General features: G+C 53.1%; 4 protein-coding genes across 14 annotated transcripts; 2 read left to right on the top strand and 2 right to left on the bottom strand.

The window, feature by feature from the left end:
* Window positions 1-11,402: 11,402 nt before the first annotated feature.
* On the top strand, window positions 11,403-20,786 carry CPSF4L (cleavage and polyadenylation specific factor 4 like). Its single transcript, XM_029928807.1, has 8 exons — window positions 11,403-11,505; window positions 12,069-12,119; window positions 13,061-13,213; window positions 16,338-16,433; window positions 17,354-17,447; window positions 17,911-17,950; window positions 19,009-19,172; window positions 20,411-20,786. Exons 1-8 carry the CDS (start codon window positions 11,403-11,405, stop codon window positions 20,520-20,522), a joined length of 813 nt encoding a protein of 270 aa, XP_029784667.1. The 3' UTR covers window positions 20,523-20,786.
* Window positions 20,787-24,639: 3,853 nt separating this feature from the next.
* Window positions 24,640-35,315, bottom strand: C17H17orf80 (chromosome 17 C17orf80 homolog). 4 transcript variants are annotated; one of them, XM_029928629.1, is made up of 7 exons: window positions 35,221-35,308; window positions 34,990-35,132; window positions 34,361-34,495; window positions 31,589-33,073; window positions 27,003-27,110; window positions 26,337-26,441; window positions 24,640-25,296 (listed from the first exon to the last, which is right to left on the bottom strand). In XM_029928629.1, the coding sequence occupies exons 4-7, from the start codon at window positions 33,051-33,053 to the stop codon at window positions 25,274-25,276; spliced, it is 1,701 nt and encodes a 566-aa protein (XP_029784489.1). In that variant the 5' UTR covers window positions 33,054-33,073; window positions 34,361-34,495; window positions 34,990-35,132; window positions 35,221-35,308; the 3' UTR covers window positions 24,640-25,273. The 4 variants fall into 4 exon arrangements, with proteins under 4 accessions (XP_029784489.1, XP_029784491.1, XP_029784492.1 ...); XM_029928631.1 differs by having other exon boundaries at window positions 34,361-34,463; XM_029928632.1 differs by lacking the exon at window positions 27,003-27,110 and having other exon boundaries at window positions 35,221-35,315.
* Window positions 35,316-35,325: 10 nt separating this feature from the next.
* Window positions 35,326-51,640, top strand: FAM104A (family with sequence similarity 104 member A). 3 transcript variants are annotated; one of them, XM_029928633.1, is made up of 4 exons: window positions 35,326-35,644; window positions 40,498-40,597; window positions 47,536-47,598; window positions 49,229-51,640. In XM_029928633.1, the coding sequence occupies exons 1-4, from the start codon at window positions 35,385-35,387 to the stop codon at window positions 49,460-49,462; spliced, it is 657 nt and encodes a 218-aa protein (XP_029784493.1). In that variant the 5' UTR covers window positions 35,326-35,384; the 3' UTR covers window positions 49,463-51,640. The 3 variants fall into 3 exon arrangements, with proteins under 3 accessions (XP_029784493.1, XP_029784494.1, XP_029784495.1); XM_029928635.1 differs by lacking the exon at window positions 35,326-35,644 and adding an exon at window positions 36,572-36,600; XM_029928634.1 differs by lacking the exon at window positions 47,536-47,598 and having other exon boundaries at window positions 35,328-35,644.
* COG1 (component of oligomeric golgi complex 1) lies at window positions 41,737-63,708 on the bottom strand. 6 transcript variants are annotated; one of them, XM_029928626.1, is made up of 15 exons: window positions 62,879-63,708; window positions 59,827-60,071; window positions 59,509-59,690; window positions 59,194-59,364; window positions 57,177-57,333; window positions 56,386-56,596; window positions 55,264-56,055; window positions 54,349-54,495; window positions 53,802-53,963; window positions 52,888-53,015; window positions 52,435-52,543; window positions 51,902-52,011; window positions 51,744-51,822; window positions 45,513-45,636; window positions 41,737-42,224 (listed from the first exon to the last, which is right to left on the bottom strand). In XM_029928626.1, exons 1-14 carry the CDS (start codon window positions 63,191-63,193, stop codon window positions 45,544-45,546), a joined length of 2,901 nt encoding a protein of 966 aa, XP_029784486.1. In that variant the 5' UTR covers window positions 63,194-63,708; the 3' UTR covers window positions 41,737-42,224; window positions 45,513-45,543. The 6 variants fall into 6 exon arrangements, with proteins under 6 accessions (XP_029784486.1, XP_029784487.1, XP_029784485.1 ...); XM_029928627.1 differs by having other exon boundaries at window positions 41,737-42,200; XM_029928628.1 differs by lacking the exon at window positions 41,737-42,224 and adding an exon at window positions 47,501-47,542 and having other exon boundaries at window positions 45,559-45,636; window positions 62,879-63,707.
* Between the last annotated feature and the right edge of the window lie 3,249 nt (window positions 63,709-66,957).

Raw genomic sequence — 66,957 nt, 5'->3', positions numbered from 1 at the left:
CACTCTTCCTATTGCCCCCATTCTACAGACGAGAATGCCAAGGCAACCGAAGGCTAAGGACCCAGCCCAGCCTGGCAAACGGAGGAGCTGGGGCATGGACCCGGGCACAGTCTCCAAAGCCCTTCCTCTCCACCACTGTCCCAACCGGATGATTTACACTTTGGGAGTGGCAGTGACCAGCAAGGCCAGGGACCTGGCTGACAGGGCAGTGCAGAGAGAGGTCACATTGGATGGGGTGTTCCCGGCTCACCTGGGCTGTGCACCCAAGGGAAGCGGGGTACTGCTCGCTGCCGCATGGGGGGCTGGCAGTTGCTGATTCACGCCATCCAAAGGGCCCACCCAGTGCAAAGGCCCTTCCCGGGGTCACGCAGGGCTGGCCTCTGTCTCTGCTGGGCAGGCCCCTTGCCTCACAAGCCCGCAGCCTTGGGTCTGTATTCCTGCCGGGGTCCCAGCTGGTCCCCCAAAGCACTCACTTTCGACTCCATTCTCCCACCCCCACTTCATGTTCCCAGAACAAAGTGGACAAAAGGAATAGAGGGGGTCAGGACACACGAAGGAGGGGTTCTTAGGATCTCCCAAGTTTTAGGATATGGTTCACCTCTCCTGGTACTCCATTTTACAGATGGGCAGACGGAGGCTGGGGGGAAGAAAGCAGTGGCTGGGTCCCATGAGCAGAGCACAGCAGAGACGGAGACGGGCTGGACTGGCTCCGGCACAGTGGACAAGGGGAAGCCCTGCTTGTGGACCGTCGTGGGGTGGAAGGGCACAGGTGCTTCCTGAGCTGGAAGTGTTAGTTGTCGGGCTGATTGGTCGGGGGACGGGGGGGGGTTGACCTTTCCAGGTGTATGTAGCAGCCCCTACCCACCCCTGGCTCACCCCGGCCCTCCCACGACAGCCTTCCAGAGGGCCCCGCCTCTGCATACAGCGCCCCCACCCCCGACACCGCCCCTGGGTGCAGTGACAGTCTACACAGCAGAATATCCCTGGGCCCTGTGGGAAAGGCAATTTAGGAATAGCAAAGGGAGAGCTTGCTAGCCCCTTGGCAGCAGCCAGATGGGAGACTGGAAAGAATGTTCGGGGGAGGGAGCGTTATCTGCGGGCAGATGGAGTCGCTGGCTGTGCCTCTAAAGCCTGTTGCTCTAACCCACCGAACTGCTGTTCCCCAAGCAGGGAGGCTCCCAGGAGGGGACAGGGGGAGCCAAGGTCAGCTGCCTTCCGCCAGCCAGGACTCTAGCCTTGAAATGACACTTGGCATGTAAAAAAAAAAAAAAAATACCCACCGAGGCCACAGGGCTCTGCTGAATTTTGTTTTGTTTCTATGCCCTAGTTTGTTGGCAAAGGATTGAAGGTGGCTTACCGAGAAAAAAAAATGTAAAATACAATAGGTTAAAAATAGATCAAAGCAAAAACAGGGCTGGAACACACCGTACAATGAACCAAGAGGGTGGTCCGGCAGAAATGCTCTCCGAGCGGGACCTCCATGGTTCTCAAAGGTGGGCTGCAACTTGGACTCTGAGCTTCCCGTGAGTCAAAGAAAAAAGGGAAACCCACCTGTTAGGAAACTCAGGAAGTCCACGAGGTTACAACCATCCCAGAAGCAACTCTGAGTTTGCTGAGGCCTGACGGGGGTTCTTGTGAGACCTTTGAAGGAGCCAGGGTGGGGTCTCAGGCAATGTCCTCAACCACAGTCTCCTAGACGCAGCCACACAGACCCCATCAGGCTGCCTTTGCGTAATGCAAATCAAGGGTTTGATGCCAAAGTGCAGATCAATAAAATCAGGTCTCTGGACAGGGCCAGACCTAAGTGACCCAAGTCATTCATACGAGACATATAGTATAGATTCTTCCAAAGCAGGGGCCTCAACCTCAGCACTACTGACGCTTGGGGCCCCATTAGTCTTTGTTTTGGGGAACTGTTCCGAAGGATAATACCCAACATCCTTGGTCTTTACACACTAGATGCTGGTAGCATCTCTTCCCCCCGCCCCCCCCCACTGGCGATGTCAATCCAAAATGTCCCCAGACATTGCCAGATGTCCTGTCTGGGGCTGAAAACCACTGTTCCTGCTTCAGGAACATCTTTTTCCTCCCCACCCCCGCCCCAGAAGGGCCAATTTAAGACAAAACTGTTTTCAGGTCACATGGTTTTTATTTAAAGCCAAAAAAAAGAAAAGAAAAGAAAAGAAAAGAAAAGAAAAAGAAAAAGCTTATGGAGTCCCGTGGGGTGCGGGGGGGGGGATGTATCCACTTGCATCTTCAATTTTACCTACTTTGCGGAGAAAGCAAGCACCCCGCTTTAGCCAGCAGCGTGTTTCCGGAAGGGATCATTCGAGAAGAACCACAGAGACGCAGATTTCTCGTCTCTGCCCCCGGAGCCAGACTGAGGGATGTATGGAGGAGGTGGCTGGGGTGGGGGCCACGGACAAGGGTGGCGAGCGGACAGTGTCACCTTCCAGCTGACTTGGAAGATTCGGCATCAGGCCCCTCCCCTGCTCCCCAGCAAGTCCAATCAGGGCTGCCTGCAAGTCCGAGGCCGAGTCCTCCGAAGAGGGAACCCAGCAGCGCGGATTCGTTCGTTTATTGAACACCTACTGTGCGCCCAGCGCCATGACAGGCGCAGGGACGGAGAGCGAATGTAAGAGAGTGAGCAACCAGGCACTTTCTACCGCTTTAGTAAAAAGATGCATGCGTCGTCCATGTTACGTATTAAAACGTTTTCTTTGGCCTAAGCGCTCACGTATTTTCTTCTGATTTTAAGGAAATTAAAACATGTTCGTGGGCCTCTAACGGTGCTGAAGGCCCCGGGCACCGTACCTGCCGGGCCTGATGGAGAAGCCCCACAGTGGGAACGTGGGCTTGGGGTGCAGTGGGCTGGGGGAGCACAGTGTCAACAAGACAGGAAATAGTGAAACACTGCACACAGCACTAAGGACTTCGGACAGATAAACTGGTGAGTGCTGGGACACGGAATGGCCTGGGTCTCCCTTTATTTTATTTTTTTTTAATGTTTATGTCTTTATTTGGGGGTAGGGATTGTGCAGAGAGAGAAAGAGAGAGAGAGAGAGAGAGAGAGAGAGAGAGGGAGAGAGAGAATCCTAAGGAGGCTCTGCATTGTCAGCACGGAGCCTGATGCAGAGCTCGAACTGTGAAATCATGACCTGAGCCCACATCAAGAGTCAGACGTTTAACGGACAGAGCCACCCGGGCACCCCAGGTCTCATGTTAGAGAAGGTAATAGGGAGGTGTCCCTGAAAAAGGAGATTTTGAGTCAGTCCCAGGGATGAGAGAAATCTATGATGTGAAGAGCGGGACCAGCACATTTGGGGAATCGAGGGCATCCCTCGCTTTGGCCTGAGCATCCAGTGGTGGTGACATTCCTGACAGGAGATGGAAGGTGGCACCAATTTCAAGGAAGCTGGAGTTGGTCTCAGACATATGGAAGCCATTTCAAGTAAAAATGGCCAGAGGGCAGCTGTGTGGGAGGCGGGTGCCGCAGACTGGACATTTGCGACCCCCCCTCCAAGTTCATACATTGAAGTTCTACCATCCTACTCCCCCCACTGTGATGGTATTAGGAGGGGCACTTCGGGGAGGTGACCAGGCTTAGATAAGTTCATGAGCGTGGGGCCCCCACAATGGGATCGATGTCCTGGTGGGGGGAGGGAGAGAGACTGGAGTCCTCTCTCTCCACCGTGTGAGGATACAGTGAGAAGGTGACTGCCCACAAGCCAGAAAGCGGGCTCTCACCAGGACCCGCATCTGCCTGCACCCTGACCTGGGACTCCCAGGCTCCAGAAACTGTGAGGAATTAAAGCTTAAGTCCCCATCGATGGTATCATGTCCTGGCAGCCAGCACTGACGGAGACGGTGGGCAACTCCCCATGGGTCTCTAGCTGCTCATCTCAATGGAGTCATGGCCCAGAGATGCAAGTCAAGGTCAAACCAAGAAGTAAGACCAAGGACAGCTCTGTGGCTTTGATGAACCCCCTCCACCCCTGACCGGAGGGAAGGTCAGGATTGGCGAGCCTCTCCCCTGGAGCCCCACCGTCTCCCAGAAGTCTGCACATGTAATGGGGGGGCGGGTGTCGTCCAGGCTGGGAGCCAGGCAGGGCTGCCCTCTGCTTGTCCCCTCCTGCCACCCACACCCACTGGGCTTGGGCTTGGACACAAAATGGGCACAACTGACTTCCCATCAATAGTTGGGCCTGGAGGGTTTATCCATCCATATTCTGTCCACCTCGTGACTCAAGAGTCATTTAGAAGTAACAGACTGGAGGGCAGTCTGCTGTGATGGAAATGGAGTTTTGCTTCCAGAGTCAATTGACCCAAAGGCACATCAAACTCGTGACCTTGGCCCCCCATCCATCAAAAGCGGACGCCCCAGGCCGTGGCCGGGAGAATCAATCCATCACAATGTCAACAGCCAGCTGGTGGTTCTGTGTCCTGTAGAAACCCCCCTCCCCTCCTGCAAGGGGGAGGCAAGGGGCACGTGCACCCCACGAGATGCACACAACCATCTCCTGGGACCCAGGAGTGGATAGGAGAACTAGGCTAATGGTTATGGCAGATCCTGACCTTGGAAGTTTCTCTCCTCTACGAAGCACAGCCGGCTTCAGGGCTGTGGGAAGATGACCCCGTTTCCTTGGGCTGCTGGATTCTGGCTAACGGGCTGCTCCCAGTCCTTCTGGGGTGGGGGAGGGGCTTCCTTGGAGAGCAGTTCCAGGGCTTTGCAGCCAAAGGTTCTCTTGAAAATGCAGACTGGGGGCACCTGGCTGGCTCAGTTGGAAGAGCACGAGACTCTTGGTCTTGGGGTTGTGAGTTCAAAGCCCACATTGGGAGTAAAGCTTACTGAATGAATGAATGAATGAATGAATGACTATCAAGGCGTCAGCAAGTCTGCATTTCTTCTGGACGTACTAGGGGAGAATCTTGCTTCCTCACCTCTTGCAGCTTCCAGAGACCACCTGCCTTCCTTGGCTTATGGCCCTTCCTCCATCTTTGAATGGAGCAGAGTGACGTCTTCAAAACTCTCTCTCCTTTCCTGCCTCCCTCTGGCTCTCCTGCCTCCCACTTCTAAGTCCCCTGATGATGACATTGGGCCCACCCAGACAATCCAGGGTAATCTCCCCATTTCAAGATCCTTAACCATGTCCACAAAGTCCCCTTTGCCCAGGTTAGGGCACTTACTCACAGGTTTCAGAGGTCAGGATGTGGGCATCTGTGGGGGTCTGTATTCTGCTCCCTAGACCAATGATAAAGGCTGTGCCTTCACTACCCTATGACCCAACAATTGCACTACTAGGTATTTATCCAAAGGGCATAGGAGTGCTGTTTCGAAGGGCACATGCACCCCAATGTTCACAGCAGTGCTATCAACAGGAGCCAAAGGATGGGAAGAGCCTAAATGTCCATCGATGGATGAATGGATAAAGAAGATGTGGTTTATATATACACTGGAGTATTACTCGGCAATGAAAAAGAATAAAATCTTGCCACTTGCAACTACATGGCTGGAACTAGAGGGTATGATGCTAAGCAAAATTAGCCAAAGACAAATATCCTATGACTTCACTCATATAAGTTAGGTCACGAAACAGGTGAACATAAGGAAAGGGGAGCAAAAATAATATAAATGCAGGGAGGGGGACAAAACATAAGAGACTCTTAAATATGGAGAACAAACAGAGGGTTGCTGGAGGGGCTGTGGGAGGGGGGATGGGCTAAATGGGTAAGGGGCATTAAAGAATCCAATCATGAAATCATTGTTGCACTATACGCAAACTTGGATGTCAATTTAAAAAAATTAATTAAATTGGGGCACCTGGGTGGCTCAGTCAGTTATGTGTCCGGCTTCGGCTCAAGTCATGATCTCACGGTTCGTGTGTTCGAGCCCCGCATCAGGCTCTGTGCTGACAGCTAGCTCAGAGCCTGGAGCCTGTCTTCGGATTCTGTATCTCCCTCTCTCTCTGACCCTCCCCTGCTCACACTCTCTCTCTGTCTCTCAAAAATTAATAAAAAACATTTTAAAAATTAATTAAATTTAAAAAACCTGTGCCTTGTTCGTTCTGTATCCTTTAGCATGAATGGAAGTTCAACAATATTTTTGAGTGAGTGAATGGATGAAAGAATAGCTCCTAGAGGCTGGGCAGGGGCAGAGCCACTGAGGGACCCTGGGAGGGCTGTGGATAAGGAGGAAGAAACCAGAGTGTAGCCTGAGCTGGCCTCCTCATGCCTCTCCTGTTAACTCAGTTTTGCTGGCGGTCTGGGCCTATGGCACCCACCCTGCCCCCCAGAGCTGCCAGTGACAGGGCATAGGAGCCCCGAGAGGCTCCAGGCAGCCTCTGCTCCCCCTGGAAGGGCTCTGAGCACAGAAGCAGAGGAGAGCTGAGGACCGTGACTCACGGAGGTGGCCACAGTGGGTGAAGAGAGCCATCAGGACCCCCTGAGCCCCACAGTGTCCCTTCTCCTTGACTCTCAGACCGGAAGTGCAGCCCACAAACCCCCTCCGTAGCCCGAGCATGCTCTCGGGGCTCAGGGGTCAGGCTCCTGCAGACAGAGCCTCTGGTCTTCAGGAAGCTTACCTACACTTTTGAGCCTCAGGGTTCTTAACTGTGGAAGAGAAATAATCATGTTTCTCTTTCTGGGGGTTTGTGGGAAATACAGAGAATATGGTGTACACAGTGAACCTCAATTGGCTAAGTCCTCGGAACTGGTCACGAAGCCCGGGAGTCCGGGTCCCCCTTCCAACATCTACTGGTTGAGGCAGTCCTCCTCACCTCTCAGCCTTGGTTTCTTTGTCTGCAAAATGGGCACAAGCAACGTGGACAGTTGCAAGTCAGGACAGGAGGAGGCCCAGATGAGAAGTGTGGGCGGCTCATTAGTCCCATCCCTGCGCCCACGCCCCTGGGGGAGATGGATGCCTTTCCCAGAGTCGGGTTCCTAGAGCCACCGGACTCCCAGAGACCCAGCTCTGGGACAAAGGCAGCACAGGCCCATCCCGGCTGCTGGACCTCCCTGCCCTGCACTCCAAGTGGCTACTGTGAGGCCAACAGCTGTCTCCGCCAAGTGGCATCTCTGGGGCACACAGCGCAATGGAAAGGGCAGGGCACAGTGGCCCATTGTCCTTGAGGCTGGTCGAACAGCAGCAGTTTTGGGGCCCTGGGGGTTCATCTGACGTCTACTCCATCCCCGCACCATGGAGCCACCTGGCCCGTCCCTGCTGGACGTCGAGCGGCCCCTCCAGCAGTGTCTGATCAGCATGGAGCCCCCCCCTCCATCTCCCACAGCACCTTTTCTAAACAATTTTTTTAATGTTTTATTTATTTTTGATACAGAGAGACAGAGCATGAGAGGGGGAGGGGCAGAGAGAGAAGGAGACACAGAACCGGAAGCAAGCTCCAGGCTCTGGGCTGTCCGCACAGAGCCTGATGTGGGGCTTGAACCCACCACCGTGAGATCTGACCTGAGCCGAAGTTGGGGGCTTAACCGACTGAGCCACCCAGGCACCGCCCACAGCACCTTTTATCAGGGGCCCTTAGGAACAGTAAGCTTGAAGAGGGTGGCACCTTGGACCTGGGGGCAGGACACCGTCCCTCACTCCTTATGGCACAGACTTTCTGGGAGGGACAGCTCCGACCCAACTACTCCCTGATGTCAGCCACCCACGTGCCTGTATGTACTTCTCACACTGCACCCCAGGTAAGGTCCCATTTCACTGACGCACAACCTGGGGCTCAGAGAGGTGACTCATTGGCCCAGGATCCTGGGCTGCGGCCCAGCAGAGCCCAGATTTGCACCTGGCCTGCCCCATGCCACAGTCTATACCCTTTGCATGAACTCAGAGTGCCAGCGATGAGAGAGAGGCAGATAGATGCCAAGATCCAAGGCCGGGGGGAACGGGCTGGAGGGCCTCCCCCAGTTCCTGACAGCCAGAGAATTCTAGAACTCCCCGCAGGCCTGCTTTTCAGAACAGCGCATGTATAGAGGGAAAGGGGCAGAGTGATGATGATTCAGGAAATCTGCAGCCGGAGTTAAATAGGCGCCTCATAATGATGGTGATTAAAAATTAACACCACTGTTCGCAGAGTGATCTGGGTGTCCACTCTGCAGCCATGAATTCATTAATCGATGAAAACAAAAGCGCTAGGGATGGGCTCTGGGGCACAGAGCGAGGGCTATGAGGTTCCAGAGGGGGCACCGGGCTCCCCACTCCAGCCCTTTCTCTGGCCTGGGGCTTGCTTTGTGTCTTTGCATAATGGGGTACTGGTGCACTTGGGGAGCCTTGAGATGGTACATGGGGGGCAGTCCCCAGGTTTGACTGACAAGAAGAGCAGGAAAGGACTTAGGAGGTGGGGGACCCAGACCCTCCCCCAGTTGACACCAATTAGCTCTGAGTGGGACCTTGGTAGTCACCACTTCCCTGTGTGTTTATTTGCTCATCTGTAAAAGGCGCGAGGTCTTCTGAAACTGAATTTCCAAGCGGGCGGATGTATTGGTTTGCTGGGCTGCCTAACAAATCACGACAGAACCGATGGCTTAAGTGAACTGACATGTCCTCCCATGGCGGTGGCCACTGGTCCGAGAGGGCCATGTGGGAAGGGCAGGCTCCTTCGGGGTCTGGGCGAGGGCAGGGAGGGGCGTGGACGGCCACCGTGGGTGCTCCGTGGCAGCCGCCAGGAGCGTCTCCTCGGTCTTCATATGACTCCTCCTCAGCGTCTCTTCCGTCTCTGCGTGTCCCAAACTCTCCTCTTGTAAGGACCCCAGCCATTGAGTTAGGGCCGGCACGATTTCCAGGATGATCTCATTTGAGATCCTTAGCTACGTGTGCAGAGATCCAATTTCCAAATCGGGTCCCATTCACAGGTACCAGGGGTTAGGACCCAAAGAGGGAGACCATTCGACCCACCCCAGAAGGCGTTTGGGGTAAGCAGAAGCCGCGAATGTCGGGTGCTGCCAAATCCGTGCCTGAGCCCTGGGAGTGGGGAACTCATCCAGGCAGCGTACTGGGCCGGCCATTGGCCCGCCAAGCACAAGGGAAGTCCAGACGGTGGCCGGTGGCCGGGTCCTCGACCGGAAGAGGCGGAGTCTCTGGGCGGGTGAGGGGAGGAGTTTGCGCTGGGGCCTCCTCCAAGCCCGGCTGTTGCCAATGAACCCTTTCGGGCCTCCGGAGTGCGGGGAAGCAGCCCTGGAGGTATCTCCAGGGCTCTAATTATTATTTTTTTTTATCATCCCTTAAATAGGTGCCTGCCCTGTCTTTCCTCCTCCATCTATTCTTCGGGGCGCCATGTGTGGCTCTCCTAGCCCTTCCGAGGGGCTCCGTTGACTCCATGATAGAAAACCAAGCCCTAAGAGACACTCGAGTTTCAAATGCCAATCTTGGCACCCCCACCCCTCTAACAGGAGGACTAAGTAGGGGCGCCTGGGTGGCCCAGTCTGTTGAGCGTCCAGCTTCGGCTCAGGTCATTGTCACGGTTCGTGGGTTCGTACCCCGTGTCGGGTTCTGTGCTGACAGCTCGGAGTCTGGACCCTGCTTCTGATTCTGTGTCTCCCTCTCTCTCTGACCCTCCCCTGCTCACGCTGTCTCTCTCTCTCAATAATAAATAAAACATTAAAAATAATAATAAAAAGAAGGACTAACTAAACCCTGACCACTCCCCCCCCCCACCTGCCATGTTGCGTCATGCCCCATGCCTTCATATGACTGGCCCCCCTTCTGGAACATGCCCATAGGCACCAGACGCTCCTTCGCTGCCCCTCCCTGCACCTGCTTAGCGCCCCACTTAACCATTTATCACCCTGTTAGCCATTATCGTCCCCCCCCCCAGGACCAACGTGTACCACCCCACTTGACCGGGCTGTCCCCGAGGTCAGGAATACAGCACTTTTTTTTGGGGGGGGGGCAGTGTTTAGCACGTAGACGCCCCGTGGATGTTTACAGAAAGAAATCATCAAGAGACCCGGATTTGAATTCCGTGTCACCATCTTCCCGAACCGCGCACCCTTGGCCTTGCTGAGTCTTGATGTCCTCATTTGCCTGCCTGCCCTGCCGGGCTGGTGTGTTGACAGATGAATGTGTTCTTGGGACTACTAATCACTGCCCGGGAACAGGGTTCCTGCCCCGGGGGAGGGGCCCCTGGGCCCCAGCCTCCCACAGGTCCCCGCTCGGCCCCCTGCCTCCCTGGGAATGCAGCTGGAGGGAGGCCCCGGGCTTTTGGAAACTCTTGGATCCCTTCCCCGCCCTGCCCGGCCCCGCCTCGGCTCCAGGTGTCTCTCTCCCCAGCGATTTTCGTTTCTGATCCGGAGTTCAAAAGAACAACACATCGAGGAGGAGCGGAGCGACTGCCCCGGGAAAACAAAAGCCTGCAAGCAGGCTCCTTGGAGGCCAGCCGGGGCCTGCAGTGCGCTGCCCACCTCTCGCCGCTGGGTCCGGGAAGGAGGGCGTCGGGTTCCGTGGGCTCCTGTGCGACTCTGCAAACATCAGCTCCAGCTGGAGGGAAGGGGCCAGTTGGGGGCCAGGGCGTGGGGGGCGGGGGAGGCCTGCCCTAGTTAGAGCCCTAAAATGCTCCTTTGAAAGCGCTTTCAGAAGTCCCCAGCCCCGGGGGCAGGGGCGGTGTAAAAATAATAAAACAACATTTGCATAGAGATTTCGTTTACAAAGCACTTTCTCAGGGGTGGGAGGCGCTGGGGTGGCCGGCGGAATCCTGCCTGGGAGGCTTCTGGTTGGTTCCACCCCCAGCCGGGCTCGCGATTGTGTGCACGTAAACAAAGCGCTATTCATCCAACTATTTCCGATTCCTCTGGATTTGGTTCCTTTTCCCTCTCCCATGAAGAGCTCACTCAGGGCTTGTCACTCAGGCCAGAAAGGGGGCGTCAGGAGTCCCAGAGGGAGGGGTCGGCTGGAACCTGATTGGAGGGAAACGGGGAGGCGGGGGAGGGGAGCCTCCCTCCGCCCCCCTGACCCGCCCCCCTCACCCTTTGGCCCCCAAGCTCCTGGGAATCAGAACAGCCTCCCTGTGGTCGGTTTGTGCAACCCGTCTCACGGCTAACCTGTGGCTTTGTCTTCATGTGGAAAGACTGAGCACAGGTTTGGTAATGTCTGCGCCTATGCCATGCGTACGTGGGTGGGGTTTTGCTAATTCACCCCCGCAGCGGCCAGCATTGGGAGCAGGATATTAGGTACACCGGGCGGGGGCGCCGGGGGGCCCTGGGGCGTCTACACCTGCACCAGGTGGGAGTAAGAAGACAGTTGTGCGTAGAGAACAGCCCAGCCGACACCTGGCCCCTGGCCCCCGGGATGAGGGGGGCAGCTCCAGACCCTGCCCCCTTAAGGGCCTCCCATGAGCTATATAGGGTCCACCTGCAAGGGCTTGAGCAAGTTTTAGTGGCCCAGCAGGAGATGGAAGATGCAAGAGATCATTGCTGGGCTGGAGCAGTTCACCTTCACCTTCGAGAAGGATGTAGAGAGGCAAAAGGGCACTGGACTCCTGCCTTTCCAGGGCATGGACAGTGAGTGAGGACAGGCTGTCAGCCGGCCCTCTGGGGGACCTTGCACCACTCTGCAGGCCTCTCCGCTGGGCTCCTGATGGGGCAGCCCCTTCACTGCTGCACCGCAGGGGGGCCGAGTGGGGGACTGGGGCCTGCCCTCTGTGATGCTCAGCCTAGCCTCCCCCATTCTCAGGGGCTGAGGCCTCCCCTCTTACATCCTCTCAGGATCCCGGGAAAATGGCGCTGACTTCCGGGCAGCCCATTTTCCAGACTGTGGAAGCAGAGAGACCCAGAAAGGGAATTTTGCGAAGCCAGAAAAGTCCACATCCGCCTCCAGAGCAGCCTCAGGCCCCTCCAGCCCCTGTGTTTCAGAGTTGGGGGCTTCGGTGTTGGGGTCTCAAGGCTGGTTCTGGAGGCCAGCATCCAAAGAGCCGGGACCTGGCCCCCAGGCCCGAGCTTTGGGGAGGTTCAGGGTTGCAGGGGTGGGTGGGGACGGGTGAGGGCTTCCTGAGGAGGAAAAGACCCTCTGGCAGGTGCAGCCTCTAGAGGAAGCTACCTTCTCTCTTCCCTTGTTCCCCTTCTAGAGTCAGGCTCAGCTGTGTGCAACTTTTTCGCCAAAGGGCTCTGTGAGAAAGGTGGGTGAGCAGGTGAATGGGGGGTGGGGGAGGGCAGGGGCCGTCTACACACGTACACCCTCTTGCAAAGAACTCCAAGTGCTCTGGTGAAAGTCACGCCCAAGCGAGTTGTAGGCCCGGTGAGGGTAGGACTATTTACACAGAGCCCCTTCCCAGCTCCCCTCACATTCTATCAGAGGGGTGGCCAAGCAAGAGGCTGGTCCTGCTGAGGAACGTGGGCACTGGGGTGCCCCTGCTGACCACAGTACCCGCATAAGAAGGTAACAGAGTTACATAGGAGGTTTCTACTTCCTTGCAAATTGTTACAAAGCCGGCCCTTAGGTCAGCATGTTAGGTCTCTGGAGTCCGGAAACACGACCTTTGTCAGGGTTCTAACAGGTCCTCAATAAGCGCTATGCGCCAGGGGCCGTGATGGGTGGGGCCCCAAGCAGGAACCCTGGCTCTGCTCTCTGATAGGAGCACCACCCTGAGCCTGGAGGAGAGGGTGGGGGTCGCTGCGAGGCTCCTGGGAGCTGTCCTGACTTCCTGGGGCTTCCCTGGCTTTGAGAAGGGTGGGGCGCCTGGGTGGCTCAGTCTCAGGTCATGATCTTGCGGTTTGTGGGTTCGGGCCCCCCCATCAGGCTCTGTGCTGACCGCTTGCTCAGAGCCTGGAGCTTGCTTCAGATTCTGAGTCTCCTCTGTCTCTGTCTCATTTGTTCTGTCTCTTCTCTCTCGATAATAAATAAATGTAAAACAAAATTTTTTTTTTTAAAGTAAAAGAGAAGGCCAAGGGCAAGGCCCGGCAGAGGGGAACGTTTGGGCAGAGGTGCGGTAGAGCTAAGAGACAGCTGTCCTCCGTGTGGCCCCCACCAGGGGTCAGGTGATGGGGTGGGGGGAGCACTCTCCCGGGGAGTCCCAGGCAAGCCGGGGGGCCTCCCAGCTGGGTGCTCCCGTGTTCCCAGGGAAACTCTGCCCTCTCCGGCACAGCCGAGGGGAGAAGACGGTGGTGTGTAAGCACTGGCTGCGGGGACTGTGTAAGAAGGGCGACCAGTGCAACTTCTTGCACCAGTACGATGTCACCAGGATGCCCGAGTGCTACTTCTACTCCAAGTTCGGTAACGCCCCTTCCTGGCTCCAGCCCTTACCCGGGAGGTGCGGAGGGGGTGGATGGCTGGGGGGCGGGTGGCAGTGGGGACTGGGGGGACAGGAAGATGCCTTGACTGGGGCGCCCAAAGGAGGCTGCGCATGTCTCAGGTGGCCCCGAGCACCTGCTTTGCCAAACCCCCTAGGAACATCGGATCCCTGTCTCACTGTCTCACAGGCTCAGGCACATGCTGGTGTCCCCCGCCCCCCAGGGAAGGGTGGGGTGTGGCTGAACTCAAAGGCTGAATTGTTTCCCTCTGCAGTCCTGGCTAATCACAGACCCGGCCTGACTGTCCGGAAATAAACCTGGAAAGGGCCGTGTCTCTGTCCCCGGGGCTGGTGGTGGAGTGGGGAGGGGTTGGTCCAGGCCAGTGTTTCCCCAAACAGGAGGCATTTGAAAGCCACGTTCATCTTGCTGGCCAAACACAGAAAGCACCTGTGCCATTGACCTGTGTCCCTGTCCACTCTTTCCATTGTCTTGCTAATGCGGAGTCTTATTTTAGAAGCAAACTCTGCATCGTCAGTGGCAAACTAGCATCTCTTACTGGCAGTGCAGGGTAACCGAAAGCAAACGGTCATGAGGTTCAGAAGCACAACCTCAGAATCCTCTTGTGGGGTCGGGACCTGTGCCCTCCTTCCCTCTGGCCTCCAGGCGTCCTTCCGTGGTGCCCAGGGCTGCCCAGGGGGAAGCCATAGCCACTTGCCCCCTCATTCAGGAGTGAGTCGGCACGTGCGCTTCAGATCTTGTAAAATATCGTCTTCCTGGTAAAATTCTACAGCTCGGTGCTTTCCAGAGCTTGAAGGGGCCTTAAGGATTATCTAGTCCAGGGCTTTTCAAACTGGGTTCCAGAAGGGTAACCTGGAGGGAGTGGGAGGAGGCCCAGCCCTCCAGGGCCGCCTCTGACTGAGGTAGCTTTGGGGTGGCTCTCCTTAGTGCCAATGGCGGGGGGCGGCGGGGAGAGGTTTCAGGTGTTCAGGAAGAAAGGGATGCGTCCCCAAAGAGCCCCTCCCAGGCCAGAATTCTGTGTCCTGCGTGCTCGGAGCTGAGGGCCAGCTGCCTGCACGTGTTCTTAGAAGGGAAGGACAAAGTTAACCAGGAGCCTGCTCCCCTTAGTCACCACCTACACCTCTCTCATTTAAAAATGCCACTTATCTTTTTTTTTAATAACTTTTATTTTTGAGAGAGCACGTGCAAGTGAGTGCTCAAGTGGGGGAGGGGTAGAGAGAGAGAGGGAGACAGAGGATCCGAAGCAGGCTCTGTGCTAAGAGCAGAGAGCGCCCAATGTGGGGGTTAAACTCCTGAACCAGGAGATCACGACCTGAGCCAAAGTCAGAAGCTGAACCTACTGAGGCACCCAGGCGCCCCCCCACACCCCCGCCATGGCACTTATTAATTCCTTCAATAAAATTGGTTTGGTTTTCTTATGGGACTCAGACACTGTACAGGAATAGGACCAGGTTCCCTCTGCCTTTATAAACCTCTCATTGTGAGGGGCATACGTGGAAATCATTGAGTAAAGTGCATAACCTCTCTTTCTGCTCTTGAACTAATGAGTGAGGATCTCTAGTATCATATCAAAGTAATTATCGCTTCTTAAATTTTTAAGTTTTTTTTTATAATTTAGCTTTGAGAGACAGAGCATGAGTGGGAGAGGGCAGAGAGAGAGGGAGATACCAACTCTGAGGCAGTCTCCAGACTCAGCTGTCAGCACAGAGCCTGACACGGGCCTTGAACTCATGAACTGCGAGATCATAACCTGAGCCAAAGTCGGATGCTTAACCGAGGGAGCCGCCCAGCCGCCCCAAAGTAATTATCGTTCTTATTGGAAGTAAATCATTTATTTAGAACATTGTGTTGGGAGGTGTTGGAGTGGGAAGGGGGCAGCTGAGGGGGCCCTGGGGTTTGGGGCCTGCAGATCTCCTAAAAGGTACCTGGAACTCTGAAAAAGCGGACTAGAGGGTGAGGCGACGGTGCCACCTGCTGGCCGCCAGAGGAATGCAGAGCGGTGCGTGCAGGCCAACCCGGAAAGGTGACTTTCCCCTGCCTCCTCCATCCAAAGCTCACCAGCCCTAGGGGAGGGATGTCACTTCCATTCCTCAGAAGGCAGGAGCCCAGTGTCAGCACTCTGCCGGGGGCTGCACAAGGCAGTCCCCTCTCTGAGCACTGCTGTCATCCTTCGAGAGATGGGAGGGCCAGGAGGGAATGGCGATTTCAAACTGTTCTTGGCCATCAGCGGTACTCATCTTTGGGTGAAACCTGCTGTGCAGAAGCGTGACATTTAAGTGGATCTCTGGAGCAGGTTGAAAACCAATGGGGTGAACACCATGAGGTCCCTTCTGGCTCTGAGAAGCACCGAGTTGTAGACTTTTAAGGAGAATGGGATCGGAAGCATTCGCCAATTCTCTACTCAAATGAGGTGACAAATGAGCCAAATCCTCCCCATGGCTCCTTCAAAGCCCCTGGGCCCCTGGGGGGAATCTAAGAGGGTTCTTAGGACAATTTTCAACTGGTCTGTCCCACAAGCCTGGCTCCTTCTAGGGGATCTGGGTCTTGGTCTAAAACCCACAGATCATAGTGCACAGGCATTGTGTAACTATGGGGGTCCCTGGGTAGCATCTATAGCATCAGACCAGTGTCACTTAGGAGCATGCCGCTGCTCTTCTTGGCATTTCCGCCGGAAAAGACTGTGTCCTTGTTCTAGAAGCACCGTAGGTCTCTGTCGCGGAGATGAAGAGCAGAGGGCTTTAATCGAAATGTATCCACCCTGTGTCTTCTTGGATCTTTAGGGGCTCGCTCTGGCTCTCCTCGCCCTGCCTCCCCTTCGTTCCTTCCTCTCTGGTGGCCTCCAAATGCCTTCGGTTCCAGACCCTCCTTCTGGATGTCCGGCCCTGCCTCCACTCCTCTAGATGGGCTCATTCCTACCCAAGCCCACTTAGCAAGTAGTACTGAGATCCATCCTTCTTAGATTAGGAGATCTTTGCTGTCTTCGAAAAGCTGCTGCTGACGGGGGAAGGCAAGTGGCTTCTAGGCAAGGGGTGTGGTCAGTCTCCTTTGGGGAGGGGGGAGATGCCCATAAAGAATGCTGGACTTTTCAGGTGATTGCAACAACAAGGAATGTCCCTTTCTCCATGTGAAGGCAGCTTTCAAGACCCGGGACTGTCCTTGGTACGACCAAGGTTTCTGCAAGGATGGTGAGGCCCCTATGGAGAGAGTGCTAGGTGATCAGGATTGCGGGGGGAGGGGGGGCAGTCCCCAGCAGGGGAAGGACGTGTATTCCTGATAAAGCCCCATGGGGCGTGCCCCTGGGTTGCAATCCCAATGGAAGAAGACCTTTCCACAGCTCTCCCCAGGCTCTCGGATGGAAAGAACCCTCTGTGATACTGTAAGAGTCGGCCTGGCGTGGCTTCTCCCAGCAGGCTTGCTGGGGTTCCAATCCCAGGCACTGCAGAATGCATCAGCTGTGTGACCTTGAATGAATTGCCGAATGCATTTCCTCACTTATGGAAAGGGGAAACAGCGCCCTCACAGAGTAATTGAGCCGGTCCGATACAGGACCTCATAGGAAGCCCTTGGCATCGGGTCTGGCCCAGGGGAGACTGCTCACATGCAATCTCTATTTCTCTTACCTCCCTGGGGGTGTGCTGTCACCTAAGCATGCTGCAGCTGGCCATTAAGAGACAGGGTCCCCCCATCGGAGTCCCTGTGCGCTAAGTACCATGTTCTTTATTTTCATTGGTCTTCAGGTGCGACGTTCTGAGTCCCCAGCAGTGTGCCTTTGGGGGGATTTTAGGGGACAATTAGGGGTTTGCCCTTCCTCAGCTGTAGCTTCCGGAGCTAAGATGACAAACGACAGTCTACAACCACGCAAATCCTCCAAGATGCAGTGTGTTAGGGACACTTCCGACCCCACTGCTCAGGACTGGCCAGCTGGCACCCACCCTAGCACATTCCGAGGTGGCCTTTCCCCTCCCGGTCACGTGGCGAGGAAGCAGGTGCTTTGGGCGGCTCCGAAAGGACAAGTTTACACACCCTGTTAAGTGCAGAGCTGGGGCTGCCGTACCTTCCCGGTGAGATGTGTCGTGTGTGTCTCTGGCTGCTCTTTGCCCAGCAGGTCCCCGGTGCAAACATCGCCATGTCCGTAAGAAAATGTGTGCTAACTACTTCGTGGGCTTCTGCCCCGAGGGACCCAACTGCCAATTTGCACAGTAAGTATGACCCCTGGATTAATAGCTCCTGTCTAGTATGGGGCCCACTTGCTGGCTTCTGGATCCTTCCATACCTTCACTGGCCCAAGGTGGGAAATGAAGTGTCAGGCCAGCATGCACCCCCCGCCCCAGGGTGGTATCCTTTCTAGCTCCCCTGCACCTGCCCCCCCCATCCCCTGCTCAGTGCTGCACTGTCCTCTGCCCCAGGCTGTTCACATGTATTTGTGCGGGGCGCAGACATGTAGCTCTTCCCAAACTGCTCTAGAAATGAGCAGAAACGCTTAAAACCACCCCAGCTCTCTGCAGTTCTCTGTCTCCGCCCCCACACACCCCCAACCCCGCCAGCATGGGCTCTGAAACCTGGAATCGGCAGCAGGCTGGCGAGGGGCATGCTAATGAGCAGGTGATGGGGGCTGGAGCCAGGCTGTAACTGTCTGTCTCTCGCTCTCTCTACTTCCCTCAGTCCCAAGATGAATCTTTTATTCAACCAGAGTTACTCCAAGGTGAGTGCAGGCAGGGAGGGGGCAGGGGTGTTTCATTCTCTTTACCGCACATGCTCCCTGGAGAGCTCTTACTCGGGTACCGTGCCCAGCTACCCTCCCTCCCACACCATCTGCTCCAAGTACCCGTCAGTCCCAGAGAGGCACACGCCATGGCCCAGACCGCCCCCCCCCCCACCTCTGTAACCTCTGCTTCAGGTAGGACTGCTCAGCTGACCAGCCCCTGAATTCTCCTTAGGCGGATGCCATGTGTGTGTAAGTAATCTGTGGGGTTCTGAGATCCAGTCGGGCCTGTGGTCCAAGGTCGTTCCTCTGAATCGGGGCCATCCTGGTTGTACCCAGTCCCTGTGGGAACACACATCCTCTTCCCACTGCTCCCAAGCGCCAAGGAGCACCTGCACCAGGGGTCAGCAAACTACAGCCTGGGGGCCAGATCTGGCCACTGTCTGTTTTTGTACAGCCTGACAATGATTTTCTAGAAAAGACCGTAGGAAAAAAAAAAAAACTCAGAATGTATTGTAACACGTGAAAATGGCAATTTCAGTGCTTGGAGTTTTATTGGAACGGGGCCACGCTCGCGTTCGCATTATCTATAGCGGGTCTCGTGCCTGATTGGCGGCCGCGGAGCCCAGACGGCCCGCAAGGCCGAACATCTCTACCGTCTGGTCTTCTCCAGAAAGCCTCTGCTGACCCCTGGCTTGGACGGCTGGACGTCGGACAGCCAGTTCAGTCTGGCCATGGGAATAGGGGGCGGGCGCTTAGCCCCCGTCAATCAGTGGTCCCACATCCGGTCCCTCCGCCAGAGGGAAGGCGGCGCCGCACGGCAGGGCGCCCCCTGGCGCGTCCAAGTGGGATCTCGGCTGCAAGGTGGGAAGCCTCTTCAGTCTCTGTGCGCAATTCACAAGCCCATTTCTAAGGCTCATCAGGAGGCACGCTTCTGGCCACTAAAACCGTAATAAGAAAGCACCTTGAACCCTGCTTTACATTTAAACCCCTGGCCAGAGCCTCTGCCCTCGGTGTAAAGTCACCGTGTCTGCAGTGTTTTCTCCTTTTATCAGCAGCTTGTCAACTGGCCACGGGGTTCAGCCCCTCCTGCTTGTGCCTGGGAGCTCCGCCAGCCCCTTTCCCCGACGGGGGGCCGCCTCTCCCAGCTCAGAGGCCCCAGGAGCAGCTGGTCTCCTACCACCGGGGACCCAGGACACTGGAGCCTGGCCCGTGCAACAGGGTGAGTAGCAGCGGACTGACCAGGCTACTGCTCTGGGAGGGCTAGACGGGTGGGTGAGTAGCTGTTACCCCTTTGGGTCAGGTGAGACCACCATGCTGGGGTCTAGGGGTGTGAATGAGGGTAGTGAGGGGGCACTGCAACGCCAGTGTTACCCCAAGTCTCCACAACTCCATCTGACTTACCTCTGGCTAGACAAGGCTTTATTTCTTTAAAAGCTAGCAAGTTAAACAGCTTTAATTCCCCTCCTTTGCTGCCTATTAATTCTGAGTTGATATATAATGTCCCTCAAGGAAGGGAACATAGCACTTGGGTTTCCTCCCTGCCCAGTTTATCAAGAAAAACATCATACATACCTTCCTGAGATAAACTCTGTATGTTGTTCTGTGCTTTTGCTTTGTTTGGGGGCTTTAAACATTTTTTTAATTTTTTACATTTATTTATTATTGAGAGACAGAGAAAGACAGAGCACCAATGGGGGAGGGGCAGAGAGAGAAGGAGACACAGAATGTGAAGCAGGCTCCAGGCTCTGCGCTGTCAGCAGAGCCTGACACAGGGGCCAAACCCGAGAACCATGAGATCATGATCAGAGCCAAAGTCAGTCGCCCAACCAACTGAGCCACCCAGGCGCCCCGTGGGGGGATTTCACTTTTAAGTAATCTCTACACCCAGCGTGAAGCTCTGATTTGCAACCCTGCGAGCCAGAGTCACACTGTGCACCAGCTGGGCCGGCCGGGTGACCCGCCGGTCCTGTGCTGCTGGCTTCTTTCCGCTGTAAGAGAAAGCTCCCTCAGCAGAAGGCAGGAAGCAGGTCCTTGCCTTTCTCGTACCGTGACTATTGGGCCTTTGCACATCCAGAGCCCTGTTCTCTGGGATGGCGATCCTGGCTGGAATCTCAAGGTCTTTCGGGCCCGAAATGGAGCTTCATTTAAGATAGACTCCGTCAAGGGCACCGTGTGGCTTAGTCGGTGAAGCGTCTGACTCTTGGTTTTGGCTGAGGTCATAATCTCACGGCTTTGTTGGTTCAAGCCCCATGTTGGGCTCTGTCCGGAGCCAAGAGACTGCTTGGGAATCGCTCTCCCTCTCTGCCCCTCCCCCACTTGCAGTCTTTGTCTCTCTCAAAATAGATAAATTTTTGAAAAAGCTAGATAGGCAGCTAACTAGTGGCTCCCGAGACAGGTTAGGATAGTTCTCTTGGGACCGGAATTTACAAAGTCACACCATTAATTCCTTTCTTTTAGTGTCAAAAACTGGGCCATTATGCCAGCAAGTGCAGTAAGACTCCAACAGGTAGGAGTTACCAGAAAACAGCCCCTGGCCTGTGGGGTAACTGAAGACCTCCTAGTGAAGTGACCCAAAGGCCCTGCTGTCCCCGTGACCGCTAAGTCAGCCTGCACGGGGAGCAAATGCAGGAGTGTGCTGTGTTCGGGCCGACTTCCCCGTCCGCGGGATGGACGAGCTGCCAGAGACACAATGGGACTGGAGGCAGACGGACTGTGGCGGCGGACAACCCCTGAAGTGGGGGAGCAGCACGCGCATGAACCCCAAACCCAAGCTAGCGGGGAGGAGCCACCCCACCGCACAGCTCCCACACCTGCTGCTACAGACTGGCGATTAAATTCAGTGGTTTTCTTTAGCATGACCGCGGCCTCCCTGTTCAGGCTTCTTGAATTCCTCACGTGTGTGCCGTACGTGAGGAATTACGGGGAGGGGCGTGGAACAAACCAGGGTCAGTCCTGGGGAGGTACGGGCGGGATCCTGCCCATTCAATGCCATACTGTGTACATGGCTGTGGGTCAGGCGCCAACGCGATCCGACGCACTGGGAGAGAAGGGGGAGGCCAAGCGCAGCCTTTGGGAGAAATGGAGAAAGCACGAGTAGAAGGTGTGCGGTAGGACGGGCCCCCAGCTGTGGCGGATGGAGACGGCTGCCCGGCCGCCTGGGGCCGGGAGGTGCGGGGGCCGCGTGGTTGAAGGAGGGGCCCACAGACAGATCCTGGGGGTCAGCCCCTCAGCCGGTGGGCAAACTGCTTAGCCTCAAGCCTCCGTTTCCTCCGTGTGACAAAGAAGCCTGCCGGCGCCGGCCTCCCAGGCGGCCCTAAGGATGAGAACGCAGGTAAAGAACTCTGCTGAGCACTTGGCTTTGAGAGAGGCCCCAACGGGGAGCCGCATTTTAGCGGGGACCGTGGCGGGCTCGTCCTCGCTTGGTTCACGTTCAGAATCCGAACTAGCCAGAGGCCACAGAGGGTTCAGAAGAGCGGTTATAATTTAATTCCCACCACGCATGTGCCCTTGCTGGAATTCACCGGTCCCGGCCTTTCAATCCCACCAAATCTCTGCCAAGTAGGGATAATTGTCCCCACTTTACAGTCCAGACCCTCCAGAGAGGCTCCAGGAAGTTAGACAACTAGGCCCTGGCCGCGGCCACCATCTTAAAGGTGAGGGTCTGGAAGAGGCAAATAATCAGGTGAGAGGGAATTTTTATTTTTTAAAATATTTTATTTATTTTTGATAGAGAGAGACAGAGCATGAGAGGGAGAGGGGCAGAGAGAGAAGGAGACACAGAACCGGAAGCAGGCTCCAGGCTCTGAGCTAGCTGTCAGCACAGAGCCTGACACGGGGCTCGAACCCACGAATGTGAGATCTGACCTGAGCCGAAGTCGGAGGCTTAACAGACTGAGCCACCCAGGCGCCCTGAGAGGGAATTTTTAAAAACCCTGTTATGTGGTAGGAACACGTAAGAACACAGGGGACAGAAAAATCAGAATCATCTGTAAATCAGCATAAAAAAAGGACGTGGCAGCAGTGCTGACCGGGAACAAGTAAAACACCCTGTTTCTAATATACAGAGGATTATCTCTAGTAGCTAAGTATTCTCATATGTATCAGAAAAAAGTACTTTCCCCAGTAAACTCAGTATTTCAGATACTGTCACCAAGGCTTCCAGCCCAGGGGCTACGACCAGAGATAACCCACCTCACGCAGACCACAGGGGTGCAGCCAAGGCCTTCGGGCCTGCCCGGAAGGGTTTCCAAGCTTCTGGAAGGAACCCAGACTCCCCGTAAGTCTTCTCACAGGTGGATACGGACCACCCGTAGGGATTCTCTGCGCGCTGCTCCAAGGTTTGTTTGGGAATCCACGCCGCTGCCTTAGAAGCCGAACTGGACACTGGTGCTCATGGGGTGGGGGGGTGTCCCGCGCGTGCCACGGGAGGCGTGAGGCCTCACTTGGGGAGACAACACCGAGGAGGCCGTTGAACACGGGCCGTCACGGTAGGAGCATCCCAGGCTTTCTCTCGGCTCTGTGAAGAGCAGGCAGGTACTCCTGACTCACGCCAGCAGGTCACAGGGGCTCCCTCATCTGCGACCCCGGTTTTGAAAAGACTCTCTCACATCTGCCGGGTCTCAGACAGGACTAGGACTGGCTGTGCAAGTGAACAATCTTGCAGGGATATCTGCAGATGTGAGCAATGAATGCACCCCCAGAGCCAAGTGTCCATCGCGACTGTAAGCGGAAACTGCTCCTTTGATCGCGCGGCTGGTCTGGACCGGGATCTGGGAAAAGAATCCCCAGCTCTCAGCTGACCTCAACAACGCGGACTACGTGGCAGATTACGAGGAAATCCTTAAAAGACCTGATGAAAGGTCTTCAAGCACAACCCCCACCCCACAGGGCAGCGATGCGAGTGGCTAGGAACCAGGGCTCCAGCATCTGGGGACACAGCCAACGGCTTCTTCAAAGTCCCGCAGACCATTTAGGAATCCACGCTCAGTACTGGGGCTCAGCTGGTTAAGGTTCTGACTAGCTCAGGTCATGGTCTCACAGTTCGGGAGTTCAAGCCCTGCTCTGGGCTCTGTGCTGACAGCTCAGAGCCTGGAGCCTGCTTCGGATTCGGTCTCCTTCCCTCTGTGCCCCTCCCCTGCTCACATTCCTTCTCAAAAATAGACATTTTTTAAAAACTAGAAAAAAATCCATGCTCAGTATCAATTCAAAGACATCAGTGAAGGCTTTTTCTTCTTTCCTACACGTGGATCAAAATTCTTGGCATTGGCCATGTCAAACTAAAAATCCTTTTCAGAGTGGGATCCCACCTTTCTCGAAGAACTTGGTGAAACAGCAGCCAGCTGTCCCTTTACGATGGGATGGATCATTAAGTAGTTTGCTCTTCACATTAAGGAACTTATTTTCAGGGATGTGAAATACCGACTGCTATAAATTAAGTAGAGCAGTTTCACTGTTGTGGCATTCTCATTCGGACAAGTGACACTCGTTTATTTATGGTAGTGGTACGTCTTGTGGGGGCTACAGGCTGCCCCTCGAGACCACCACTGCACCTCTGGGTTTGGGCGTCAGGGGGCACTAAGGCTCGGAGTCAAGAAAGGCTTTCACCAAAATGTGCTAACCCAAACCATCTATTAGGGCCAGGATCGCAAGGTGCCTTCAACACTCCAGACGTGGGGGCCGGTGGCAGGGGGTGGGGAGGGAGGTCCCACTCCCCCAGGGCGGGGTCGGCACACGTCCTCATGGCATTTTTGCAAACCGCGTGGTCTCCGCCGTAAGCACTCAGCTTTGACCCAGACGACAACCAGCCGGAGCAGCAGGGTTGTGCGCCGGGAGGACTTGATTTACAAAACGGGGAGTGGGCTGCATTGGCCTTGGGCCACTGTGGCCACCGCAGGGGCCATGGCAGCTGCTGGGTGGACTTGGGGCGAGAAGGCATCACTGGAGCACTGCCTTCTACCTTGGCACCCTGAGGCTTTCTGACCTGGACTAAGTACCAAGGGAGAGGTGCAGGGAGCCCGGAAGTGTCTCGCCTAAAGGACATCTGCAAAGATTGGCCACAAACCCCTTTATAATACAAATGCAGTTCTCTCCTCAACCCTGAATTTTTTCCTTATGGGGAATCCTGGTGTACCTTGTCCCCAACCCTGAGAAACTGATGCAGGATTAAATTACTCCCACCGGGGATAATTAGAAGGGGAGAGAGGGAGGGAAAAAAGGCAGATAAAGCAGAAGACAGAGCCAGAATTTAAGTTCTGAAGGAGCTGGGATAAAACAGGGACTGACCTCACGCATTTGGCAAGAGAATCTCCCAAGCAAAGGTAATGTGTGTGCGTGTGCGTGCGTGTGCACACACACGTGTATAAATCAGGTGGACGCAAACACATCTAGGATATATAATCAGCCCCCATGTTGGAAAGGGGATGGGAGAAACAGCTCTGTGTGTGTGTAATCTAGATTACGTCTCCTCTAAGCCTTTTCCATCTGTAAGTAACCAAGTGAGGGCCAAGGCAGAAGCCAAGAAATGAGAAAAACACGATTTGGATGGGGGAAGAGACACGGAGAACCCAAAAACCCTGACAAAGTAAAAGGAACGTCTAAGTGTTTCGTTGAAATTCTCAGGAAGGGATGGGGTGGGATTCTGAAGTTTCCAGAAGGAGATGATCAACAGAAATCATTTGCTATTATACTCAAGATGTATAAAACGTACTTTAATGTTGTTTAATGTGTGATTTCATTTTAATCAGCTTATAAAGATTTGTTAAGGATTTCCCACAGACTCACCTGCGATTCTGTATCCACCCTTACTTTGCTTTTATGCCTTCACACCTGCCAAGGTGTCAAGGACCCCAAAGGGCCCGACGGAGGCAGATTTCCTGCCACTTCAGACACTAACCTATGTCAGGGAGTGTGTAGCCTAATATCTTGTAACTAGTAATAACCAAAGCTAATACTTTTAGAGAGAAAGATTTAAAAGTGAGATATTATTGACTGCAAATTAAGAAATAACTCTTCAAAAATTTTACTGATGACCCTTGTCACCTTCCTGCCTCCCTGAACGCCTTCAGCCTTCAGGAGCAGACAAACAAGACTTCTCAGGAGCTGTCACTCTGCAGAGCCGGCCCAAGACCTGTCACACAGACCCAGGCCGGTCCACAGTAAAGGGACGGACTTCCTAACATCACGGTTTTTGGCTCCAATAATTTTATTCTTTTCAACACCCTCTCCCTGCCCCAAATACCATTATAACTGTCCATTCCGCACCGCGGAGGCCTGGGCCGCGCTCCCCCAGTCTCGGAGCTCTCTTCCGGGGTGTCCGGGCCACTACTTGCGCCAGCGCTGCAGCTCTTGGGACAAACAGAGAGAAGCGTTAAGAGGCCAGGAGGCCACTCCTGGGGACAGTGTCAGTCTCGCCTGAGCCGATCACTGTTTCCCTTTTGTTTTACAGATTTAGAAACAGTCTGCTTGCTTCAAGTCAAAGATGTGAAAAACCACCCCGAGGATCAACCAACCGAGCCCTTTCAGACAGGTAAACCTTTCGGGGGAGGCCTCTGCCCGGGAGGGGTGTGCGGGTGTGTGACGCACGCCCAGCGGCCCCCGCAGGAGGCAGGGGTCCGTGCTGCTCCCCCCCCCCCCCCCCCGCCCCGCTCTCCCGCTTCCCGGGCACCAGATGTGTGAGAAACTCCGATCAGAGTCCAGTGCTGGGGTCTTAGAAGCCCCGCCGACCATTTGTGGAGGATACTGGGGTTAATGGTCACCTCGAACTTTTACACCCCAAGATTTCAGAGAGGGTCTGGGGTTTTTATTTTTAATTGGGGAAAAGTACTGGGCTCTTTGGACATCCCCCTCTATCGGATGTCCTTGTAACATTTTAATTATAAAAGTATGTTTTTATAAAGCCACATGTTTAGAAAATGAGAAAAGTTAACCTGAACTAAAAAGAGAAGCGGCGGTCAGACGCTTTCGTCCTGGGTGACCTGCCGCCGGCGGGGGGGGGGGACCCCTAACTAGGACGGCTGTGCTCTCGATGCGGAAAGTAACGTTAACTGAGACTTTGGGGTATGAAGCGTTTGCTTTCAATGCTGCGCGGCAGCTGTCAGGTAGCATTACGGGGGCGCCGATGTGGCGGCCCGCAGCTTTCAGGACGAAGCACAGAGCAGCAGGCCTTCAGGGAGAGCCTCACGCGGGGCACAGGGGCAGTCATGCAAATGCCAGTCCCATCTCAGGAAGGTCATCAGGACCAAAACCCGTAATAAAACACCCCAGAGCCTCGGGCAGGGGGCAAAGAAACAAAACTGTACTATAAAAAGCCATTCGGAGAACCGCTGGGAGGTCCCTGGAGCGGGACGGGGCCTTCGATCTAGGCTCAGAGTATCAAAAAGCTTACTCAGATGTCTGAAACTCCAGCTGCACCACAGGACCAAGTAGCCCGCGAAGAGCATGGTGACGCCCCCGACGCCGCTCCGCACGGTGGCCCGGCACCTGACCCAGCCTGTGAGAAGAGAGAGACGTGTCTGGCTGCCATGGTGGCCTGGGAGTGGGGGCTGCAACCTGCCGGTTGTCCGCATGATCTCGGTCAGCCTGGGCCACGGGGCTGGAGTCACAGGATTCTCCCGCCACCACGGGGGTTATGTTTTTCTTAAACAGATGAAAAGGCCCAAAGGTGGAGTGTTTAATTTCAATAAGTTGAGTTACTCCTGTTTTGGGAGTTTGGCCGGAATCGAGTGGGGAGGGGATTAACATGCCTGGTCAACTTGAGGTGTAGGGCCCTCCTCCTGGCTTTGGGGCGATCCAGGCGGGCAGGGGAGAGGGGAGGGAAGGTGGCCAGGGGGAGGCATCACAAAAAAGGAAAGCTGGCCCGTAACGTCCGCTGCTCTCCTCCTGGCGTTGACGGGAGGCTCCACGGTGAAAACAGGGCAGAGAGGGGAGCCTCCACGTTTGTCTCTTTCTCTTTTCCTTAGCCTGCCTGGAACCATCACGGCTAACGTAAGCGACCCTCATCCACATGCTCGGAACCAGCAAGAACACCCGGCAGTCGATGACTCCAGCTCACCTTTCTGGACTGCTCCCAAGAGCCTCATCAGAGACAAGCTGGAGGTTGGAAGTCTGGTCGGGGGTCCCCAACTCCTGAGGGCAGGCCAGCTTCTTTCCAACAAAGGAACTACGGTTCCAAACAGAAGTCACTGTGACAGTTCATCTAGATTCGGTCTCTTTCCCGACACTCCGTGCCTGGGGTGCCCCGGGCCAGGCTGTGGGAAGGGTCCCGAAACAGCTGGATGGCTGCGTACAGGGCTGCAGTTAACTAAGTGCTGAAAGTCAAGGTGGTTTGTTCCCAAAGGGACGTTCTGCAGAAGGCGGAGGGTGGCCCTAAGGATCAGGATCGAGCTACACTTCCGGTCTGAAGAATGGACCACGCAGCTGCCCGACGTGTGCAGCGTCATGAAAGGGTCCGCCTGCACCTTCCCCCACTTCATGTGTTCCGGCCAAAGGCAGGGCTTTTTAAAATTTATCTTTTAAACTTACATCCCAGTTAGTTAGCATAGAGTGCAACCACGATTTCAGGAGTAGATTCCTTACTGCCCCTTACCCGTTCGGCCCATCCCCCTCCCACAGCCCTTCCAGAAACCCTCTGTTTGTTCTCCAACTGAGTCTCTTATGTTTTGTCCCCCTCCCTGTTTTCATATCCTTTTTGCTTCCCTTCCCTTATGTTCATCTGTTTCGAATCTTAAAGTAGAAGGCACAACTTTCTACCGCGATACTAACTACGGCTGGTTCTCACGGCCAGGGTCAGCACACGTGCTCTGTCACCTCTGCTTTTACTGGCCAGCGACCAGTTACGTCCAACACGGGAACAACCCATGAAGAACCAGAAAGGAGGGTTTATGCTCTCTATATACGTCTTTCCTGCACCTGTTTTTCTGTTTAAGGCTAGGCAGGGAGTCTCTACTGCTGCCGGTCCTCTGGTGTCGGTCTGGTCCGTCGGGAGAAAGGATAAACAAGGTTAGCAGACGTGGGGAAAGCCGCCGCCGTGGAGGGAAAGAGGACACCCAGATGAGGGTGATACTCAGCAAGTGAGAACCACCGATGAGAAAAACCGTACTGGCTTCCGAGGAATCACCCAGAAAATTATTTCACAAGGTGAAGACTAGGCTCTTAAAAAACCCAAAGCACGACACAGCCCATTCTTCTTGGAAAAAGCCTGAAAAACAGACGGGAAGGAGCAGTTTTGTGGAAACTGCAGTTGAAAAACCACTTCCCCTGCCCTGTCAGGGATGGGGCGGCCCCTGCACGCGGTCCCTTCTCCGGCCAGCAGCCTATTTGCTCCACTGAGGGCTGTCACAGTTGTGCGAAGGACTTCAGTTCGGGCCCTGGGCTGGGCTACGAGAGACACCCGAGGCCCAGGAGAGGCCAGCTCAGAACCCACAGAAGTTGCTGCGACTTTCTTCAGTGTCGTCCCTCCCGCTGTCCAGGGACCCCGGGTTCTGATCGACACCCCCTCGGCCTGGCTCCGCTGCCATCTCGTCTCTGGACATGGTCCTCGACACACTGCCAGCGCAGACATCCTTATGTCCCAAACCCAGGGACCGCGGTGCCACCCTCTAGCATCTATGCGGGAACCAACCCAGGCACCTCGACCATTTCCTGCCACCCCTCTGGCCCGGCTGGAATGCCAGACATGTGACCCGACACACTCCTCCAGCCTCTGGCTGTTGTCACAGGTCTCCTTGCCTGGTTGCCTCTGGCTACTAAAAAGATCTGTTCCTGACTGTCAAGCTCCAGCTCTGCTCTGCTCCTGACTGCTCTGAGCCCCTTCACCACACGTGTCCCATCTCCAACATCTCACTCAGATACCTTCTTGGTGGAGATGCTGTTTGAAGATGAGAGAAGAGGCTTTATGAAGCCGTTTCCAGGTCTTTAAAAACCCATGACCCTATCAGGTTTCCTTATTTTACTTTCTGCGCTCCCCACCGGCCAGTTTCTAGGAACTGTGTTTTACTCAAACCTCCCCCTCTCTCCCTCACCTTCTGTCTGCCAACACCCCCTGCGGGGTCTGAGCCCCCCGCCCCCTGGGGCCTCCCCAGCACCTGCAATCTGAGTCTCAGACCTGACCTCGGAACCAGTCTCTGGGGAGGAGGTCGAAGGAATCGCTAATCCTATGTGGGCTCGTCACGTTGTCCTGATCGGGGCCCAGAGCTCTTCGCCTCTCAGTCCCGGAAGCCAAGGCCACCGACATCTGGCCAGGGCCCAGCCAGCTCCTATGTTCATATCTGTTCCTATGAACAAAGGAAACCAATTTCCATTGCTGAGGACGGTCAGCCGCTTGTACTTGCTCAGTCCCGAGATTTAAATCTTGAACTTCTAAAGTCTGTCTTCTCCAATGCCAGGAAAACCACTTTTTTGGGGTAGTAAGTCCGTGAAAACCCTTCTCACTAAACCTCACAAGACGGCTCTGCTCTTGAAGCCGAGATCGGTAAACCTACTTGTCGCTCCTGCCTTCCAGAAACCCAGCGCAGCCGCATCCTCTGGGCTACTGGTCTGCTGCGCTGGTCACAGCACTGCAGGCCGGAAGTGATACAAGGGAACAACGCAGCTCCGCACCACCATTCTGGAGAAACTCAGGCCTTACCTTACTAGTACTGTGTTCTTGGGACCCACCAGAGCGAACCTGTCAACTTGTAACTTACACCAACCACGACAGCAACCCGTACGTGCCCCAAATAGTAAGCCTAATGCACGGGATGAAGGCCATGGGTGTCTTCAGATGGATCCAGACTTGAATTCTGGCCACCACTTACTGGATGAACACGGACAAGTCGCTTGAGATGTTGGGGGCGCCTGGGTGGCTCGGGTCTTGATCTCACAGTCATTGGGATGGAGTTCCCATCAGCCCCACACAGCGCAGAGCCTGCTTGGGATTCTCTCCCCCTGCTCACTCCCGCCCTGAATGAATGAATGAATGAATGATGTCTGGGGCTCAGGTCCCTCACCCATAAAAGAAGGTGGGCCGGGGATGCCACTGACAGTCACCGGAGTTGTCACGAGGGTTGAATGAGGTAATAAGGTCATGGTGCCTAGCAGAGGCTCATCCAGTCACCATCTGACCGATGGGAGTCTCTTCCCCTTCCCTCTAGAATGAAAGGGGGTGTACCCTCCCCCCTAGCACTGTGAGAGACGCACAGGGACCAGAGCGGTCCCGCTGGCCAGAGGGATTTGCTACGGGCTGTGCGCGTGCCTGCGCCATCACAGACCACGAGCAAGTGAGGAGCGCCGTGGAACCCCCGTGTTTCTGGTTCTGGTGAACTTTCTGCAACGTGGTTTAGCGGAAAGGGTGAAACTTGGTCTGAGGAGACAGTGTGCTGCTTGCAGCTCTACCGTTCACGGCAGCACGACCTTGGACAAGGCACGGGTTCTCTCCATGCCTGCTGTATCACCTGCAAAGCAGAGATGAGGATCACGGCCCACCTCTCCGAGTGGCGGGGCCTCGGCAAGAACACAGATGGAAGCGGCACGCCGAGATCAACACACTCAGACGTTCATACGGATTCTTTGCGGGCGTGGGAAAGGGGCTCGCGGGCGGCTTTGGCCTTGAGACAGACCACGAAGAGAGCACCGAGATGTCAGGAATGTCTCTGCACGGCCGGCGGAGAACGGCAGCTTTAGCCAGTGGTCCTCCTCACCCGACAGGGTCCCGCTCCGAAACCTTTAGAAAGGAATCCTTACCCTATGATAGGAAATGCTTTTCACACCAGACGTCCTGGCCTTTAGTGACTACGTAATAATTTACACAAAATACACCGCAGAAAAAAACATGTCCCTTTAGGAAGAAATGTTACAGGTTTTCAAGCGCAAAGCTATTCTGAGTTGCTACAGGTCTCCTGTCAAACCTAAAAGCACCGATGAACACCACACACACACGCACACACGTACCCGAGGTGGATGCTACGTTAACCTAACTGAGCGTCCATGGGCACCTGGGAGGCTCAGCCGGTCGAGCACCTGACTTGGTTTCAGCTCGGGTCATGATCTCATGGTTCCTGAGTTCGAGCCCCACATCGGGCTTCGAACTGACATTGCGGAACCTGCTTGAGCTTCTCTCCCTCCTTCCCCTGCTCACTCTCTCTCTCATAAACAAATGCACTTTAAAAAGTAACTGAAAAACTATTCTTGTAAAAAACCTTAAGAGACAAATCTAAAGCTTTCTGATGAGGAAAATGAAGGAACTTGACATATTCTAACTGGAGAGGTAGTCCGGCAACTAAAAGTAATGATGTGTGGGGAAAACTGAGGAATTCCCTGGCTCTATGGGGCCTTTTAACCCATTCCGGGCACTGGCACGGAGCCTCTTGACAGCTTCCAAGGAGGCCGCCTCCCAGCCCCCTCTTCTTCCCAGCCCCTTACCCAGTCTCTCAAGACAGCTCTCAAGTGAGCAATGTCACCAGCCGCCTGCACCTCTGGGTGGAGGGGAAGGGAGAGCGGTAAACCACCGGCACTGACTGCTTCTGGAGCGAGAATGAGCATTTTCAGAACCGTGATTAGGTCTGGGTAAAATCAGCCACCTGCGAGAAAGCACGAATACTCCGACCCTGACACAGAGCTGTCTGGAGGGGCTGGACGGTCCTTGCAAACGAGCATGCTTACCTTGTGAGTGTCTCTCCTCCTGGGGACCGATAAGCTGAGGCTTCTGGGCCACGGCCTTCCAATACTGGGGCCTCCCTGGCAACACCCCCAGGCCAAGATAACCAGGGTAGAGCTCTGGAAACCACTCCAGCCCCAGGGACCCTGAGAGGCCCTTTCTGCCAGCAACGGCCACCTGGCTGAAGGGACCGTCAGAGGCGTGACGCAGGACTGAACGAAAAGACTGCTGGGGCCCACAGGACGGGCCGTGCTGCGGAGGGGATCGCTCGCCACGCTCCGAGAACGTGTTCATGCCGGGGACTCGGCGAGGCCTGCAGGCTTCCGCTTTCCCTTCCTGAACAAACCGAGCAGCCAGAGAGGCTGGGTTTTGATTATGCGATGGTGAGACAGAAAGCAGCTCGCTGCAAGTCGTCTCCCTCGGAGAGAACACACTGAAATCGGGACCTTCGTCTCGACCTTTCTTCCTTGTGGCCGAATTGTCCCCGCTGAAGTCCTTTGCATCGCTGCTCAGAGAGGCCCCCCGATCCTGCATGTCGGTCACAGACGCACTTTTCTCTACATTTCCTGTGCTCCCACGTGCCTCGGCTCCAAGGTCAAGTCCTTCTCCTTGGTTCTCCCTGGCGTGGGTTTCGCCTCCTGGGCTAACTTTAAAATCTGAAAACTGTGATTCCGTGCCCTTTTCTTGTCTCTCAGGGTCTCTAACATCACTAGGGACTTCTGAGAGGGGGTCCTTGGCCTTGGACTCTGCCTCACTGCTTGTCAAGGATGTTCTTGCCCTTTCAACCCCATAACGGAGATTCATGGGAGAACTACGAAAATCACCATTAGCCGTATCTAGTAAGTTTACTAGAAGCTTCTGTCTTAGGGGATCAATTCTGTCCAATCTAGGAGAAGTGGTCTGCACATCATCGGGTAAGGCTGAAGAACATTTTCTATCTTCATGTGATGAAGGTTCTCCTGGGCCAAGAGGTAAAGATGCTTTGGTTTCGGAAAGCTTACGTCTACTTTTCCCTGATGGAGGCAAACCTTTGGCAAGTTCTGTTTTAGGAGTGGTGGTTTCTGATGCAAAGAACTGAGCCTTGGTTTCTCCCTGGAAAGCAAGCTTTGGTTCAGGATCTGTGAGCATGTTGAGGGAGCACTGAACTCGATTCCTGAGGTCCTCACCCGCCCCTGTGATCCTTGCTCTTCCCAAAGCATCAGCCTGCAGCGGAAAAGACTTCATTGTCCGTTCTGGTTTGTCCGTTACCAACTTGGTATTTCTTTTCTCACTCTTGGTCTCTGACTCCCTCTCTTTGGTGGCATTTAAATCTGTGATTGGCCTTTTCCTCTCTGTAGCGTGTGGGCGTGTCGCTAGCTTGGACTGCTGAGCTCTGTGATCGGCAGGTACAGACGCCCTTGTCGCCTTACAGTGCGGCAGGTGGGACTTCAATCGCTTAAATGGCTTCTTACAGTAAGGGCACACTTCCATCCTGGCAGCGTGTCCCTCTCCTATTCCCAAAAAAGATAAATGGAAGATTATGAGGGGCATGTAGTTCGTGAAGTAAACACTAATATTTCACTTAAGTGTGTACCTTTCATTTAGAAGAACCTAGGTCAAAGGAAGTTTTAAATAATGTGTTTTGTTTCATTTTCTTACAGAAACAGGAAATAGAAGACACAGATGGTTTTAAGATAAATATTCCTGGCTTTATTTACGCTTGGCATTGTACATTTCTTAAAGTCTTCTAGGAACTAATCATTAGTAAAAGACCATCAAAGAGGGTTTACAACATCCCTAACTAGGAACTGAGTACAGCTAAAAGACTTCAATCTACTAAATAATGGCCACTGGAAGAAAAAGTTGTCCAAACTAGCAGTGAGATTAAAATGTTTGCTATTTAAGGTTACAAGTCAACCGGATATTACACGAGTACAATGAAATTGTTTGAAGCCCTTCACCATACCATGTAAGGAAAGAATGGTGAAGAATAAGAAATCCAGGCCGAGACCTGAAGGCCGCTGACCAGAGTCCTGGTTTTCAACGTGGTACGTGGAGACCCACAAAGGTGCAGGAAGAAACTTCCAGTATCAGCAGGAGAAATGAAGCTCTACCAACACTTCCCATATTGGTTAAATGCACATATACACATACATGTACACATTCTCTCTCTCAATCACTCTGTCCCTTTCCTCTTAAAAGTGTGTATGATGCACTAAAAATACATATATGGAGGGAACATGGTCCCCGATTTACCGTTTGTAGTACAACAGAGTGCGAGCAAATTCATCTAGTTTGAAACCATTGTGATGTTCATACCACGTAAAAAATATGAAGAAATAGTACCATGTATCACTTGCACCTCTTTGAGCACTGAGCTGGGCATATGGTATTTGTTGAATGAATTTCTTCTCTAGTGGTAAACACGCAAACACTATCATAAATCACTGTGACTGTGAATACCTTCTAACTACTAAAGTCAAAAAGTGACACTGAAACCATTTACAAGATAAATAGATACAATCCTGGCCAATCCATGTAGATCCTATGTGAACTCAGACAAAACAAAACCGTTTCTGATTACAGTAATCATTCTGACTTTGAAGGTACCCATCTGACAAGATAATCAAACTTATGAGCCGCTGACTTACAAAAATACCCATTAGAGCCAGTCCACGGGCCTCAGACTATAACTTCAGAAGAGGCTTGGGGCCTCTTGGATGGGTCTGCTTCTACGGTACTCCACGACACTCAGTCCTACTGGAAAGATCCTGCACCCTCACGTGGTAAAGTCTTACCTTGGGTGCGTGAATACTTCCTTACTGGGACTTCCCCAGAAGGATGCTAATTTTGTGGTTGTTTCTTTTGGCTCTCCATGCCTCACGATCGCAACTTCTGGGTCTGGCAAAAGAAACTCGATTCTAATTATCAGCCTGCGCAAGACACAATCGAAAAGAAAACTCAACAGCACACTCAGTGAATAAATGTGGTGCGCACTGAACCGAGTACGAGCAACTCGCAGGGTAGGTCCCTCTCCGCGCTCCGGAAAGCAGACAGTTAAAGCCACGGGACCGTCGGAGTTGTGCCAACCGCCCCCCCCACCCCCCACCCCCCACCCCCGAGCCTCGATACCTGGCCCGCCCTCCTCCCAGCTCCGAGCACTCTTTCCGGAAGCGGAGTCGCTGCTTCCCGCGGTGGGCGTGGGCTGTCGGGAGGCTTGCTGCTCCAGGCCGGCCTCCACTGCAGCCTCAGTCGGAAGCGCCGGAGCCGCACGAACGCCGAGGGGGGCTTATCCCGCAGCCCAGGGAAGCCCCCACGGCTGTCCCGCTACCCGATCGACTCCCCTCTCTCCTCGGGAAGCCCCCTCCCCTCGACCCCAGACACAGGGCATGGGCACTAGGACACAGCCCGACAGGCCGAAACTCACCCACAGCAGCGTCCTCACCCAGCCAGGTGTGAAAGTCCCGGAAGCCCCCGCGACAAGCCCCCCAGGGCAGCCCTCCAGCAGCTTCCCACCTTCCTGTTGAGGACCCGCCGCGGGCGTCTGCGCCACTGCCTGATGCTTCTCAGCTGTGTTTTTATAAAGCTGTTAACTCAGAAGGGCTTAACTTAAATGGATGTATCATATTATCATGAAATACTTTAAATTAATTTAAACCTGGCTTGGCTTTAATGTCGCCCCCTTTCGGCTGCGAACAGGCGAATACTCAGGCCGCCTCTCATGAGGTCCTCTCTCCCAGAGACTCCCAGTCGCTCCTCCCACTCGGAGCCCGCCTCTTCCTGTAGGCGGGGCTACCGGTTGGCGCGGTCGCGGTCGCGCCAATGCGCAGCCGCGAGAGGGCGGTACCACGGCAGTGCGACATGGGGGGGCGCGGAGCAGACGCCGGAAGTAGCGGTGGTACAGGTCCCACCGAGGGGTATTCACCGCCGGCAGCGTCCACCCGCGCCGCGGCAAGAGCCAAGGCCCGAGGGGGTGGGCGTGGCGGCCGCCAGAACGCGACACCCTCTGTTCCCTCATCTCGCGGAGCGGCGCCGCGTCGCTCCCCTCCACCGGCTGCCATGAGCGAGCGCCTCCGCCCCAGGTGAGACCTCAGGGACCTCCTTCCATCCCAGCCTCTCGTTGGGGGCCGGGGCCGACGGAGCGCGCGAAGCTGGGGTCCGAGCTAGCGTGGGCCCTGCGGGTCTTCATCTGGGAGCCCTACGGCCCGGGGGAGGAGGGGGAGCGATGCGCGAGTGGTCGAGTACCTGGTCTCCGAGGTGCTGGAGGAGGGATTCGCCAGGGTCCAAGTCTCCCCCCCAACCCCGTCTTTCCCCCTCTTGTATTTCCCTACGTGGAATGCAGTCTGAACGGTCCCGGAAGAGAGACCGTGGCCCTGAAGCTTCCCTGTCCTAATTTTAGGAGGGTGGGGGGATGGGAGGAATGTCTGATCTATGAGAGGGAGCCCCTAGGACGTCTTTGAGGGACTGGGGCTGGGAGCCGCCGTCTCCCCAAGGTCAGAAAGGATTGGGTTTAGCTCTGCAGCAGGGAAGGATTGGGATAAATATTAGAATGGGTGCCTCGGACGGTTGTGAACACGGGGGGGCGAATGACCAAAGTGGCTTGTAGCATAAACAGGCAGGATTCTAAACTGTTCGGATGCGGAGCCGTTTGACTTCGAAGGCGGGAGGTAGGATTATATGGCGATGCTCTACTTTCCACCGAGCCCTGACCTCAGGACCTGGGTCTTGACCTAGGGGTGCTAGGCTTGCTTTGAGTCTCGATCAAACTGCAGTTTCTTTTTCCTGTAAGGAAGGTGGGGAGGAGAAAGTTGGGATTGGGACCCCCAAATGAAGAGGAGCAACTTGACTTTAAATTAGAAAAACCCGCCATTGTGGAATTTGGAGCGAAAAATCTATAGATCACCAAGAGCACTTTTCAGTTTTCTGATAAGGAAACATTTAGGGAGCTCAGCAAGGTTACCCGAGTCTTTCCAGGTTCGCTGCTCTTTTCGTTCCTCCACAGTACTCTCCTTGAAGCTCCTCAAATGGGATTGCCTTGGTAGGTGATGCTGGATTGTTTCTTGTGGTTCTGTATTTTCATTGGCTCTGATTGTACTGGGCAGTCTTTCCACAAGGATCGTGCTCTGGGTGGGGGGATGGTCCATACAAGGATTAAGATTCTGGAAAGGTCATTTGGGCCAGTAGTGAAAATCTAGGGTTGCCTATACTTCTGCACTGGATTCTTGATTCGAGTATACACTGAGTGGGGCACAAAGCCTGCTTGTATGGGAAACAAGAGCAGACTAAACTTGAAATTAGGGGCCCAATTACTAACTTGCTATTGGAATTAGGAACATAGGCTCTTGTGATGTCTCATACCTGGAAAAGCCTAAGTATTTCCCGCAGAAAGATTCCTTTTATCCATTGCTGTATAGAAATCTAAATATGGTTGTTCTGTAGCAGATTCCTTTTACCTGGTGTAGGAATAATCTCAGCCTGTTTACAGTGGTGGCTCGGTTGCCATCCAAGAAACCTTTCGATTTGGACAGAGGTTTCTTGTCTGCTTTTCATCCCACGTTTCATGTGCCAGTTCTGCCAGCTCCCGCTATCATATGATCTCCCAAGTCCAGTTTTCTGGGTCTGTTTCCTCAGTGTGAAGATGAAGGGTTGGTCTGAGATGGTGGTCTTTCAGACTGTTATAAAATACACTGGGATAGCCATGGAGGAGTGGATGTATTTCAAGAAAACCCCTACTTTAACCAAAACAGGCCCTTTGTCTCATATATATTGAGGTATTTTTTCCAATAGAAAGAAGGGGTTTTGTTACTTTTTTTAAAGTTTGAAAAACACTAGTTTCCATATTCTTAAGATTTTTTTCTCCTCTTCCCCCTCCCTCTCTTCTCCCCCTCCCCTCCTCCCCTCCCCCTCTTCCCTTCCCCCTCTTCCCCCTCCCCACTCCTCCCCTCTCCCTTCCACTCCTCCCTCTTCTCCCCTTTCCCTCCCTCTCCCCCTTTCCTCCCCCATCCCTTCTCCCCCTCTCCTCCCCCCACTCCTCGCCCTCCCCCCTCTTCCCCCTTCCTTCCTCCCTCCTCATTCTTCCTTTTAAAGTTTATTTATTTATTTGGAGAGGGGGAGTGTAAGATGAGAATCTCAAGCAGGCCCTGCGCTATCAGAGCAGAGCCTGAAGCAATGCAGGACTCAAACTCCCGAACTGTGAGATCATGACCTGAGCCAAAATCAAGACTCAGACACTTTACCGACTGAGCCACCCAGGTGCCCCTCTTAAGATCTCTTCTCTGCTCAGTCTCTAGGAGATGGCAGGAAGATTGTAAAGAAATGAAATGATGGACAGTGATGTAGTCATCCATCCTTAGAAGTAACAGATGCTAAACCACAATCTGTAGCTAGATGCCTGGGGAGAGTCTAATCAATTATATGGTGGCTGCTAAAATTATAATCTGGGCCATGGCATCAGTGTAGCTTTCTGTAGAATCTGACCGTGTGGCTAGGGTGGAACATGAGCCATCATCTTGACAATTATTAACAATTTGTTGAAAGAAGAATGTTCCAAGGACAGAATCTGCACAGAACCTAGAGAAAGAAGAATGAAGAACAGTAGGGCTCATTCTTAATCGAGTACCGTCCAGAGGAGCGGGCCTTGGCAGGAGATCATTCTGGTACCTTGAGAACACAGCTGGACTCGTGCGGGGCAGGGATATTATCATGAGACTTTTCCAGAGTTTAGTTGAAATCTACAAAACCAGCCCAACACTGTGTTCTTACACTCTTTTTGCTCTGCAGCCTCCTTGTCATTCATTTTAGTGTCCCTGGAAAGACAGATACAGTGTGGATTATGAGTGAGGAAATGAGAAGGTTTGGGTCCGGCTCAGAAGCGGTTCGGGTGGCTCCGTCTGCTGCTGGCACATTATTAAGAGTTTGGGGACCGGCATACTGTCACTTGGGGAGCTTCCCGGGGGTGTCAGCTGGCCTTCCATCAGAACTTGCTCTGCACCTGCAGCTCTTTTCCACAAAAAAGTCTCTGGTCATAGGATGAAAAGAGTAATTTCTTGGTTCAAACCTGTCGTAATAGCACATCCACTTAAATTAGTTTGAAACCCACCTTTCACCTAGTTTTTAATCTCCAGATACTTCAAAGTAACGTGCAGATAAGCTCTAATGTCAGGAGAGAAAGGTTAGGGAGCAGAAATGATGGTCTTAGAAGCACTTGAGGCTGTGTGTGAGGCAAATGGTGTGGCCCTTTGCTGATTGGCTATGCCTTTATCAGCACCACACACTCACAACTGATCATCCCACGCCTAGATCTGTCCTCATTAATAAAGTTAGCTGTCTTCAGGGTACAGGAATGCTGCCGAAGGCAGGGCTTTGAGCTCGGGGTGATACCTTACGTTTTCTCCAATACCAAGACTTCCGCTCCAGACCTTAGGGTCACAGGCCTGCCGGGCCACTCTGCTGGAGTAGAGGATGTAGGACCTTGTACGAGATACCATGCGCTCAAATCCAGTACGTTTGCCCTCCAGCTATGGAAGGGCGAATCTTTAAGAATTTTCATGACAATAGATTATGCTGTTTTGTATAAATTGGCTTCTTGCCAAGGCTGTAGGATGGACTTTTCTGCAGCATGGGAGATGGGAACGTCCTCTCTCTGTGCTGTCCGTCCTCTCTCTGTGCTGTCCAGCACAGTTACCACTAGCTACCTGCGGCCTTTGAACACTGACAGTTTTGCTAGTGTGACTAAGGAACTGGAGAGTGAATTTAATTTAATTTAATTTAAATAACTACCTGTGTGTCCCGGACAGCACAATTCCAGGCAGTTTCACTTAAAATGACTACCTCCTTTAATTTATTTCTATCTTCTGTCTTCTAAACTGGGGTTTAGAAGTCCGTCTAGGAGCATTTAATTATTATGTAGAACACGTACAAACCTTGTCTGTTGCACAGCCGACAAACTTTCCCAGAGGTAAACGTGTGGTTTTTTTTTTTTCTTTAAACCTGAAAATTTTGAGCAGCCTGGGTTCCATACTCGAAGTAACAGTCTGGTGAAGTAACGTGTCACAATACGAGGTGGTGGGGAGGGATAATGGGGGCAATGTGTCCAAGAGCAGCCTTTCCAGCGAGGGTCGGGAAGAATGATCTAGTAGGTTAGAGGGCTTTGAACTTCTGTTTCATGTGATCATTGGGGGAAGTCGGGGAGGAGAGAAAACTGCCGATGAAAGACTCCATGAACTTCTAATGACACCTCCTGTGTAGCACTATTTTTATTAGGATTTTAGGGGTATGTGGGCTAAGACAGCCACTCCTGTCTTACATGTTGTCCTGTGGGAGGAGTAGGATTAGGGAACTTGAAATTATGATTTCAGGAAACGTCAAAGGGCCGTAACCTTGATTGGGTGGGATCTGTAAGCTTAGTCATTAACGTCACCCTGCTTTTATTTATTCCCAGTGGACATTTAAAGTTGCCAAGCTTCTTTTTAGAAATCAGTTGTACTAACCTAAATTTTCTTTTAATGTTTTATTACTTACTTTTGAGAGAGAGAGAGAGAGAGAGAGAGAGAGAGACGGAGCATGAGCTGGGGGGCAGAGAGAGAGGGAGACACTGAATCCAAAGCAGGCTCCAGGCTCTGAGCTGTCAGCACAGAGCCCAACGTGGGGCTCAAACTCAGAAGCTGAGAGATCATGACCTGAGCCGAAGTCGGACGCTTAACTGACTGAACCCCCCAGGCACCCCTCAGTTGTACTAATTTAAACTCACCTGTGCTGCTATTTTATATTTTTACTCTTTGTGCCGAGTGGTAGTGTACTTCCAACTTTTTACCTTTTGGGATAGCACATGAATTCTATTTTCTCAGACGAGAGAGCAGATATGTCGTGATTTACAATTTTAAGTGTCCAAAAGATCAACCGTTGGATGTTTTTTCTCCTTGTGATTTAATTTCAGGAAAAGGAGAAGGAATGGCAACGAAGAGGACCACCATCTTCCCCCCCAAACCAAAAGGAGTAGTAGAAACCCCGTCCTTCACGATTCCTGGGACACAGAGGTAGGAAGTGTGGTCAGAGTGTCTGCCGTTTTCATTGCTTGAACAAAATCTAAGTAACTCAGTTTCTTCGTGTAATTAAAATTATTCTTTGAATAAATAAAAATGATCTTATTGAGTGCAGTGGTTTCAACTTTTTTTTTTTTTTTTTTTTGAGTCCTGGCCCCTTCGCGGGAGCCGTGCACCCTCTCTCCAGTGAGGTGGCGTATGTCTGCAGTATTCACACACACACAGCCCAGACTGCGTTACAACTTTCACGGGCCTTTGAAGACTCCTCTCTGAGCTGTCTGGTTGATATTTGAGAAACTAGCTATTTTCTAATCGTTTCTAAGCCAGTAACTGTCCTTAAGACAAGTATATTTTGTTGCTTTCATTCACATGAAATTCACATTTAATTTCATTCATGAGAAACTATGTAAGCATTCAGAATATGCCATGTATGTGTACGCAAAATACTATTTTTAAGTGTTATTGATTTCCTTAAGTTTATTTATTTTGAGAGAGAGCAGGAGAGGGGCAGAGAGAGAAAGGGAGAGAATCCCAAGCAGGTTCTGTGCTGTTAGTGCAGAGCCCGATGCCCAGCTCAGCCTCAGGAACCGAGAGATCATGACCTGAGCTGAAATCAAGAGTCGGACACTTAACCAACTGCGGACGCTTACCTGACTGCGCCACCCAGGCGCCCCTAAGTGTTGCTGCTTTTTTGGAGCATGTGGTTCTACAAGACCTTGTGTGGGAGGAAGGTGGAGGGAGAGAGAGGGGAGAGGGGGAAAGAGCACCCAGAGTTTTGGTTTCCTGAAAAGCAGAGCTTCGTTATGCGTTATGCGTACAGTAGGGAGAGTTCTGGAGCAGTTGAAAGGCTGCTCTGCAGAGGGAAGGGAGGGCAGCTGGCGTTTAAGTGATGCCTCTATTAGCTTAGGCACTGGAAAGGGGTGACCCTCGACCAGTTGTCCCCCTGACCGAGAAGCTCCCTGCCAGCACAGATCCCTAAGCCGTAGGCTTGGAACTTAGCGCAGAACTCGGCATATCACACTTTGTAGCACCCAAAGAATTTGTGCTTTAATTAGTTCTTGACGATGGGATCTGACCTACATCCAGTCTCTATCAGAAATCCAAAGGAAGCACCCCCCCCCCCGCCCCCGCCCCCAGAGGAAGAAGTCTGTTAACTCTAGCAGGCCGTTCGTGTTTAGGGGCAGTTAATGAACAGGTGAAGATCAGAACCTTCTGTGTGGAGACCGGAGCTTCTGTGACTTCCTTCCCCCTTCGAAGAGTCTTCTGTCCTGCTCTTTTTCCTTTCACTTAGGTTTTTAAAACTGATTCACAGAAAAGTCATTGAGCTTGTGTGTCACGTGATGACTGGAGGGTGCCAGGAAAGCAGAGATTAGGGGCGTCCGTGAGCATCCGTTGATGATCCTGTGACAGTAATGGAGTTGCCATTCTTTTGGATTAGAAGTCGATTCAGACGGCGCGCAGTGACTGCTTTCACCGCATCCACACCAGTGTTCTTTCCTCGGGTCTGTGTGTCCATCCTGCCGAGTGAGGTTTACGTTAGCTCAGAGGCACGGCCGGTCTGTGTTGATCATTTGCCCTCTCTTTACAGTCGTGATGCCTGAGAATCAGAATATAAATTGGCCTTAAAAAAAAAAAAAAAAAAGGAAACACTTCTGATCACTTATTTTCAGCAAGACTCTTAGTATTTTTGTATTGTTTTGTTTTAATTGTTCTTTGTAGAAAATGAGCTTTCTTCCCTTTCAAGAAAGTGGGCATTGATATGTCACAGAGGCAAACAATGTATTGTTACTACACCTCTTGGTTCGTGTGTCTTGTTCAGACTTGTTCAAAGAAATGGAGTGGCCAGACCACTCTGTAATCATCGGTCTGAAGGACGCGCCTGCCTTTATAATTAACAGTCAGTGCAGGTATTTTTCAGTTTTCACGGTAATCTCAGCTCCCTGGCAGAGCCCGCATGGGGGGTTCTGACCATGCCATGCAGCCCTGCTGACTGAGGGGTCCCCAGCTCTCTGAATGAGTGGCCGCTTGTGCTCTGCTCCCTGATGGGGGTGGGGCGAAATTAACAAGTAATGAGGCCCAGTCAACCGAGGGAGGGCTAGAGAAGCAAAAAGCAGGGGAAAACCTTTAAAATGGAAAGTTAGGCCCTAAATAATTGATGGGATCATCACCACTGGAATAGATCGTTATGTTTATAGCACAAGAATATCAAGTTTAGGGGTACTTGGCTGCTTTTTGACAATTGTGGCTAAAAAGGAAAATAATAAAATGATTATTAGTGGATTATGTTTGTTATTTCATATAATCAAATATTAATGAAAATGTAATCTTCTAATTCTAAGGTTGGGTCAGCAAGGTAAGTTTTCTTAAGACTAACTCAGTGAAGAGAAACGGTTTCTTGTGTCTTTCCTGAAATGCTCCAGTAAATTTAGAATTCTTCTTGTGACTTGAAAGAGTTTACTTTTTTTTCTAATGTTTGTTTATATTGAGAAAGAGATCTTGAGAGCATGAGTAGGGGAGGGGCAGAGAGAGCGAGAATCCAAAGCGGGCTCTGTGCTGTCAGCTCAGAGCCCTACGCGGGGCTTGAACTCATGAACCATGAGATCATGACCTGAGCCAAAAATCAAGAGTCAGATGCTTGTTTAGAAAAGAAAGAAAGGAAAGGAAGGGGAAAGGGAAAGGGAAAAAGAGAAAGAAAAAAAAAAATGGGCGCCTGGGTGGCTCAGTTGGTTAAGCGTCTGACTTTGGCTCAGGTCATGATTTCACAGTTTGTGGGTTTGAGCCCCATGTCGGGCTCTGTGGTCAGCACAGAGCCTTGGAGCTGCTTCGGATCCTCTGTCCCCCCTCTCTGCCCAACTCCACCCCCTCTTTCGCGCTCTCACTCGCTCTCTCTCTCAAAAATACATAAACATTAGAAATATTTTTTAAAGAAAGAGTCGGATGCTTGGCCAGCTGAGCCACCCAGGCTCCTTGGGGTTAGGGTAACTCTAAGAGAGAATTAAAGGATTTTTTATAGTTAATTTTCAGAAGTTATGTTTTTCTCATAAGTGTAATCATATTGCCAAAATATAGGGAAATCAGGTGTGAGGTGTCTGAATTATGTATGCCAGAAGTAAATCACAACTACTTCTGTAAAATAAACATAGTATGTACCTCTTTTCCTAGATCCTGTGACGGTCGAGAATGTGAACTGACTTGCCAGATTAGTTCTGTAAAGAGAAACTTTTAGTCTGCTTGTCCATTTCCTTCATATCATTTTTGCCAGTATTATCTCTGCTTTACAGATGGGAGAATTGGGGCCCGGAAAGTAAAGTGGCCTGTCCCAGCTAGTGCGAGGGCGGGCCGGCGAGCTCCCCGCTCCTGCCCGTGGCATGTGCCGTCTCGGAGTACAGGGCGGAGGGTCTGGGCGGTTGTGCTAAATATATCCAGAGGCAGCTAGGGTCTGATGTCTCTCGAGTCACAGGAACAAGAAGAATGTTTTCCCCCTCCGGTCTTAGCTGGAGACTACTTCTCCAAGTAAATGCTACAAAACAGTGTTAGCCTGAAAGCACGTTTAGGTCGCTGGTTAGGAAAAGTGAAGAGTGGGAATCTACCCCCAGAGCGAGAGCTCGCTGCATGCCCTGTATGCTAGCCGACTTGACAATACATTATATTTTAAAAATTAGATTAAAAAAAATAAATAAATAAAATAAAAATAAAAAATTAGATCAGTTGGACCTACATCATCAACCTGATAATAGTTCTTTCGAAATCTAAAAAAAATAACAATAATAAAAAGAAACTTAAAAAGTGAAGAAATTAGGGTCTAATGGTTTTTTCAAACCTCTAATTGGTGTTTGAAACAAAGACCTTAGATTTTAACTCCAGTGACTTAGATTTGATGACTTGTGGGCCTGAGGATACTATTTTAACGTTGAGATACGGTTTCCTGGTATGGGAGCAATTTTTTTTTTTTTTTGGTGACACCATGCTAGATGGCTCGTTTTAGTTAATGTAGAAGTCAGGCTCATTTTTCTGTTCATTGAGTGAAAAGTGAACTCCTTTGTCAATTTGTGTCTTCCTGTTGGGTCCTGTAGAAAGGCAGTGACGTTCCCAGATCTTGGACATTTATTTGGATGGGTAAAAACTAGCTAGATTTAATTTACTTAAAGTTGTTCTCTTAGGGGCTGGCCTTTTTGATTTGAATTTTATCTTGGTTTGTAGTAGAGTAGTGCTTCTTGCTTTCAGTTTTAATGTCTTTATCTACAAATCACCCTAGACGTTTCGGCGTAAATCCGGTTTCTCCTGCACGGGAACGCACCCTGTAAACGGTGCTGCAGCCTGAGTGAATAGAAGCAGCACATCTTTTGAACGTGGAGACCTAGGTTTGTGGGTTTTCTAAAAAAATCTCTGTAACTTCGCAAGAGCGTTTAAATTTTGTAGATCACTATAAAGTAAAACAAGCAGAGAGTGAGAAAATGTGGAGGAAAAACCAAGCAGCCTCTGCCCTTTTTTTTGTTTTGTTTTTGACATTGAAGGTCAAGTTTGTTAAATAATGAGGCTACATACACACGTTTTTCTACAGGTCAGGATTATTTTTTGGCCCGTTGAAATTTAAACAAAATCAAGTGATTGATTTATAGAACATTTTAGTTAGGAAGGAACTCAAAACCTATGGTGTGGTCCGACTGCATCTTGTAAGGGAAACTGAGACAAGAAGGACGAGCGTTTATTCAGCACACAGAAGAGTGATCACCTGCATTTTCTTTCCTTGAATACTTGGAAAGGAGTTTTAATTAGCCCACGGAATTCATTTGGAATCTTACAGTTTTGCTGATCATAGCAGACTTGGAGCTCTCTTAAATCATTGGGCACTTGGGAAACACAGAATTTTCCATTAGATGCTCCGATAGACATGGCTCAGGTTACTCACTCCAGATTCCGCAGTGGAGTTAGAATCCACTTCATGACCCAGGAAGGGAGCATGTGTGCAGTGAGCAGGAGTCCTTTGGTCTTTTGAGGCTCACGTGAGTTGAAAAGCACCAGTGAATGGGAAGCTGGGGGTTGAAAGAAAATGAAATACATGGCTAGTCTGCTTTTCTAATTGAGAAGAGAAAGCAGGGTTCCCCTCGGTGGCTTAGTCAGTTAAGCATCCGACTTCAGCTTAGGTCATGATCTCACAGTTCATGGGTCCCAGCCCAGCAAGGGGCTCCGCACTGACGACGTAGAGCCTGCTGGGATTTTTCCTGTCCCCATCTCTACCCCTCCCACGCTCAAGCTTGCATTCCTCTCTCTCAAAATAAATGAAGAGAAAGCATACAGCTCTCGGTAATAATAAATAGACACAAGTATTCTGGTTCTCTCCTTATGAAGCAGAGAGACTCAGTAATTAATATTCCTGCCTGGACGGCTTTCTAAAGACTATTAGCCGGAACAGTCTTTAGAGTTCTTTTGTTTCTACACTGGGTACACACGGGTGAGCTCTTAAACTGACTTTACGCCCTGGGAAAATGGAACTAGGGGTGGGCCGAGCCGAGGGGCCTGGAGTTCTTGACTCTCCGCTGCATCGTGTGAGCCCTGGGGACTGAGGAAATGAGCTTCTTAGCACCCCCGTCCACATATACACGTACTCTTCCTTTCTGCTGCGGGAAGTCCCTCTGCCTTTGCTCTACCTCCTGTCGAGGCTCCTAAAAGCCCCTCTGCCCCCCTCTCCCCATTATGCCTCCCTTACCTGTGTCTCTGGTGTCCTCTCCTCCCCCCCCCCCCCCGCAGTCTCTCATGAGCCCACGAAGGTCACCTTTCGGGAGGCAGATCTCCTCGCACCCGGCCCACACCCGCACCGCTTCCTTCCCTTCCCCAGTGGCTGTCTGGTACCTTCGGCCCGCCTGGCGCTGTCCCTGTCTTCCCTCCTCTCCTACCCGCTTCCTGGCTTCCTCCCCGACTCGCTGGAAGTGCTCTCCAGGCTCGCCAGTGCTCTTCCCATTCCGCAGGCACGCGCCGAGCGCCTAGTATGTGCCAGCTCGGATGTCTGCATTTCCTCCTTCCACCTCCCGTTGGGCTGTGACACACCTCACCTTTCATCTACATTGCCACACTTCTGGGTCCTGCGTCCTGCTTGATGCAGCACCCTCACTCCTGAGTGCAGATCGGGGCAGAATGAGGTGCAGGCCTCAGGGCACGGGGTCGTCCACCCATGACCCCTCGTGGATGTTCGTCTGACCGACTGTGCCTGGAGTGGCCCGGCCGCACCACACTAGGGGTTTCACCTCCCCAAACACTCCTTCCCTCTGGTTGCTCTCACCAGGCTCCCGTGTGTCACAGCCTGCTTCCGAAAACTCTCCCTCCACCTGCCAGGCCAGTTCAGACACCATTCAGTTCAGGGAGCCCCTCCTGGTTCCTCTGCACCTGCCACTAGGTCCCCATCGCCGCAGTAGTGTGACGGTAGGATTGTCAGCAGTGGCCATGGGTGGTTTTCACCGTTTAGCCACGCTGAACATTTGGGTACCTGTCCTTATAAAGTTAGTATGAACCAGGGCACCTGGTGGCTCAGCCAGTTAAGCATCTGACTTTGGCTCAGGTCTTGATCTTGAGGTCCGTGAGTTCAAGGCCTTCATTGGATTCTGTGCCAATAGCTCAGAGCCTGGAGCCTATTTCAGATTCTGTGTCTCCCTCGCTCTGTGCCCCTCACTCACTCATGTTCTTTCTACTCTCTATCAAAAATAAACATAAAAAAGTTGGTATAAACCATGTCTTCACACAGGGTTTTTAAAAGGGTCTAGAAATCACAGCTATGTTTGGCTCCCCCACCCTTTTTCAGTATCTTGTGTGACCCATTTTAAAAGATCTTTTACTTTTAATCAGAATAGTGTCACCTTTGCTATTGTAGTGTGAAGTAAAATTTGAGTTGGAAACTTGCCTTACCACAAACTGATTCTAGTTCTTGCCTTAATTTTCAGACAGTACCTGTAACGAAAAACAGTAAAGAAAACAGACTAAGAGGAAACAGAGTGTTCTGCGTGGTGGGTTTCTCATCTAGCATAGCAGCGGACCCGTTAAATACCCATGACCTTCCCAGAGGCACGACAGCCGCATGAGTGGGCTGCCCCCTCTAGGTTAGGAGAGGCCTTGCTAAATGTAAGAAAACAATTCTTGGTTTTGAATCGTATTTGACTTCTGACGTCTTTAAGTAAGTTTAACCGCTGCTGCTGACGGTACCATCGGACTCCATTCAGCTCGTTTTGTAATGCTTTCAGGTTTGTGTTTTTTTGTAGAAGACAGCTTGCCTTTTACTGTCTGTGGGCTGTGGGCTATGTGACCTGCTCAGTAGCTCCATATGACCACTGGACCATGATGATTCTTGCTTTCAGTGTCATTCATAATGGTCTCTCGTGGACATTGCTTTCCTAGCTCTTTTCAGATACATTCACATGCCTACTGTTAGGTGTAACTTTTGATCACAAATGGATAAACTAGTATTCTGAAAATCACTTTTAAAGTTTCATCTGGAAGCATTATTTATACATTTATTTTTGTAATGAAATACATCATAACCACATTGCAAGAATGTGATAGTAAAGGGTGGGAAAGAAATAAGCAACTGTAATCTCTCCCTTCAAATACAACTGCCATGGCCAGTTTTTCTCCAGTCTTTTTTCCTCAGGTGTAGATTTTACATAGCTGTATGTAGACTTTTCAAAAACCAATGACTTTGTGTAAGGGAGCATGGGTTAGTTGTATTAAATGGCTAAGTTAAAAAAACAAAAGCACACACTGGATCATTAATTATTAGAATTCTTTCTCGGATACCGATTCTTTTCAGTACAGTATCGTGTTGAGTTGCGAATGGAGGAAGGGCACTGCTTGTCATTTATTTGAAATGCAGCATTTAAATTGTAAAATACCAGAATTCTGAAATGGATTCTTACCATTGCCTTCCCTTCTGAGAACCGTAGTTCTTAGGGATCTCTGACTAGCTTCTTCAAGACGACTGCGACATCAGGTCATGTTCGCTACATTAGTAAAACTTAGGCCCGCTGGTGCACATTGGCCCCCAGGCGTCTCCAGCTGCAGAAATGCTACTGTAACTTAGAAGAAGTGTGTGGTAGTCATTCAGGGTATGTGCTCTGCATTCAGAGAATACCAAATACCACTTGTGTCTGTGAGAGCGTAACCACGGATCTGTCACAGACATTTTGAGACTTGTGCCCAGAAGCCATTTGATTTGTTAATGATATCTGTACCCTGTACCAGTGATTGGTACTTTGACTCGGAGGCTGAGAACTTCCTCCTTTGATGATTGGACATTATCGGAAAGAATGATAAAATCTGCAGGTAGAGAAGACGCGGAAAGGAAGTAAGATCTGGGTGAGGGGGGGCGCGGTCAGAAGGCCGCACGTGCATCTGGACCCTGCCACTAGCAGGAATGTGATGGGGCTAGGAACCCCACTCCCCCTCGCGTGGCAGTCGTGAGGAGAGAGCGAGGTCTCTAGGTGGCTGCACCTTTTGAGGGGGTAAAGCCCGCTGGCCGGCTGTGCCGGCCCTCCTCAAACCTAACAGCGAGAATTGTGTTAAATAGGGCACTAAGCTAAACCCCGGCGACGCTCTCCAACATGACAGCCTAATCGTGCTCCTGTTTCTCCTTCCTCCCAGTCTTCCAGCAGCGACAGCGGCGGGAGCAGCAGCGGCAGCAGCATCCACAGCCCGGACAGAGCGAGCGGGCCCGAGAGCAGCTTGAGCCACATGGGCGCCGGGTCCGGCCCGAACACCCCCCAGCCCGTTCCCGAGCAGTCCGCGCTGTGCCAAGGCCCTTACTTCCACATCAACCAGACCCTGAAGGAGGCCCACTTCCAGAGCCTGCAGCACCGAGGACGGCCTCTGACATGATGTGTCGGCAGTTTCTTGCCTTCTGTGAAGGGACAGCGCTGTGCAGATTTGATATTTCAACCTACGGTGTTTTAAAAAATTGCACAAAAATACGCCTGTTGGCTTTTCAGTCTATATTTGAAGTAACAGGTTGACAGGCACTTGTTTACTTGTGGTTTTGCTGCACTATTGCAATTTCAAAGGGGCTTCGAAGCAATTTTTTATAGGATTCTTTTGAGGGTGGGTATCACATCCGTGCCGAGGGAATGGCATGAGGAAGTGTCATCTGCGTGTCAAATCCATAGTCTGTCCAGTTCAGATTAGTTTCCAAATCTGTCAATTAGAAACGCTACTTTATGTAAAAAGGCCTTTTAACAATGTGGGATCTTCAAGTTTTTAAATTCAATAAATCAGCGAAGAGTATCTAGTTTCCATGGAAAAAAAACCCTAAGTTTTTTCCCCCAAAATTTAGAAAGCTTGATTCAGTCTTGCACTGAAATTAACGGCCATACTACCTCTTAGTATGTAGATGTCCTGTTGAAAGCGCTCCGTCCTTTCTAGCAGGAGAACAATCAGATCCGAGTCAGACCGCAGAAGCGAAGCACCCTTGCTAATCACCGTCTTCTCTCTTTGTTATATATTTGTATTTCCAGAGAGAATCTCTTTCAGACTTGTATACCCAGATAACTTCTGCTACTGTTACTCCTCCAGAGCCTCCGTCTCAGACTTAGTAGGACACATTGCACAGACCTGGTAGTCCAGAAGTACATAACCGATGACTTCTGTCTCAGCCACAGACCGGTCCTGTCAGCAGCCTCCGTGCTCTCACTGGGAGTGGCCTTGGGGGTCCAGGAGCAAGGCGCTGCTGCACGCGGACCAGGCGTGAGCGCTCTGAACTGCTTTCGGACGTCACCAGTATCGTGACGCCGCGGATAAGGCTTCGCTTTACGCTTAACATAACCCCTAACAGTAATCCGGGAGCCACATTCCACCGCCAGAACTGGAAAGACTCGTGTGGCTTAGAAATAAATGAGCAGAGGCACCGTTAGAAGAAGTGATGTAGTATTTATTTAGAGAGAGATGGGTATGCTCCCGTGTTATTTGGTCATGCTAGAGAGCCAGCCTAGCTTGAATAATGAAGGCGTAGACGTGTCTTCCTCCTCACTGACCAGCTGTCTGAACAAGGAGCCAGGGTGCGTTGGGTCACTTGCTTGGGAGAGGGCCGGGGGGCCAACCTGCCATGCATGTAGAGGAAAGTGCCTTAGAGTCTCCCCAGACCCGCCCGCCTGCCCCCCCTGCACTGGGAGCCCACACAGCACACACGAGCAGACCTCAGAAGCACCAGTGCTCTAGGAAGGGGCCTTTGCTCTTGTCCAGATCTGCAGAGGCTACAGGGGACACAACGCGATTTTATCATGTGGCAGAACTGACACTTGAAGGGGAGGGCTCTTCCTGGGAAAAGGGTAAAGACACGCGCCTCCTTTCCCCGGCCGGGCCTCTCCTTCGGACGGCACGTACAGGTCAGGTACTTGAAGGGGAGGGTCGGGCAGAGGCCCGTGCTCGTGGCGGGGCCGGTCTGTGCAGGGACCTGTTGCCGCCACTACCCTCTCCCATGTGTGACAACCAGATGTGTGATGAGGATCTGGGTCCTAATGGGTTTGCCGGCAGGGAAGATGGAAAGGCTGCGTTGCTAAGACTTTGTCTAACAAGAAAGCAAACAGAACTAAAGGCTGTAAGAAGACAGGCTGTTTGGGCTCAAACATGTACACAGCACAACTCAGAAATACCCAGGAGGACTCCTGCGGGCTTAATGGATGGCAGCCGACTGAAACGAAACGTGTATCAACAAGAAAACGTCAACCTCCAGAAAGCAACTTCCCTTTTATTTCCCACCCAACCGAAAGAAATGGAAGATGAAACCACCACCAGAACAAAAACGTCTCTTTTCCACATAAGTGCAGTCCTAGCGCTGGGTTAGCAGTGACCTCGCTCGCCCTACAAGGAGCAGTCTCCGTCCTGTCCTGCCTGTTTCCCACAGCCTGGGCAGCCCGAGAGGCCGCTTCTGTCACGAGGCTGCGTGACAGTGTAAACGGGCACCTTCTCAAACTTCTGTCAGGGCACCTTCTCAAACTTCTGTCAGCTCGAGCTAGTGAACCTTGTACTCTCTGTCGCGCCGCCATTAAAAGCAGCATTAGTGCACATTGTCCTTCAGTTCTTTACCGATGTTTGCGGGGGAGCTGACTGGGTGGTCTGGCGGGAGGAGGGGGCAGGATCACCGTGAACCCCTGGTCCTCGCACTAACCTGTGTTTTTGTTTCAATGCTTCTGCCGGTCGGTTTGGCCTTCCGGGTGCTTGTCATGCTCAGCGGAAGAAGTCCGAACCTTCGAAACAGGACGAGGGAATGTCAGTGGCTGGAACGGGAAGCTTCGGGGCCCGGCAAAAGCATCTTAGAACCATTACCTGATCTGACTCGATGCCAAGGGCAGGATGTTATGGGGTTCTTGGGAGTTGAAGGTGTTGCTCCTGGGAGTGAACTGATTATCTGTGCCAGTGACCAACCCAAAGAGAACCTGGCAGACGAGAAACGGAGCAGAGGAACACGCTGGGTTTGTACTGTCCCGTTGAAAAAACCCCTTCCCTGGCCTAGGAATCAGGCTCTACTTTGTTTCTCCATCCTTTTGAGGAATATTCTTTTCAGTGTGTGAGTGCTTCAGAATTCCCTTTTTCACTGCCCACGGGTCAGAACCTCAGGTCACCTGGCTCTTTCATTTCATTCCTCTTCCTGAGGCCCTGACCTTAATAAAACCGTAATAATCCTGATCTCCACTTCCAGGGGTCAATCATGGTTGCCTCAGAGGTGAGACTTTTATCTAATCCTCTTCCGGCCCTTGCGGCTTGGGCCCCCACCCTCCAGAACAGCCCCTACTTAAGGATTAAGTGCAGGAGCAGGCTTGCGTGGGGACCGGAGCCTGTGCGTTTCTCGCGTGACTTACGGAAGTCCGCTGCACCAGCCGAGTGAGGTTGCTGTTGAGGTGCGGTGTGAAAACGTCCAGGTCAAATGGGTCAATGAGGGTTTCCAGATAGTCGGCCACTTTCCCAACTCTGAAAAAAATTATGATTTCCTTTGCCACATTTTCGGGGTCCTGCTGAGATGTCTGCGTGGATTCCACTCTATCCCCGCAGCGAGGGGCAGCGCCGCGGGCTCGAATTCTGCCCCAGAGCTGGCTGGCGGACTCAGGAGAGGGAGGAATGAGATTCCACGTACCCCACTTGATGGTGGCACTTACCCAACAGGTGGCCACTCTATCTAGCTGGTGATGCGAGCACTTCCTGTTTAAGCCAAACACAACTAACGCACGCGCACGCCGCACACGGAGAGGCTGCCCCTTGGTGGCTTTCTGGGACGGGGCTGTGTGCACTTGGGAGGGCCGGCGGCGGGAGCCTACCTGGAGTCCTGCTTGCCACGGCCACTCTTCACCTCCTCCCCCCTGGCTGTCAGCACAATGCCGAGGTAGCGCAAGTCATAGAGCAGCTGCAGGGCCCGGTTCTGGGTCACTGGGAATGCACCTTCTTTCTGCAAGTGAATTTCCGCCCCACCCGTTAAGGGAGGCTTGTAAAATAAGCAAGGCAAACAGCTTCATGTCTTGGTCGAGTTACAGCTTATTCCAGAAGCAGCAGCATCTATATGCATAAGGGCAGTTCAACCTCACAATGACAACAGAAGTAATAGGTTATGTTTGAGAGTTGGTCTTAAACCAAACTAAAAACCTGGAAGGCCGTGGGGGCTGCAGACTGCCCTTTAAAAGGGCAAAAAGCTCCTAGCATGAAGGAGCACCCTGAGCAGGCTCCGGAGAGGAGGCTTCGCTGAACCCTCCCCCAGGTCAGGAGCTGGCCCTGTCTTTGAAATGTCACTAACGGGGCTGGGACACCCACCAAGGGCAGAGCGCTTTGGAAGAGGGCAGCGGGGCAGAGGGCTGGGAGAGAGGAGCTCCTGGAGGCCAGTGCCTCTGTGTGCCACATGCTGTGCTGGGCATGGTCCCCCCCCTACCCCCAAGCTGTTTTCTGAGTGCCCGCGCTGGACTCTGGAGAAACAGAAACAGCCTCCCAAGTTGCCCCAAGCCACAGCTAGGACTGGGCAACGCGGGGGTCGGAAACCAGGCCTGTTTTCTTTCCCGCTGAACTGCCTTTTCATGAACACCAGCTCGATCCTTGAGAAGGGGTGTGAGGAACTCCCAGCGCAGGAAGCCACCATCGCTGAGCGGCGTAAACACTTGACATCCTTGGTGGGAACTGCCCACGCCCAACATCAAGCTAAGGTTTTTATTTCTGGTTTTAGTGGGGAAAAAACGCAAACACCGACCTTCACCTGTTTCTCTTCTGAAAGCTTCTCATAGGCAGCCACCACTTGGACCATGCAGCTTTTCAACATCTCCTGCAGGGTCACCTTTGGCAAAGCGTGGCCTCCAACCCGGTTAATTTCTTGGCAGAGGCTAAAGAGGAAGGACTGGACGTACCAGGATGGCTAAAATGACAAAGGGACGCTGAGTCACCAAGTTGTGCCAATTGGTAAAAGCGGGTCTGTTTATCCTTACTAGGCTCACGTGGCTGGACCTTGACCCTCCATCAGCCCCCCTCACAGCAAGCCAGGTAACAGAGACAAGTGACAATCGCTGCCATTCCCATGGTGGCCGGGGGCTTGGCCCGGCAGGTTGGCAAGTGCTTTACGCTGTTTTCACTGAGCAGAGCCCGGAACATGCAAGGAAAGGATCGTTAACCAACTGACCTCTCGAACAGTCTGCTACCTACTTGGCCCTCGGTCCACTCCCCCCGTGATGGAGAGTTACAAACACCACTTCCAGCTCTTCCTCTCCCGGGCCACAGGGGCTGTAACGGGGGCGCCCGCTCACCTGTGTAGGGAGTCGGATGGTGGACGTGACGCTGCCGCCAGACTCCACCTCCTCCTGGATGTCTAGCTCATCCCAGCTGGTGGCGGTGGCCAGGATGGAGCCGGCATCGTCCCGGAGCAATGACTGGGTGAATCCATGAGCCAAAACCTGGTGATAAAAGGTGAAAATCCAACCGGCCACTGAGCCGCTCTACAGAGTGTTTCTCGCCAGCAGGGCAATCTTGAGGCCGGCTTCCACCGCTCAGATCACGTGTGCAGTGCTGAGTGGGAAGGTCCCTCTTCTCGGGCTAATTCCGCACGCCAGTCACGGGAGTTCTGTCATAACCACTCCACAGATGTCGGGGGCCACCCCTTAGGACACCAGCAGAGACCACAGGGAAAATGATACTCGGGGGGCACCTGGGTGGCTCAGTCGTTGAGCGGCCAACTTCGGCTCAGGTCGTGACCCCATGGTTCGTGGGTTGGAGCCCCGCATCGGGCTCTGTGCTGACAGCTAGCCCAGAACCTGGAGCCTGTCTTCAGATTCTGTCTCCCTCTTTTTCTGACCCTCCCCTGCTCACACTGTCTCTCTCTCAAAAATAAAACATTAAAAAAAAATCTTTAAAAAATGATACTCGGGTTGAAGAGCAGGAAACACAGACCCTTGCTCAAGAGGTCTTTCTTTCATTCTTATCAGGCGGCAGGAGAAAAAGCCAGTATTTCTGTCTCTAAAATCTAGACTAAGAATGTGAGCGGGAGAATGTTCACGTTTGAGCCGCCTCGCTGTCACAGAGAAGTCAAAGGAACTACATGAAAGGAGCATTGCTCTTCCCTTGCTGCGAACCGCCCTCGCTGAGGCCAGCCGGCCCCGAGCGTACCCGAAGGGAGACGACCCGGGGGTCACACAGGGAGAACACGCCTACGGGCTGTCACTCACCTTCACGACCGCGGAGCTCCACACACGGTAGCCCGTCACGCTCTGCTGCAGGAGCAGCTCAGTGACCTCCTGCCACTTGGCCTGCGTGGGAAGCACTTCCTGGGGTTTCCCCTTTCCCTGCTTTTTCAGAGCCCTGGGGTCCCTTGCTGGTTTCTCGGAGCTCCCGGCCTTCCCCAAGATGCACTGTTTCAGATGGGGACACAACTCTGCCAGCGACTGGCAGAGTCTGGCCATGAAAAGGACCGCGTGCAGCTGGACACTGTTGAGGACGTCCCGCTGCCCCTGCACCGCCTGCTCGATGCTGCGCAGCTCTGCCCCGATGCAGTCCGTGACACGTGCAATGCACGCTGCCGACTGAGCCCGCAGCAGCTCCTGCACGGCCCCGGCGTCCGCGTACCTGTCAAAGGTGCGGCTCTTGGCTTGCGCAGGGGGGACATCCTTGGGCAGTGACGGGTCTGCACAGGGAAGGTAAGCCAGGAGGTCGTCCAGCTGAGCCTGCAGTTTCGAATCCAGGGCAGAGCAGAAGTTCTGGACGCAGGGGCTGACGGCCAGCGCCTTCATGGAGAGCCCGCTGCCAGCACACTGCCCCCGGTGCGCCACGCTGACCCAGGCGGTGTCGGGAGTCAGGTCCTGGGGACTCTCGGACCAGAGGAAGAGAGCCATGTTGTGCTCCAGGTGGATGTGCTTGTTTGCAGCGGAGGTGCCGGGGTTGCTCTCGAGCTCCTGCAGGGCTGACACGAGGAGCTCCTTGCAGCCGGTGGAGATGGAGTCGAAGCCTTCTTTCGTCAGGGTCTGGAAGAGAGCGAGAGCAGCATTCCAGCTGCGACCTGTCAGGAGATCCCAAAGCCCCAGCACCGCTGGCACTCCATCGGGGCACTCTGCGCGGTCTCCGGTACAGTCAGATCGCATGGTGGTGGCAGAGGTCAGGGTCATTGCTGATGGCGTGGACACACTCCCGACCCCCCGACGGAGGCCCCGTCTCTTTCTGTGCCAGAGGCTGGATCTCTGCTCATTTCTGTGGTTCGTGAGCCAGAAGAGCCACCCGAGTCAGTCAGCAGAGAGAAAAGACTCCGGGAGGGACAGACTCCCAGGGACGGGCCAGCTGTCTTGTGATGTCCTCACCTGTAGCCGCTCCAGGAACAGCTGCTGCATCAGATCCTCCCAGAACAAGAGCGGCTTCTCCAGGAGCCGGTGACATACGCCATCCCAGCTGTGCCCGGAGGCCTCGCTGGTCAGCAGCTCCCACACGGCGTCCCGGGTCCCCGCGAGGCCCTTCATGCTCTTCACGTACGACAGCAGGCTGGTGATCCCGTTTTTAATGTCTTCGTTGCACCTGCAGCGGAATCCTTTTTCTTGCACTTTATTAGATTCACGGTTTTCACACCGTTTTTACGAGAAAGGGCAGGACTCCATTTGAAAGCCTCTTACTTGGGCCCCCATATATATATATATATATATGTGTGTATACATCTATCTATATATATATATATATACACACATCTCAGAGTATTCATAAATATATTCAAGACAGCATTTCTGGCTAGATGGGGGATGGGGCCTCTCCCACCTCCCGGAGCAATCTATCCGGAAGGAAGCCTACCGCCCATCAAAATGGCTTCAGAAACCACTGCACTGAATTAAAGCTTAGGAGGGGCAGGACCCTTACACAGAGAGAATTTAACATCCTGTAGTACTATTTTGAAAGGGGAATCCCTTCTTGGTTCTCCGTAGCGAGGGCTGACCCTCCCCGAGGGTGGTGACAGGTGTGCGGGGTGAGCAACTGGTGTGACAGGCAGCACGCAGAGCATCCTCTAGAAGACCCGGCCTCCCCCGCATTCCTCAGTGGCCTCACTGGCCCTCCTGCAGCCACGTGAGCGGCTCCTGCCAGCCTCGGGAAAGTTCTGGCTGCTTACATGTGGATCCACTTCTGCAGTGTGTCCTTCAGGTGCTCCTGGCTGATGGGCTGCGCCAGGGTCCGGAGAGCCGGCTGGAACCCAGTGACGGATGCCGGCAGGTGTCTGGACCAGCTGCACAGCTTCACCTCCTCTTGCAGGACGCCGGCGCCCTTCCCTGAGAGAAGGCCAAGCGACACGTCATCGGGGCCATCCTTTGGCAGGCATGTTTCAAAATGGACCTAGAAGGAACTTGCAAAAATCATCTCGTCTTCCTTTGGGCAGGTCAGGCCAGGCCCCTGAAACTGGGGTGAGGGGGGCAGAAAGTACAGAACATACGTTCCTCAGGGAGCTGGCAGCTTCCTGCCAACATGGGCGCCATGTCGGTGGAGAAGGCGAAGGGCAGAGAGGAAGCGGGGAGCGGGGCAGGGGGAAGAAGCAGTGCTGAGCGCTGGGCAGCCCTCCGCGTCCTGGAGGCGGAACCCACGTTGTCACAAAATAAAAGTGATCGTTTCCCCTTCCCCAGCATCCTCTAGCCAACCCGGAAGAGCTAAGAGTCGAAGACCACTCATCTTGATGAGCGGTTTGCAGCTCCTTAGCGGTGACCTCTCAAGATGGACACCTGCATCTGTGGGAGACCCTGGGAGGCTCCTTCACCATACTCTGCACAAACAGCCTCCAGAGCTGGAGACACAGGGGTCCTTCTAAGGTGCCCTGTCCTTGGACTCCAAAGCCTTGACGTATTAGCGCATACTCACCTTTCATGGGAGGGAAAAGGATGAAATGGAAGCACCTAGAGGGAAGCCAAGGCATAAGGAGGTGGCACCCTGGCTGGAAGATTAAGCACGCCCAAGAAGTTGACCAGAGGGCTGTCCCCACTTTCTACTTGTTTCCCTTCTACCCTTGGCTGTGTCTCCTCCGCCTGACCTCTGAGTCCTGGAGTCCCCCGAGGCACAGTCCTCTGTCATCCTCTCTTCCTGCTGACGTCCCCTATCCCCACGGCCTCAGACAGCAGCCACAGGCACAGATGTGTGTCTCTGGCCGGACCTCCTACTGTCCTGTTCTGGACCCACAGCCGCCTGCCCACTCCGCATTCCCATTCCAAGGGCTCAGGGATCTCCAAGGCAGTATTTTCAAGACAGAACTCATCATCAGCCCTCTCAAGCAGCTCCTTTCCTCGTAAACTTGGACGCCTCCTTTCCACACCCCCCACAGCCAAGCTACCAAACCCCCCTGCTAAACAGATGTCCAAACTGTCCAGTTAGCCGCCCTGGTCTGCTGCCTAGGTCATGAGGACAGCCTCCCAGGTAAGCTGTCCCTGTCCACTCCAGGCCCCATGAAGAGCCACTGCCACATATGAGCCAAATGCATTTAATTCCAATTAGGATAAAGGCTATCAAATAAAAGCACAGGATGTATGGGAACATATAACAGGAGGAGGAACAAGCCTGGGAGGTCTTAGAGGGCTCTCCATTGTTCTCTGGAAAAAGTGCAAACTCCCCAGCCTGGTCCACGCAGCTCTCCATTATCTGGTCACTTCTGACAGACAGGCCACATGCTACTCTTCACCCCACCCCATACCCCTTAGCCTCCCCCGCTTGCTTTTAGTCTCTCACATAGCCTCATACCTCCCTTGCCTCAGGACCTTTGCACATCCCATCCCCTTGGCCTGGAACTCTTCCTTGCCTCCCTCACCTGACTAATGCTTGCTGAGCTTTCAGATTTTAGTGTAAATATCGCTCTCCAAGGAAAGCATCATTCGTGAGGTCCCTCCCAAGTCAGCTTGTACTTTGCCTTCCTGACAGTGGCCGATGTGGCTATTCGACAGATGTGTGTGTATCTGTGAGTTCAGGCTCTGCCTCTACCGCTAGGCTGTGACCGCCATGAAGGTGGGGCCCGCATCTGTCCCGCACACGGCTCTATCCCCAGAGCACCACAGGGTCAGGCCGAGGGAACACCTGGCTCAGCAGGTAAGAGCTGAATCTGGGAACGAGCGGAGAATGAATCTGAAAATGAGAAAGGTTGGCTGGGAGCTCACCGGGGGGATGCTGGCCTGTGATGGTCGCTAGAGTTGAGAAGAGCAGGCCGCACGGCAGGGACGGGTCTGGCAGCTGCCCTTCCGGTGACGTGTAGAAAAGAGCATGAGCTTGGTTCAGCGTGGTGGCCAGCAGCTCCACCAACGAGCAAATCTGAGTCTTGATGCCAGAACCTGCGAGAAGAAACCATCCTCCGGTAACCAGTTCCTGTGGTGAGATTACAAACACGCAACACCCTGGACGCGCCGGCCTCCCTGAGCTCAGCCTTCCCCATGCCGTCGTTTAAGGACTGCACGTTGGAAAGAAGCCGAGCCCACCGTGCTGTGGCTGGTTGAGAAGTTTCTGAATGGCTGCCTTTCGGGCCAACAGGAAGTCTGTGAGGGCTTGGCGAGGGGAGCTCTCTTCCAAGAGCATTATGGAGCACAGGGCCTCGGCCACAGCCTGGTCAGACACGGCGTGGCATTTGAGCAGCTGCTTGCTTTCATGCAGAATAGTCGACCTAGAAGGAGGAGGACCAAGGTCAACGGGGAAGTCTTTACATCTTGGGAGGAAGAACCATGGTACATATTCCGCAAACCGGCGGCAGCGGAAGCGTGGCCATCCCCGGAGGCGGTGCCGATGCCGGCTGCACTTACCGGAAGTGGCTGGCCGCTGCCACCTGCCGGATGAGTATGGGGAATCGCAAGAGGACGGGGCTGTATCGAGAGCCAGAAGAGTCCAGCTGGAGCAGGCCGTGCAGGTGACCGCAGAGCAGGTACAGCTGCGTGGCGTGCAAGTACTGAGAGGCCTCCATGGAGCTCCAGATCTTCTCGGGAATTTCCAAGAGGAGCTTGATCTGGGCAGCCATGCTGTAGAACTTCTCCTGGGACGGCTGCTGGGGCTGCAGGGAGAGACGCAGGAATCCACGTCAGGAGAGCAAACAAATAAACGCAAGGTCGGCGGCTGGCAGGCTGGAGGGGAAGCGCGGAGCGGACTGCAGGGCCGGAGCTCTTGTTAAACCTGACGCCTCTCGGCAAGGCTTTGAGTCTAGGGTGACAATCACTGGGGGCGCCTGGGTGGCTCAGTTGGTTGAGCGGCCGACTTCAGCTCGGGTCATGATCTCGCTGTTTGTGGGTTCGAGCCCCGCGTCGGGCTCTGTGCTGACAGCTCAGAGCCTGGAGCCTGCTTTGGAGTCTGTGTCCCCTTCACTCTCTGCCCCTCCCCTGCTCATGCTCTCTCTGTCTCTCAAAATAAATAAACGTTAAAAAAAAAAAGAATCACTGGAGACCATCACACTGGCTTTTCCTCCCAGCCGGGTATGCCTTCGCCCAGTCTCTTGGAGTGGCGGCCTCGGTCTGGTCATCTCGTGGTCTGGTGGTCAGCGAGCCAGGAGCCCTGCGGACCACTGACCGAGTGACCTTCTCCTTCCCTTTCCTGACGTTCCGCCTTCCCTTGTTGGCTCCTGCTTCTTTGAGAGCTTGACACACTTCTCGGCCGGCTGCTCTTTCCCGCCCCTCCGCCTGGTGCAGTCCTCACTGCCTCTGCCCACCTCAGCCCGTCCTCCCACTCCAGGACTCTCTGCCCCGAAGCATCGCCTCTAGGCAGAGCACCGCTTCTTCGTCTTTCTCGGTCCTCACCACTCTCCTGCGTCCCAGGGGCGCCTCTGCTGTCACTGCCTGCTAAGTGTCACTGCCATTCCGTAATCAGTATGTTCAAAATGAAATTCACTGCCTTCGCAAAAATCTCAGTCATCTGACCTCCGTAGGTATCTTCGCATACCACCCCCTGCTCCCACGTTCCCAGGACATGCTCGTCCTTCCGATGGTTCTGCTGAGGTCTCTCCTACTAGGTTCCAGTTACTACTTCCAAGGCTCTAATGCAGGTCCTTACCGTCTCACACTCAGATCAACCCAAGCCCATTTCACTTCTCTACCGCCTCCAATCTATCCTTTACCTCTGCCTTCAGATTAACCTCCTTCAGAGGGTATTTAGATGCTATTTTTGCTCAGTTCCAAAAGGCTCCTCACTGTTTAGTAACTTGGCCTGCGTGGTCAAGGATTTCCTGTCCTTCCAACTGCTTTCTTCCAGGGACCCTTCAATCCATTGGTTGTCATGTAAGGGTAAGGGAGGGAATTCATCCTCTAGGAAAGTTCTGGAAACAGTTTTGATTATCAGAAAGAAGAGGGGTCCTGCTGGTGTCCAGTGGATCGAGGCCAGGGATGCTTATAAATAGCCTACAATGTACAAGACAGCCTCTAAAACAAAGAATGATCCAGTCCCAAATGTCCACCACACCAAGGCTGAGAACCCCTGCTTTAATCAAACTGATTACCTGTTTTTAATTGTCTTTTCATACTCCAGGCCCACACTCCAAACCTCACCCATCATGACAGCCTCTCCTTACCGAGAAACACTCAAGCCTGAAGTGACTTCCTGCGGAAACCTTATGGTAAATGTACGTAATTATTTTGGAATCAATCACACATTATCCTAAAATGTTTTCTATTGCTACGCTGAAGTACTTATATTTTTCTCACCAACTTTCCATGGAGTTAATTCCTTGACTAGTTTGGAAATTCCATCAGAGCAGGAATTGGGGGGGGGGGGGCTTCTGTTTCTTTGTGCCTCCAACACAGAAGGCACGCAAATATTTGTGAGTTTGAGACTCAATCAGAAATAATAACTATTAAAAAAACAAATACATTTCTAATGTGAGGCATGGTACAAGTTAGCTTTTTAATAAACCTGAAGCATGACCCCGTTCTAAGAAAGGCTGGCCACTAAAAGGAGGCATGTGTAAATGAACAGAGGAGAGGGATGAGGTCTCTCATTTCAAAAATTAGCCAAGTATTTCCAATCTTCTATGATTCTGTTGTGTGAGCCCTGCTTACTGACCTGGAGTCTTCAAAAACACAGGGTGTACTGAAAAGTTCCAAGCTGTAGCTAAATTGTACTTTTGTAACATGTACAAAATTTGTAAAGAACAAATTCCTTGTTTACTTTTCTGACCCTCCCTACCCCTTCCCTTCACTGTCATCCCTAAGTCAACATTCTTTAGGAACTCAAAATGCTCCTCCGCTATTAGACGGTATGTAGGGCTGAATTCTTCCGCATCAGGTCTAATCATGAGCATTTTGGGGGGAGAAACTGGGGAACTTGACTAGAATAACCTTCCTTCCCTAAAACGAAAATGTTTCGCTACTGAAAGATGAGATGGCGGCCCGTGCCGTCCTGCAGCCACTCCGGCAGCGGGTAGAACAGCTGTTTGGGATCCTGGAAGTTACTCTTGGGAGGGGGGTGGGGTCAAGACTGGGACGAGGAACATGAGGGGAAGGTGCAAACATAAGGGAGAGATGTGTTCTAGAATAATGTCAGGAAACGTTATACAGGTAAATGAATTGCTGTGTCGAGCGAGTAGACCGCTGGCGTTTTCTTCTAAAGCTGGAAGGGAGAGCCCAGCGAACCCACGAGGGCGGGGAGAGAATCTGGGCCCGGAAGTCAGGGAAGGTTCCTGAGCTGAATGACCAACCAGCAGCCCGCGCAGGTAGGACCCCGGCGTTCCCCCCACCAGGAAGCGGGGCCAGAAATTGGCAGCAGGCTCTTCCCTCCGCCGGAGAGGCTCGCGCGGAGGGGGCGGGGCAGGCCGGCGGCCCCGGGAGGGCTGGGGGCGGGTCTGCGGGGGGCGGGGCCCGGAGGTGTGGGGCTGACCTGCGGGTCCCGCGACGGTAGGGGGGCTGTCAAGCCGGCCTCGCGGAGACGGGCGCAGTACTGGTCGGTGGCCCTCACGGCGTCCACCAGCCCCTCGGCGCAGCGGCGCATCTGGCCGATGGTGTCGGCCGCCTCGATCAGGTCGCGGTACCGCTCTCCCACCATTTGCCGCAGCTCCTCTTTCTTGTGCTCGATCTCGGCCCGAACCTGGCGCTCCAGTCCGCGGATCTCCTCCGCTCCGTGTGTCTCGAAAAGCGCCGCGGGGTCGCGCAGATCCAGCCGCTTCAGCGCGGGGGAGGTGGCCGCGGCCGCCATGATGGACCCGTCAGCCTCCCGACAGGTCACTTCCGCCCGGAGGCCCGCCCGGCAGCCATCTTGGGTGGGGGCGGAAGCGCTTCCGCCCCGCTGCCCGCCATTCTTGTTCGGGGCCGCTCTTGCGGCCGAGGAGCGGGGCCGGAATGGGTGGTGGCTTGTTTTAAAGAGAGACGCTGCGGGTGGGTGGGCAGGTCCCTAGGGCCCACCGTCAGTCGGCGCGCTGGGACCCGCAGCCCCGCCCGGTGCAGGTGCACCCTCCGCGCATCTGACCTCTGCCCGGGCCGTGCGGCTGCTCTGTCTGCTCCGGGCGTCCGAGCCCCTCGGAAAGCCGCAGCCGCCCCGGGTCCCGGCACAACTTGACCGCTAGGTTCCCTGCGCTGCCTGCGGGCACCGGGCGTTATCTTACGGCGCCGTGGCCGAATGCAACGCCAGGAGTGGAGGAATTGGGATCCGTTCGTGTTCACCGGCGAGAGTAACTTCGCAGTTGCTCGGGACCGGCTTTTCTCGAAGGCGCGCGTCCGCTCGTTTGGCTTCTGTTTTTCTTTTGATGTCGATCAGTTCTTTGCGGCTTTGGGTTTTGTTTCAAGTCGGTGTTTAACCACGAAGGATGCACTGGCACTCGCGTGGGGGCGGAGGGTGGCGGGCGGAGGGGAAGGGGCGCAGCGCCTGGGGGTGCGGGCGGGGGGGGGGGGAGCCTGACGCTGAATCGGCTGTGATGAGCGGGGGAGAGGGGGGCCTGTTTCTTCTGAGTAGTTGCAAGATCCTTCATTTTAAAAGAACATTTATTATCGAAGAGTTCATACTCACACCGTCGCAGAGAAGGCCGTGCAATGTGCCCACCCGCCAGGTTTTACGCCTAACTCAGAGGATCAGCCGCCTCTGTATCTCCATTCACTTCCTCTCCCACGCGCTGCCTCCGTTATTTTGAGGCAAATGCCAGACAGCAAAGATTTCGATCTGTAAATTAAACCATTGGTGTTTATATCTCACAATAGCCCTATAACGTAGGAAATGTTCTCGTTTTACAGATGGGTAACTAGGAACCCCCAGAGGCAAATGGACTTAAGAGTCAAATTTTCAAAGCCTGTACACAAAACGAGGTAGTTTGATATACTACACATCAGCTCTGCAAAGTAGGTAGGGATAATATTTCTGTTCCATGCATAACCAAAAACCCGAAGAAGCTTACGCGCCCACTTCCGCTGCATGGCTGATGGACTCTGGCCCAGATTGTTGAATTCGCGGCATGTGCCCTCTCTGCTGGGTCCTGCAACTTTGCACAAACTCAAAACACTCAGTGGTAGTGGGTCTGCCCTTGGCTATCACAGTCGGTCACATTCTGTAGGGGACATTTTGTTGACATTGGCTGCCCAGCATCTGTGCAATGGCTTTTCCGTGTTTGGGGAAGCCACCTCTAGGGGGCAAGGTCTTTTCCAAGGACCCCTTACAGCTGTGGTGTAAGCCTGGGGGCCTGGGATTGGGTCATCAGACAGCTGCTGGAGACTTTCAGTGGAGAGCTGGTGATGTCAAGAGGCAGCAGGGAAAGTGGGGATTTCATTCTGGGGGTGGTAGAGGGGCCTCTTGGGCAACATCCACTCTGCAGGGGCAGCAGGGGCATTGCGTCCAGCCGGGGCTCCCAGCTGCCCGTGTAGCGCTGGTGCTGGTGGCAGCTGTGGGGGACCCCAGTGAGGCCCCTCATCGAACTGATTGCCCAGAGGCATGCTTTGATTGGGTTCTGAGTGTTTTCACTTCCCTTCCTTCCTGTCTGTCCCTGGAGCCTGATTCTCCAGCTTTCCTGGAGATTGCACGAGTGATCCAGGATCTTCCTGATAAATCTCATTCCTTTGAAAATCAAAACCAGTTTTGGTCGCTTGCCCTAGAGACCCTAACTGACACACCCTTCCGAGTTCCCGGCTCCCTAAGAGTGTGGCTGAGGTCTCTCTAACAGCCAGGGGGAGGCGTGTGGAAGCGTCAGTTGTGGTGGGGGACCTGGGGGGTGTCTGTGCCTACACCTGTCATCTCAGGTTGAGAAAAGGGGCGCTGTGGAGTGTGCGTTGTGAAAGCAGGGTTTCCTCCGTCATTACCCTCTGCTTCCCCGGCTGTCCAGGAAGTTCATCTGGCTGTCCTTAAGATGCCACTGTTGCTCTTCTGCCTGCAGAACTGAGCTCCTCACAGAGGCTGTTGCTGAACATTCTTGCTCTGGAAATGGCACTAGAAACCCTCCCGGGGCTGGAGGTGATGTGTCTTTGACTCTTTATACTCTCTTGGTCTCCTTTTCCTCCCCCCCGCCCATCAAGGCCCCCCACTTCCCTTCTTCTTCCGCCTTTTTTTGTTTTTTGGCCTCTCAAAACCAGGATGGGGGCTGAAAGCTCACCTCCAGCAGCTGGAAAGGCAAATACTGGGCCCACAGAGGCAGAGATGAGAAACGAGGCTTTTTTTGTTTTGCTCAAGGAGGTACATGAGCAAAGGGCACTTCTGAGTTTGATTGCCATCATTTTGTTTTGGTTTAGGGCAGTGTGTGTGTGTGTGTGTGTGTCTGTGTGTGTGCGTGCGCACACACACAGGTGTGTTGAGGTGGGGGAGGGTGTCTGGGTGTCATTTTCTTCTTTTCACCTTAAATCTTTAGGAGTAGGAAACATCAGGGGCACCTGGGTGGCTCAGTCAGTTGAGCGTCCGACTTCAGCTCAGGTCATGATCTCACGGTTCGTGGGTTCAAGTCCCGTATCGGGCTCTGTGCTGACAGCTCAGACAGAGCCTGGGGCCTGCTTCAGATTCTGTGTCTTCCTCTCTCTCTGACCCTCCCCTGCTTGTGCTCTTTCTCAAAAATAAATAAAAAACATAAAAAAAAAAAAAGAATAGGAAACATCCAGTGTTTCTATTCAAGAGATTACATCTAGATCATCCTGGGTCTCTTGAGTCCAAACCCCAGCATCATGCTAGTTCGAATAGCTGTGATTTCAAGCACCATCCAGTCTTGTGATCTTTAATAGCAACAATAAGCCTATGGCGTTAGTGGCCTTTCGCTCCTCTGATAGATAAAGCCAGGTTCGGCGGAACCCAAGCAACCTGCCTGAGGTGACACAGCCTGTTTGTTTATACATCCCAGCAGCCTGGCTCTCAAGTCCTTGATCTTTCTAGTTTGTCACACTGTTAGCTTCAAAGAAAATTTCAGAACATCAAGAAGCAGCTGGGCCAAACCACTCTGAGCCCCATTCAGGGGGTGCCCACACTGCGTCCTCTCTGTGGCCGGGAGGCGGGTCTCTGCCACTGTCTGGGCATCCAGGACCTGAGCTGGAGCACATCGCCAGCGACGCGGGGGTGGGTGGCACAAGCGGGGCTCAGGCCTGGTAGCCAAGTATCTGCGCTGGAAGGCTCACTTTCAAAACCCGGACACGTTCTGAGCCGTTGGATTTCTCTGGACCTGTTGGTGCTCCAGTCTCACTCAGATGGGTGAGGGGCAGGGTCCTCCTTCCTTCTTATTTATGTTACTAATGTTCATTTATTCGTTTTGAGAGAGAGAGAAGGAGCACAGGTCGGGGAGGAGCAGAGAGGGAGAAAGGGTCCCAAGCAGACTATGTGCTGTCAGTGCTGAGCCAGACGCAGGGCTGGACCTCACAAACCATGAGATCATGACCTGCGCTGAAACCAAGAGTCAGATGCTTGCCCGACTGAGCCACTTAGGCACCCCTCTCTTTACTTTGCAATAGAAATATAGAAAGCAAGGCAGCATAATGCCAAAAATATAGGGTTCTTAGCTGCTCTCC

Source organism: Suricata suricatta, chromosome 17 (assembly GCF_006229205.1).
Source record: "Suricata suricatta isolate VVHF042 chromosome 17, meerkat_22Aug2017_6uvM2_HiC, whole genome shotgun sequence".
In the NCBI taxonomy this organism is placed as follows: domain Eukaryota; kingdom Metazoa; phylum Chordata; class Mammalia; order Carnivora; family Herpestidae; genus Suricata; species Suricata suricatta.
The sequence above is the reverse complement of the archived record's forward strand: the minus strand, read 5'-3'. Positions and strand labels throughout refer to the sequence as shown.

Excerpts from the sequence above, each read along its gene's own strand:
- CPSF4L (XM_029928807.1), top strand. The coding sequence starts at position 11,403 with ATGCAAGAGATCATTGCTGGGCTGGAGCAGTTCACCTTCACCTTCGAG. Across the intron at positions 13,214-16,337 it reads CTACTTCTACTCCAAGTTCG|GTGATTGCAACAACAAGGAA; the intron begins GTAACGCCCCTT and ends TGGACTTTTCAG. Across the intron at positions 17,951-19,008 it reads TCAACCAGAGTTACTCCAAG|CTTGTCAACTGGCCACGGGG; the intron begins GTGAGTGCAGGC and ends TTTTATCAGCAG.
- C17H17orf80 (XM_029928629.1), bottom strand. The coding sequence starts at position 33,053 with ATGGAAGTGTGCCCTTACTGTAAGAAGCCATTTAAGCGATTGAAGTCC. Across the intron at positions 26,442-27,002 it reads CTTGGGAGCAGTCCAGAAAG|GCTGGGTCAGGTGCCGGGCC; the intron begins GTGAGCTGGAGT and ends CTCTTCTCACAG. Across the intron at positions 25,297-26,336 it reads CTGGAGTTTCAGACATCTGA|AGCTGCAGCGCTGGCGCAAG; the intron begins GTAAGCTTTTTG and ends GTTTGTCCCAAG.
- FAM104A (XM_029928633.1), top strand. The coding sequence starts at position 35,385 with ATGCGCAGCCGCGAGAGGGCGGTACCACGGCAGTGCGACATGGGGGGG. Across the intron at positions 35,645-40,497 it reads AGCGAGCGCCTCCGCCCCAG|GAAAAGGAGAAGGAATGGCA; the intron begins GTGAGACCTCAG and ends ATTTAATTTCAG. Across the intron at positions 47,599-49,228 it reads GAAACAGAGTGTTCTGCGTG|TCTTCCAGCAGCGACAGCGG; the intron begins GTGGGTTTCTCA and ends CCTTCCTCCCAG.
- COG1 (XM_029928623.1), bottom strand. The coding sequence starts at position 63,193 with ATGGCGGCCGCGGCCACCTCCCCCGCGCTGAAGCGGCTGGATCTGCGC. Across the intron at positions 59,365-59,508 it reads TCTCAACCAGCCACAGCACG|GTTCTGGCATCAAGACTCAG; the intron begins GTGGGCTCGGCT and ends TTCTTCTCGCAG. Across the intron at positions 57,334-59,193 it reads CACAGGCCAGCATCCCCCCG|GGAAGGGCGCCGGCGTCCTG; the intron begins GTGAGCTCCCAG and ends GCCTTCTCTCAG.